The 72,089-nt window shown below is 40.1% G+C and overlaps 3 protein-coding genes across 5 annotated transcripts in view; 1 reads left to right on the top strand and 2 right to left on the bottom strand.

Moving 5' to 3' along the window:
• NOA1 (nitric oxide associated 1) overlaps positions 1–11,602 on the top strand; it is a 20,761-nt gene extending 9,159 nt beyond the window's left edge. The window contains exons 3-7 of one of the 2 annotated variants that reach the window (XM_081316521.1): positions 1,294–1,499; positions 5,610–5,741; positions 7,309–7,425; positions 9,711–9,828; positions 11,239–11,602. In XM_081316521.1, coding sequence (XP_081172647.1) covers positions 1,294–1,499; positions 5,610–5,741; positions 7,309–7,425; positions 9,711–9,828; positions 11,239–11,459 — 794 coding nt within the window. In that variant the 3' untranslated portion in view covers positions 11,460–11,602. The remainder of the gene's footprint in view (positions 1–1,293; positions 1,500–5,609; positions 5,742–7,308; positions 7,426–9,710; positions 9,829–11,238) is intronic. The other variant, XM_081316522.1, reaches the window with a different exon arrangement.
• A 10,502-nt stretch (positions 11,603–22,104) lies between these two features.
• Positions 22,105–44,132, bottom strand: REST (RE1 silencing transcription factor). 2 transcript variants are annotated; one of them, XM_081318244.1, is made up of 4 exons: positions 43,999–44,132; positions 39,667–40,583; positions 34,790–34,873; positions 22,105–28,846 (listed from the first exon to the last, which is right to left on the bottom strand). In XM_081318244.1, exons 2-4 carry the CDS (start codon positions 40,571–40,573, stop codon positions 27,162–27,164), a joined length of 2,676 nt encoding a protein of 891 aa, XP_081174370.1. In that variant the 5' UTR covers positions 40,574–40,583; positions 43,999–44,132; the 3' UTR covers positions 22,105–27,161. The 2 variants fall into 2 exon arrangements, with proteins under 2 accessions (XP_081174370.1, XP_081174369.1); XM_081318243.1 differs by lacking the exon at positions 43,999–44,132 and adding an exon at positions 43,424–43,638.
• Positions 44,133–71,139: 27,007 nt separating this feature from the next.
• SARAF (store-operated calcium entry associated regulatory factor) overlaps positions 71,140–72,089 on the bottom strand; it is a 9,115-nt gene continuing 8,165 nt past the window's right edge. The window contains exon 6 of the mRNA XM_081317802.1: positions 71,140–72,089. This exon is cut by the window's right edge and continues 789 nt beyond it. The gene's annotated coding sequence lies outside the window, so the exon portion shown is untranslated.

Raw genomic sequence — 72,089 nt, 5'->3', positions numbered from 1 at the left:
TCTTCAGTTTAAGCCTAAACTTTGCAATGAGAAGCTCATGGTCTGAGCCACAGTCAGCTCCTGGTCTTGTTTTTACTGACTGTATAGAGCTTCTCCATCTTTGGCTGCAGAGCATATAGTCAATCCGATTTCTATGTTGACCATGTGTAGAGCCGTCTCTTGGGTTGTTGGAAAAGAGTGTTTGCTATGACCATCATATTCTCTTGACAAAATTCTATCAGCCTGTGCCCTGCTTCATTTTGTACTCCAAGGCCAAACTTGCCTGTTATTCCGGTTATCTTTTGGCTTCCTACTTTATCATTCCAATCCCCCATGATGATAAGGACATCATTTTTGTGTGTTAGTTCTATAAGGTGCTGTAGGGCTTCATAGAACCGGTCAATTTCATCCTCTTCAGCACTGGTGGTTGGGGCATAGACTTGGACTACTGTGATATTGAATGGTTTGCCTTGGATTCGAACTGAGATCATTCTGTCATTTTGAGGATTGTATCCCAGTATTGCTTTTCCTACTCTTGTATTGACTATGAAGGCTACTCCATTTCTTCTGAGGGATTCTTGCCCACAGTAGTATACCTGATGGTCATCTGAATTAAATTCACCCATTCCTGTCCATTTTAATTCGCTGATACCTAAGATGTCAGTGTTCAGTCTTGTCATCTCTTGTTTGACCACATCCAGCTTTCCTTGATTCATGGATGTTACATTCCTGGTTCCTATGGAGAAAAAATCTTTACAGCATCGGACTTTCCTTTCACCACCAGACATATCCACAGCTGAGCGTCCTTTCGGCTTTGGCCCAGTCGCTTCATTCTTTCTGGCGCTACTAGTACTAGCCCTCTGCTCTTCCCCAGTAGCATATTGGACGCCTTCCGACCTGAGGGGCTCATCTTCCAGCGTCATATCGTTTTGCCTTTTGGTACTGTCCATAGGGTTTTCATGGCAAAGATACTGGAGTGGGTTGCCATTTCTTTCTCCAGTGGATCACGTTTTGTCAGAACTCTCTGCTATGAGCTTTCCATCTTGGGTGGCCCTGCACGGTATAGCTCATAGCTTCATTGAATTACGCAAGCCCCTTCGCCACGACAAGGCAGTAATCCATGAAGGGGGATTTTTCATAATACGCTACACTAAAATTAAAAAATGTAAAAAGCCTAATGCGATGGATGTACAAAGTCTAGGTGCTAATTTTTGGTTGAATTCTTATTGCATCTGCTAGCCTCAGAACAACATATCACAAAAAAACCCATGAATAATCTACATGTACCTGTATATCTCTCTGTTTATGATACAGGAAGAATTGGAAGAACCTTTAAACAACCAGAAAAAAATGAGAAAAAAATTGAAATTGATTTTGATGTTGAGGCATTGTCTATTAACATGGAGGAAGAACCCTCCTCTTCACTCAAAGCTGATACCAAAAAAAATAGATTGACGTACAATGAAGTGAAAGATTGTCGTTGGTTTTATGACACACCAGGGATTATAAAAGATCATTGTGTAAGTATACTGTTAAATTTGTTTGATGTCTAAAACAGAAATGAAACCACTATTTCAGCAGCTTTCTGTGATCTTAATTCTTCTTTTTTTCAAGTGTGGAGCTGAAAATGTATTTCATATATGGAGTGTGGGCTACTTGAAGAATTTGAAAAAAATCCAACTATAAATAACACAACTATGTATAGAAATAGAATCATGGTAAAACCCTTTTTAGCATTTTGTAAATCCTTCACAACACATTTGTGCGTCTTTTATTCTTTAATTTATTTTCAAATCTTGACAATTATTATCTGAATTAATTTAGCATTTAGCTTTAAACAGCTTAGACAGAATATTAAATGTGAGAATTCAGTTACATACATGCTCTATCAAAGCATTACAGAATTATGATTATACAGTTACTGTGCTTTGTAAAGGTGTATGAGAAAGATGCTTCCCCTTTTCTCTGTACATTATTCCAAAGATAATGATGGAAGCATGGATTTTATGCTATTTAGTTATTGAATGTCTAGCGTGTTTTCCACTAGTGATCTGTGTGCTGATCTTTTCTCCCTTATATAACCTGACTATACCTGCCCATTGAGGAAGAACACGCAAACAGTGTCTGCCATCTTCAATCCCATAAAGCAGCAGACCCCAATATTTCCAGCTCGACAGACAGGGGGGGGAGGAGGGGGGATGGTTCCATGCAAGTGCACACAGCTCCATTTGCGCAAGTGGCAGGCGCATGCACATACAGCTCACACAAATGGACCTTCACGCACGAGCCGCTTGTATGGCCTGGTTCCAAACAGGTTGGGGTCCCCTGCCCTAAGGCATTTCAATAGAGTAAGGTACTTCCCTTCTAGATCCTGTCGTTGTCTTCTGTATCCCATTTCCAGGTTTGAATCTTGACTGAAATAGACTTAGGGCCGTGGTGGCGAACCTATGGCACGCGTGCCACAGGTGGCACACAGAGCCCTCTCTGTGGGCACGCGCGCCGTTGCCTCAGTCCTAGGCTTTCAGCAGGGTCTTATAAAACCTTTTTGCTTTAGGCCTCCACCGCTGCATGTGGGGGGAAAAAGGTTCAATCAATCAATTTCAGCTTCTTACAGGGGAAAAAAAGATCTCGCAAAGTTGGAATTGATTGATTGAACTTTTTAGTCCCACCCAGTCTGCCATTACCACCACAGCAATGCCCACCCAATGGGCCACACCCACCCAATTGGCCACACCCACCCGGCACTCGACAATACATAACTGAGTTTTGGTTTGCAGTTTGGGCACTCGGTCTCTAAAAGGTTCGCCATCGCTAACCTAGGGTAATCCAGTTCATTAGAGGTTAAGTAGTTATTTTACTAGGGACGCGGTGGCTCAGTGGGTTAGGACGCTGAGCTTGTCGATCAGAAGGTCGGCAGTTTGGCGGGTCGAATCCCGAGTGCTGCGTAGCAGAGTGAGCGCCTGTTACTCGTCCCAGCTTCTGCCAACCTAGCAGTTCGAAAGCACATAAAAATGCAAGTAGAAAAATAGGGACCACTGCGGTGGGAAGGTAACAGCGTTCCGTGCGCCTTTGGTGTCTAGTCATGCCGGCCACATGACCACGGAGACGTCCTCGGACAAGCGCTGGCTCTTCGGCTTTGAAACAGAGATGAGCACCGGCCCCTAGAGTCGGAAACGACTAGCACGCATGTGCGGGGGAACCTTTACCTTTACCTTTACCTAGTTATTTTACTACAGCCATCTCAGTAACCTTGCCTAAAAGGAAAGGTTGAAGACCTGGTGATAGCTACCTAAGACCACTGAATTCTGAATCCAGGGAGAATGTCTTCCGTAGCATGTGCACCAGTAGCACATGCATGTGTCTATGAGGAGACAACATGACAAAACGCTATATAAATTACAGCACAGCAGCTAGGACAGTAATTATTATTCATCAATACAGATATTATAAGATCTCTTGGTTAGAAGCATAGCTGCTCTAATTCCATTATTTCAGATTTTCAGACAATTTTCAAGAATTCGGATTTTCACTATCCTTTATAAACAGCATTGCTGTAAGCTAGTCATCATTTAATAATTTGCTAAATATTGCCAAGTTCAAAATACTCAAGAATGGTTAAAGATGGAAAATAAAACATTGTAGCGTTCATTGGTTTCTTACCATTATCTCCAGTTCTCAAAGCAGAGATAACCCAAGATCAAAGTACTTCAAAGCTATAAACCTGATCTTTCAAGTGTAGTATTGCAGCCCATCTAGAACATATTGGATTAAAATCTTGAACCGGACTTTCTTCTGACTTAATAGTATTTCTGTTTTTTCTGGATTTAAGTTTAGGTGTATTTCACTTTTATTCAACTCATTCATTGATCCTAAGTGGCAGTCAATACTACTAGCAGACATCATCTTGATGGCATTATCTTGTCCAGCTGATTTAAATGTTGAATAAAAGTTAAAGGACAAGAAAGAACTGTCATTAAAAACTGTATAGAACCATAATGCTCAAGAAAGGTTAACAGGGAAGACTAGGACCAATGCAATACAATGCACCCAAATCCCATAGGTGCCAGGTGATCCAAAAGAATACCAGAATTGGCCTCAAAGGCTGTTATATAGTTCAAGGGGCCACATTCCCCTATCCATTTGTTGATATACCTCATCTCTATATAGGTTTTCACCCAGGCTTTATTATGAACCTACCACCTTTCAGTCACCTTCGCCAAGAATAATTTGAGACTGTTATGTAGTCAGTTCTTCTGGACCAGAGAAGAGAATTCTTTAAAGTAAAGAAATGAACTTCTGTTACAGATAGAACAGCAAAATAAATTATAAAAAAGAACTTAATTGTTGAAAGGTACATTTTTGCTTAAAAGGTACTTTTGCTGAAAAATAATCTAGTTCTTGAGAAAAGAACTTCCCAAGTGCCACAACATGGTATACACACACACACACACACATACACACACACATTTATATACAGTAGTGACTGACTTTGAGCCAGTCACTCACTTTCAGCCCAACCTACTTCAAATGGGCTGTTATGGGGGAAAGAGGAGGAAGATATTGCCTCAAATATGTTTGCCATCTTTAACAGAGGGCAGTGTTAGAAATAATATCCATGTTGTAGCCTTTCTTGTGTTTAATCCTGACCTTTATTTTCCAGATTCCACCATTTTTCAAACTTTAAATCACAGCTTTTTGAAAAATGTTAAAACTTCCAACATTTAACTTGATTCTTAGCTTAATATAAAATGCAATATAGTTTAGAAGAAACTGGGCACAATACAAAGACATACGTTCACATGGAAACCAACCAGATATACCAGTGTATTTTTCTTTCCCTTCTCTCCTCTCCATAGCAGTTTGTAGTGCCAAACAGTGTCAATGAGTGGTTGATAGGTGGGCAAATATAACACTATTCTGAGCCAAGAAGATTTCCAAACAATTACTCTGCTCACTTTTATTGGGTGGCAGCTGTTCAATGAAATGTTCAATTCTCTTCCACTCATTGTATTGAAAGATAAACACCAGGCTTTCTGAAACTGATTTGAAAATTGTTTGCCCTGCATTATTGTAAAACTGCTGATTAACTATTGTCCTTCAGCATGCTGAATTTGTTTGTGTATTTGGAAACAGAATACTGTATTTTGTTTGGCATTTAAGGCTGCCAAAAATTACAGTACAACTCTAGTTGTGCATATTCATCTTTGGATTATGACCACTTGAATTAAATTTCTTATTAATTCGATCGTAACTAAGTAAAGTAGGCATTTCAGCACCTGAAGAGTGGTTACACAAGTATTATTTTGCCATCAGTAGCATTAAGAGGTTTTACATGGTTCATTGCTTTTTCATTTGGCTCTACATGAAATCCTTCTTAACTGCCACAAGTCAGGCTGCTTCCTCTGTTATAAAAAATGGAATAATTGAAATTGAGTTATATTTGTCTTGAATTGTCACTTTGCAACAGGGAAGTGTATCCTAGCTATTGCATGAGTCTCTTATGAATGGTGTTCATCTATGCTCCTATCTCCATATTTTAGCCCCATCCAATATGCTATCTCTTTGTGAGCCCGCATAATATTTTAACATTTCAGCCTCTAATTTCCATAAGTTTTCTGATTTTCTTTTAGGTTTTAAATCTCCTAACAGAAAAAGAAATCAAAAGTGTTTTGCCATACTGCGCCATTGTTCCAAGGACATTTATACTTAAACCTGGAATGACTCTATTTTTGGGTGCATTGGGACGTGTAGATTATTTACAGGTAAGAGTTGCAATGGGAGTTCTGAACTTAGTGTAGATGATGTATAGAACAAAATATGATTTGGACAGTTTGAGGGTACCAGTAATTAACTCTCTTTTGTCCTGCTGCTGCTGAATAATATCCATTTTATCAGAGTTGTTTGGGGGGGGCTGCTTTAATTACTTTGAATATAGCCGTTTCTTTTTCAGGATCATTAAAGTCTGGTAGCCCAGTGTTCTCTTGTTGCATTCTGGGTTGAAATACAGCTTTCAGGAATCACTGAATTAACAGAAGCCAGAAACAGATTGGTTGGGTTGGTCTCTGGATTAGAGAAGTTTAGCTCCTCTAATAATAAGAAGGCATGAACAAGAATTCCCTTTCGGTCCCTTTGGAAGAGCCCCTCTTGAGGGTTTGGTTCTAGCTTCTCAATGTATCCCATTCACTCCAACCACTGGAGCCAATTATAAAATAGGAAGAAAAAAGGAGAATGAAGCCACACAACAGAACTAAATAAAAATAAAAATTCACACAGCCAACGGAAACAGAAATTAGTCACCTCACTCCTGACTTCATGACCAGTCATGTCCGATCTCTGTGTGTATAAAAGGACTTGTGGCAGCTGAAGACGCTGACTATTGTATTCTCTGGGAAGTTTCTCCAGAGAGCTTCGAGCCAAAGGGGAGCAAGTATCTTCAAATACTTTAAAATCATTTGGTCCTCATCCGTATGAATTAGATGAAATGTTTTTCCTCGGGGGGAAAAAAACCTCCTAAGCTAATTACTTCATTTTTAAATAGGGCAAAATGGAAGAATAATTTAAGATTACATTATTCCAATAAAAGTTGAATAATTCAACTAAAGGGACTAAAATACCATTGTTTTACTAAATTGCTTTATTTTACATAACTCTTCCAGAGAAAGGGAATTTTAACAGGTATGTTTGTGTGAATGTGTATTCCAAACAAGATACAGAGATATTCAACCAAACTGAAAATGCTCTTCCTCTAAGGAATTGGTTCTAGGGATGCTTTAAAAATGAGAAATTCATTCAGTTTATTACAGTAGATAGCAGCCTTCAGAAGCCAAGTTATCAACAATAGAGAATGGAGAATACTTGCTAGCTGAACTGACATTAAAGGTAAAGGTAAAGGTTCCCCCGCACATGCGTGCTAATCATTTCCAACTCTAGGGGCCGGTGCTCATGTCCCTTTCAAAGCCGCTTGTCCGAGGACGTCTCCGTGGTCATGTGGCCGGCATGACTAGACACCAAAGACGCACGGAATGCTGTTCCCTTCCCACCGTAGTGGCCCCTATTTTTCTACTTGCATTTTTATGTGCTTTTGAACTGCTAGGTTGGCAGAAGCTGGGACGACTAACAGGCGCTCACTCTGTTACGCGGCACTCGGGATTCGACCCGCCAAACTGTCGACCTTCTGATCAACAAGCTCAGCGTCCTAACCCACTGAGCCACCACGTCCCTTGAACTGACATTACACTAGTTAATAAAGTTGGTTTTTAAAACTTAATTGAATTAAGAAACATGTATAATTTTTCAGGCAGTTTAATTTTCAAACTTTTTATTCCTTAGGGGAATCGGTCCTCCTGGTTTTCTGTTTTGGCCTCTAATTTGTTGCCAGTGCATATTACCTCAACAGAAAAAGCAGATGCTATATATCAAAAGCATGCAGGCCAAACACTACTAAAGGTAAGCCAGCCCTTAAGTACACTGACTGGAGAATCTGTTGAGCCTTGTAATTCTCTCCGTTCACAGGCATTCATTATTATGCCTCTTGGGATTTGGACAAGAGAAGCTTTGTTTTGTTGTTAGACAATGCCATGACTGTGTTGTCTCAAGTTTTCCCTATCTTGGTGGTCTTCCACTTTATGCAAAATGATAATAATTCTGCACATGGTGTCTTTCCAATCTCTGGAAAGAAAGATAGCAAAAAAAAAACAACACCAGGTTTTATGTAAGTTCCAGGAACAAAATAATTACTACCTGAAGATCACGTTAAAAAAAAAGGCTGCCCAATAGGGTTATGGGCATTTATATTTATGATTGTTAATCTTAAAACATTAAAAAAAATTTAAAACCGTACAGCAGGAGTCCCCAACCCCCAGTCCGTGGACCGGTACCAGGCCGCGGTATGCCAGCAACCGGTCCGCACAAACAAGCAAAGCCCCATCCGTGGTATGCAGACAGCACACAAAACCACACATTCTCCGGTCCATGGAAAAACCTCTCTCCATGAAACCTTCCGGGCACCTCTGCCTTACAGTATTGTAACTATTCAAGTGAGCATTCAAGATATAATACAAAGAAACAGTCACTGTAGGTTCATTGACACCTGGTCTTTTATGTAGAAACTTAACTCTCGCCACTGCCAAAATGCAGTCCTTTTGATTGGTAAATATTAAAATGTTCCTATGTATTGTTTTCTGCTTATGAATGGGGTTGCATGTTCTGTTGAAATTGGCAGCTTTTACCCACTAAGCAACTTAAAGCAATTCAAAGACAAGTTTCAAGTTTAAGCGAATTTAGTTCATTTCTTCTAACTTAATTGTATGATGGACTGTGGGGAAAATCAATTCTTAGATGAGTGGAATCGATTAAATCAAGTTGATACCTAGAAATATAAGGACAGCTCGTTATCTTTTTAACACAATCCCATACATTTGCAATAGGAATTTTTATTTATTTATTTATTTTGGCATTCCCAAACTGCCCCCTTCTCTTTATTGGGGAGGGGGGTTTGTTTCCCCCGTTTTATTGCTTTATTCCCCTCCCCTTTTTGTTTGTGAAGAACAGGCACAGATAGTAACTTGAGATACTTTACTTATGAATATGTATGCTGACATCATCTGTTGTTTATGTTTTAGTCTCATCCCATCTTTCTGGGATGTATAAACATGAGTGCTCCCCTTTGTTGGATATGGTTTCTCTCAAAATTCTCTGGAGTCCCACCAGCGCATGCTGTGTAATAAACAGCAGTTTAGCCTTGATTCTTCCTTTTTGCGTTCTGCATTTGATTTCACAAGATAGCAGGATTGGTGTCAGATGCAAGAAATCAGGAACTAGAATACAGTTCAAAAGTACTGCAAGTTTATTCCATGTTACCTATACACAAGAATCTGAACTACTAGCAGTAAAGTTGAATTGGAGCCAGATAAGTCATGGACTTTAAGGGGGAGGGTTGGACTTAGAGATTCCAAAGTGATGATGTGTTTGATTCAGCCCTTCAGCTACACCTGCTCATCTTACAGCTGGCCCAGTTTCCCCAACTTGGGACTACTGGTAGTAAAAAGACAACCTTGAGATACACTCTTGTCGGTGTCAAAAATCATATATTATTTTGCTATACCTTTAACTAGAGAATTTAATTTATCAATCCTCTTTATCTTTCAGTATTCATCACATTTCCTGTTTGGGATATCTGCTTTACTCTGTGTCCAGCATATTGCAAAGTTTATTTCTCTTATTCTTTTCACTCTGTTAATTGATTTTCATTTTTCTCTGATTACTTCAGCCATATCTCGGATGTCTGTCCATCTTCTTTTTCATTATCCTTCTTTTTCATTTTAACTGCTTCTGAATTTCTTTAATCTTGTCTTCTGACTTTTTTTCTAGTATCCATGCATATTCAACTGTAGTTTTTCTCACATGAAAACCTACCACTCATCTTCTACTGCTTCACCTAAATCTTTTTTTAGAGACACCCTTATAATTCAATGCTTTTTTTAAACCACTGGCTTACTTCCAATTTTGTCTGTTTCTTTTGCTTTGTACTTTCCCTATGTTGCTTTTACTAAATTATAAATTCTAAAACTGAAGGCAGAAATTGATTATATATAGTATCTACTATAAGTATCTCTATACTTATGAAAATCACTAAAGTGTTTAATATTAGTGTATAATTTGCTGATTAGCTTTATCAGATGAATCTTATTTTTTATTACCTAAAAGATTGTCTTTCTAATTTGTAACACAAGGTTCCAATGGGAGGTGAAGAACGAATGAACGAATTTCCACCACTTGTTCCTCAGGAAGTGATGTTGGAAGGAATTGGGGAGGATGAAGCAGTAGCTGACATAAAACTCTCATCTGCTGGTAAAGATCCTCACATTTTCTTTTGAATAGGAGACCTATTACAGGTAGTGATTGAGTTACAACTATTCGTTCAGCAATCATTCAAAATGGTGCTGAATCAGGGGGGTTTTACAGTCTGTGAAGCTGTGGCCCTTGCAGTGTCCCAAGGACATGTGATCGCAATCTGGTTGCTCAGGTGCCTGACTTGCAATTAAGACATCAAGCAAGCCAAGGACATCATGCGTTATGACCATGTCATTTAGTGACACAGTTGCTAGTCCCAATTATCATCATTAAGCAAGGATACCTGCATTCCAGATTTTTGAATGAAAGGATATCTCAACTCAAAAGGATATCTAACCTCGCTATATTCACAGTGTTGAATCCAGATAGGATTGCAGTCAAAAGTGATCCAGTCTTTTAATCTCATATGTAGGAAGCATATTCTCTCCAGCAAATAATTCTGAGACAAGTCCAAGCAGAATACCCAAGTTGCTAGTTGATTGGTGGGAATTTTATGTCACTGAGCATTTTTTTCTATCAGTTTATTTTATGTAGAGTTTATTTTATGTAGCAGGTGTTGCACTTGTCTGTTCAACTATAAATTTGGCATATTCACATTAATGGGAAATTTAGGATTATTTTACTACGGATCTGGAACATTTCCCTTTAAATTGTCTTTGTGGTTCCCATTGGTTTTCAATCCCATACCTGAAAAAGAGAGTGCTCTCTTGTTAGACAAGGAAATACTGCAATCTTTTAGATCTGCCTAGTGCACCACAGAGGGACGCGGTGGCTCAGTGGGTTAGGACGCTGAGCTTGTCGATCAGAAGGTCGGCAGTTTGGCGGGTCGAATCCCGAGTGCCACGTAACAGACTGAGCGCCTGTTAGTCGTCCCAGCTTCTGCCAACCTAGCAGTTCGAAAGCACGTAAAAATGCAAGTAGAAAAATAGGGACCACTACGGTGGGAAGGTAACAGCGTGCCATGCGTCTTTGGCGTCTAGTCATGCCGGCCACATGACCACGGAGATGTCCTCAGACAAGCGCTGGCTCTTCAGCTTTGAAACGGAGACGAGCACCGGCCCCTAGAGTTGGAAATGAGTAGCACGCATGTGCGGGGGAACCTTTACCTTTACCTTAGTGCACCACATGAAGGGAACAACCAGTTTTCAGAATACTGTTTCCATTTACTACAGAAAAAGAACTTTCATACTTAAGACTAATGTTTGATCTTTTGATTCTATTGTCATTATCAAGTATTGTTATGAGGGCTTTGAGAATAACCTCTGAAGATTTTTGAAATAGCTCTTGCTTCTGGTCCTAGTGTGGAAATTAATACGACTCTGTTGCATCAGTCAAGCTGAAGTTCACAGTAAATCAAATTAAGTGTTTTTATTTGTTTAGTTATAAAGTGATGTATTCCCTCTTTAGGTTGGGTTGCAGTTACAGCTCATTCAAATAATAAAATGCAATTAAGATGCTATACGCCTGAGGGAACACTGGTAACTCTCCGCAAACCACCTCTGCTACCGTACATTGTTCATTTGAAAGGGGAACGTGTGAAAGGAAGTTCAACCTATAGAACTAAAAGACCACCTTCCTTTGTGCAAAATTTAAAATCTAATATAAATGAGAAAAAGTATAAAATATAAGGGTTTATAAATAATGGAATCCCCAGTGTAATTTTTTATCCCAAAATAGCAAATGATTACTTGTTTAAAAATAAATTAGTTTTCTTATTGTTATTTTGTTTTGGTAAATTGTCACTGCATATTAAAGGTCATGTTTATTTGCAACTTCGTGGTATTGTACTGTTTTACACTACAGTCTATAGTGTTTCTTTTTATACTTTGTTGTTTTCTTTAAAGACCAGCATTCCCTTCAGCTTTTCTCTAGTTTTGGTAACCAAATATTGCCAGAGAGGAAATAGGACCTCTTGCAATTCCAATATACCACCAAACTTTAGGAAACTTTCTTTCAGGGTTTAGAATATTTATGTAGTTAAATGATATACATCTGTTCAGTCCCAAGTAATTATTTTATTACAAATTATTACCAACCTTCCTTTAAGGATACCAGTTTCCAAAATGTAGATCATATGTTAGTATAAACAGCTGCAAATAAATACATATTATAAAACAAAATTGTTAGGCTCTTTTTAACAAGGCAGTTATCAATCACAGGGGACAGAGCAATGTACACTATCTGTGCAGGCTTCTGTGATGATTATCACCTGCTTTCCTCCCTCTTACAGTATATCTGAATTTCCTTGAAAACAGCACAGGCCATGGTACTGATCTGTGAAAGCTTACAAAGAATAACAGAATAACTGAGAAACTCAGCTAAATAAATCAATGTACTGTATTTTGAGATTCAGTTGCTTTCTAATATGCAAGGCATCATTCCTTGCTACCAACAACAGAGATCCAAAAGAATATGCCAAAATTTTGCTGTTTCATATATGAATTATTTTTGCAGGTATGGGACTTTCTTAGAGATACTTACATTAATTCCTCACCATGGTAGCAAATACTATGTGGAATGGTACCATCAATACCACAGTAAGGATTTTCTACAAATACAATTAATGCAATTTTGTCCAATTTTAACTGGCTATATTACTCATGGAAAAACAAGATTATGTCATTCATACCCAAGGTAATAATTGGTGGCCTCTTAATCGTACTAGAGCCCTCAGAATTAATTTGCCACCAAAGAGAAGCAAGAAGGTAATAAACACTTATAGCAGGGGGGGAAATAGGGTTAAGTCTCTGATAGGTTAACCAAAATAAATAAATAAATCCAATCCCCATAAAAAAAGAAAATTGGAAGAAAAACCAAACCATTTTCTTTTCCATCAGCTTTTTCTTCATTGCCTAGGTGTTAGAAACATTTTACCATTGAAGTCTTCAATGATACTTAAAAGATAAGAAAATTGTTACACATAGCTGTTGTACAACCTTCTCACTAAACATTTGGTATAAGCAAGATACTTACCTAACACTTTTAATTATTTAAACCATTAAATAATTTTGCTTTCAGATAAATACTCCCAAGTGCTTTCAAATGCCCATCCATAGTATTTGAAGATCTGATATAACCACACTAGTGGTGAGAAAATTATACTAAACTTACATTTATCTTAACTGAATATATTACAGACCATTCTTATCATGTTATAGTGTTTTTTATTTGTTCCTTAAGTCATCAGTGTTGACTTCTGGTGTCTGCCTGAACAAGTCCCTGTGGTTTTCTTGACAAGATTTTCAAAAGTGGTTGGCCATTGTGTCCTTCCCAGGGTTGAGACACAGGCTGGCCAAAATCACTCAGTTGGCATTGTGCCTAAGATGGGAATACTGAACATCTGTTTCCTAGTTTCTGCCCTGGTGTCTTAGCCAATCTCCCCCGCCCCCGGAACGTGGGTGTTGGGGGCAATTAAGCTGACTTTGTAATAATGCCGCTTGGGCGGGGTGTGAAAGCCCTAATAAGCAGGCATATACATAGAATGAAGGCTACTGCTAAGCTTGTAAGCCGCCCTGAGTCTTCGGAGAAGGGCGGGATATAAATGGAATTTTAAAAAAAATGTGTTAACTAGTAGGACAACTAATTCTACACCTAATCCCAAACCTTATTTTTCCCAAATGTGAATGATTCCCTTCACTTATGGGCAATGGAAAGCACTCTACCATTAGATATAGTAGTAGAGAAGGCAAAGATACCTTACACCAGAGAATGCATAGACTAATCAGGGATCACCAACCTTTCTGGGTTGGCAGCCCAATGGGAAAGGGAGGGGCAGACATCTTTACGTGTGCATGCTTAACACACCCAAATGTAGTTGAACATGTGTACAATGAATGGGGCCACAAGTATGCACACTCCGTAAATGGGGCTGCTAGCTCCAGCGCGAAGGTCACACCGAGGCTAGCACTGGCTTATAGGGTCATGCTCAGGCTAGCGCGAGGCTAGAATTGGCACGAGTCAGGCCCTTGGCACCAATACAAGGGTTGCGCTGAGGCTAGTGCCGGCGCAAGGGTTGCACTGAGGCTAGTGCCAGCGCAAGGGTTGCACTAAGGCTAGCGCCGAGGCTAGCATAGGCATAAGGGTCATGGCGAGGCTAGTGCAGGCATGAGAGTTGTGCTGAGGCTAGCACTGGCACGAGAGTCATGCCAAGGGTCACGCCAAGTGTCTGCATGAGGAGGGTAAGCACACGTGCATGCATGCAGCACTGGCCAGCCACTTTTGCAGCCCGGTGGCCAAGAAGCCACGGACCGGTAGTGGGCTGTGGCCCATAGGTTGGGGACCTCTGGACTAGATTAATACATATTTCTTACAGCCTGTTTTATGAGACAAGGTAATTCTCAATACATGCTTAAGTCATACTCAACATTCTGTTCTATATCAGGGCAGTGATTCAGAAAACACACAGTGTAGGTAAACAATTTTGGTTCAGACTGATACATCAGAGGCCAAATAACTGAGACGTAACACAGTTTGAGAAAAAAGAACAAAACTGCTGCTATTGGATCCACCGGTACAGAAATGCATTGTAGGAGATATTTAGATATCAATTCTTCTTCAAACAGGAATATGAGTGGGAAGCAAAGTTTTACTCTCACCAGTGATTGCGACTGTGACAAAATGGCAATATAGGCTTCTCTTTTCCCGTGCTAATAAATTATTGATAAAAAGTGTAGAGAATGGAGCCATTTCTTCTATAATAATGATAGGAAAAATTATCTTGGGCTGTTGGGGCAGTGTGGCAAATTTGAGCCTAGACATTGATCCTATTGCTTAGACAGTCTGGTGAAAGATAAGCAAGGATGTTGTATATCAGGGGTCCCCAACCCGTCTGTGGACTTGCACCGGGCCGTGGCATGCCAGAAACTGGAACACGCAAACAAGCAAAGCCCCATCTGTGGGATGCAGGCAGCATGTGATACCACACCTCCTCCGGTCCGTTGAAAAACCTCTCCTTGGAACCGGTCCCTGGTGCCCAAAAGGTTGGGGGCCACTGGTGTATATGAAATGGAAATATGAGCAGCATTCAACTATTGATAATTGAAACTATTTTTGTTTATTTTTATCCCACTTATTTTATTTATACAAACAACTAAAAGCAGCAAACATACCCAACACACTTTCCTCCTTCCATTCTCCCTACAAGAAATAACCCTGTGAGATGGGTTGGGCTGAGACACAGTGACTGGCTCAAAGTCACCCAGCTGGCTTTTATGGCTGAGGCAAGACTTGAACTCAGAGTCTCCTGCTTTGTAGCCTGGCGCCTATGATCAAACTATAAGTACGTAGGGTCACCAGAAAACAGGCTGCACTGTTATTGTTATTGTTCATACAACGTGTAAATTTAATCAAACTAAACATAGCTGTTTTACTGTTGATTACAGAAATGCGTGCTGCCTAATAAAACAGAAATTGTGCTGCGTATCTTTCAATTTAAAGAGTTCTAAGACCACCATATGAACTTTAATATACCTATTGTGACTGCACAAGAATCTGGTTCAATCTGCTTAATGACAAAACCTATTTCCAATGGGACTTTCCACTCCTTAAGGCTTTGAAAACATGCTTGAAATTCATATACTGTGATGTGACTGCCTAAGACCAGAATAGTGCAAGCAATGGTATTCTTTGTGACACTCTATGGAGGCAAAAGATGAAACAAGATAGGAAGAGCCTTGACATTTTTGAATTTTGGTGTGGAGAAGACTCCTGAGACTACATCAGACAGCCAAGAAAACACACAAATGTATTATCAGACAAATCTCACTCAAGGCACAAATAACAAAGCTCAAATTATTCTACTTCAGACATTTTATGGGAAGATAGAAAAAGCTCTAATGCTGGGAAAGTTGGAAGGATACGGAAGGGGACAACTAGCAGCAAGGTGAATGGACACAGTCGTGAGTATCTGCTTAGAAGACCAGGTAGGAAGAAAATCTATGTAATTAGCTAAGAATTGACAAAAACATAACGGCATATAATCAAATCCCAAAGGCAATCTTAGAAAACATAAAAAATGCTGAAGAACACAAGGAAAGAGTACTTCAGAACCAAATAATGCTTTTTCAGTACACATAACTTTGAACAGAAAGACAGAAAAGTTAAAAAGTTAAAATGAAATTATGTCAAATGAGCAAACGCAGTATATTCACATTAATTTATCAATTTGTAAGAAACCAAAGTGTCTCAGGAGAATGTAGCTTTGAACAATAGCACTGGACATGAAAATATGCAGAATTCCACTACTAGCAAGACACTCTTAGAGCAGGAGTAGAGGGAATGTACCCATACAATGGCTGCTGAAGAACTAGTGTGAGAAAGAGAAGGCAAGAATTACAGTACACCAGATTTCAAAGATACATAACAACAGGTTTTAAACTGGTTGTTCTGGTAATCTGCCAATTTAGTTTAGCCCTCCCTCAACTGAGGGGGAGGAATAAGACACCACCCATCTCCAATCTATAACACAACTCTTGCAGCACTTCCAAGAAGATCCCAAAACCAATTGCAATGATTCAGGTGACTGAGGGCACAGATAAACACTCCCAAGTGGCCTCAACAGCTCTCAGAGAGCATTAACGACCAGATGACTGTAAAGAAATACATTTCCCCTCACCATCCTCTCAGAACCTATCCTTTCATCCCGCCGTCAGTACTGATGAAACTTCTTGGATGAGATACGAAATGTTTTCTTCTTTTCCTCAAGGAAAAAACAGTCCAGATGCCTTTTGACGGAAAAAAAGCACCTTTGCGACAACTATGACCTGGATGACTGCGTTATCTCCACAGACGTTTTGCCAATTTAGTTATCGTTAAGTATTTCTTTAAAGGGACGCGGTGGCTCAGTGGGTTAGGACGCTGAGCTTGTCGATCAGAAGGTCGGCAGTTTGGCGGGTCGAATCCCGAGTGCCGCGTAGCAGAGTGAGCGCCTGTTACTCGTCCCAGCTTCTGCCAACCTAGCAGTTCGAAAGCACGTAAAAATGCAAGTAGAAAAATAGGGACCACTGCGGTGGGAAGGTAACAGCGTTCCGTGCGCCTTTGGCATCTAGTCATGCCGGCCACATGACCACGGAGACGTCCTCGGACAAGCGCTGGCTCTTTGGCTTTGAAACGGAGATGAGCACCGGCCCCTAGAGTCGGAAACGACTAGCATGCATGTGCGGGGGAACCTTTACCTTTAAGTATTTCTTTGTACACAAGGTTGATGGCAATACCAACAAATCCTGGAAGTACATCTTACTAACATGGCCCCTTGATCACAACTCTCAGGATTATGATACAGAATTTCTAATAATTATTAGAAAATATTAATGTTTAGCAATCACTGCATTATTCCTAGTGTTGCAACCTTGAGTGGACTGAAAGACTCTTAAGAATATATTCTATTCTGCTTGCTGCAAACTATGCATTGCCCCAGAAGTGCTATGGTTTAATTTATGTTTTCATGACACAGCATTTCTGTTGCAGAAATATCTCCTGCTTCAAAATTATTGCATCCTTTGATTTAAATTGAGAATAGGAGAGAGCCACTTTGGTCTAGTATTTAAGGCACCAGACTAGATAGCAGGAGGCTATGAGTTCAAGTTCTGCCTTAGCCATGAAAGCCAGTTGGGTGACTTTGGGCCAGTCATCTCTCGACAAGCGCAAGTAACCAGCAACAGTTGAGTTCAAAGAACTAAAAGTTTATTACATGCTACCTTTGCATAAGAATCTGTTCAATAAGGCTCCAATCTTATATACATTGAATATGAATAAGGAAGATCCATCTAACTCAACATGTCTCCAGAATAAACTTACTATTATACATGTCACTTTAAAATACTATTTTTAATCTATTGGTATTTGTTGGTTCAATATCCCTTAATTTTTAATCTTCCCTTTTAAAAGCTACAATATTTAATTTAAATTTTTCACAGAGTGGGAGAAATCTACCTTGCTGCCATTCTTTTTCAGAGCTCTCCTCCCATCAGGCTGTTCTGGGGAGTTCTTTAGCCTTTTGGAGAAGATACTAAGTGAATAGCAAGAGCTATGGAGAGGAGAATTCTCTTTCTTTCAGGTTCTGTGGAAGAAAGGTTACTGGATTTCATTCTATTATTTTGTTTCTGATACCATTAATGTTTTCTCTTCTGAGATTATTTTAGGGAACTAAGATGTAAATAAGCAGTAGCATTTATTCGTACAAGTAGACCTTGCCTAACTACCACAATTGGGACCGGAATCTCAGTCATTGAGCAAAGTGGTCATTAAATGAGACACAATGTGACTGATTTTTTAAACAACCACAATTTCTGCACTCCCAATGCTCACAGGTGGTTAAGCAGATGGAGTCCCAGGTAAGATATGAGATGGGGAAAAACTCTGGGAGGCCCAGCACAGGCCATGCCTGAGTCTCTCTCCACACAGGAACTGAAAATCCTCTTTGCTGAAATCTAAGCAAGAGTTTCAGCCCCTGAGCAGAGAGAGATACACGCCTCATAAGCACCCAGATCACAATCCTATGATTGCAAAGGAAAAGCAATAGCCATAACTTCGGGTACAGGTTCCAAGTCTCTTTGTTCATTACCTCCATAATTTTGAATGGCTGTTACGATTACAAAAACTCAACAAGCTATCAATCTAAGCATGTGTGTTAATTATATAATTCATTACAGAAGAATAGGTCATATAAAATTGTAAAATCTTTGAACAAGGATAAACATGACAATGTAGAGATAAGGCTTAACCATCTCTATTATTTTAATACAAGTAAAACCTTGCTCCCTCAAAATCAGCAAATAACCAAGAAATTCAGGTTCATCCAAGTGCAAAATACTGCAATACCCTCTTTTTAATTATCATCCACCCAGCATATTCCTCCCCAATAAAATAAATGTAATCCTAAGTGCCAAAAGACGATTCGACGATCCTGTTCTACATCAAGTGTATTCTAATCTGGTTCTTTACAGGTCATGGATCCATTGCCCATATAAATGTGTACTCTTAGTGAATGACTGTGATTGACTTGGCCAATCTCCAACTATTCGTAATTTTCTTCCATTTTAGTATATACAAAATGTGTCCTTATCATTCACTAAGCCAACATAGATCTTCATACCATGAATTCATACATAATAGGCATTTGTAATATAGGAATAAATAAAAGACAAATTATCAATATGCATATTCCTTAATAAAAGTTTATTGCCTTATAGCTATGCTTAGGAAAATACACTTAAGGGTTAATATGCAATTTAGTTTAACACCAGAAATTGCTAATGGCTGGCTCAACCTACCTACCCAGGTTAGAGAACCAGAATACCCAGGTAAAAATTAAATGGACTGAGGAAAATGCAAAGGAAGTTACTAAATGGATGTTAGCCCCAGAAACCATAGAACTACATACATCTCTACTAATGAATAAGTTTGAAGGATCTTACTTAGAGGGGTTTAAAACATTAATTTTAAATTTGAAATCAGTTCTCACTTAACAGAATACTAGCTCACTCCAAAAAGCGGGTTTTAAAAAATAAAAAACGGCTTGACAGGGATTGCGTGCAACTAAAAATATATATATAACAAGGAGTACAGAAAAAGTAAAAATGCCCCTTCTGAGGATGACACTACTTAAAGCAGTTGAAGGCACAATATAAGACTCTTCTAAAAGAAAAGAGAAGTGCGGCTCTGAAGGAGTCTTGGCATAGACTAATTGCGTCAATCAGGACAAAAAATACATCCCTTTTTTGTTACATCACCAGAGGATTGGGGAAATCCCCCCTACCCCCAACTAATCAGGTACCGATTCGTGCCTGGGAAGAATATTTTAGAGAGCTATATGCAGACCCCGATTATGTAACTAAGGAGAGCCAAATTAGTTTGGACCAAACCCCTTACTAGCCCCGTTAACACCAGACGAGATATCCCGGTTGATTGCAGCCCTCAAGACTAATAAGGCATCTGGTGCTGACAATGTCCTGCCAGAAATAATAAAAAATAATGCCAGTTGGTGGGCTCCACTATTAGCATCTCTGTTTACATTTATAGATACAACGGGCCATATGCCAAAAGATTGGGGATTAGCAATTATCATACCAATTTATAAAAAACGTAGTAGAAATGACCCAGGCAATTATAGACCCATTAGTCTTCTGAGTGTTATTATTAAACTGTATGCCAAACACCTAAACTATAAACTTCAGGATTGGCTAATTTTGGGACGGGGGATAATCAAAGATGAACAAGCCGGTTTTAGAGAAGGAAGATCAATGGTGGATCATATCTTGGTACTTCACCATCTAGTACAAAAATACACATAGAAAAAAAAATCCTCTCTTTTCGTGGCCTTCCTTAAGCAGGCCTTCGATTCAATATCCAGGAACACCCTCTGGGAGAAATTAAAATGCACTACTATCAATAAACGCCTCTTTTTCATCATACAAAAATTGTCTGCCAATTCCACCTTGAAAGTGAGGTGTAATCCTCAAGAGACTTTAACCAGCCCAAGGTACAAAAAGGGATATGGCAGGGTTGCATCCTGTCCCCCTCCCTTTTTAACTTCTTTATCAACTCCCTGATCGATCTCTTACAGAACCCTGATCTGCATCCACCTAACCTAGCACAACGCATAATCCCAATTCTCCTATATGCTGACGATTCTGTTATTATTTCACAAACTCCTGTAGGACTGAAGAGAGCAATTAGGGCAACACTTGGCTATTGCAGACAGAACAAGTTGGTCCTTAACTTCGATAAATCAAAAATTTTATTTTTTGCTAAAAGACCCAGTCGATACTCCTGGAAAATAGAAGGACATAGTTTAGAACAGGTTACAACATTTAGATACCTTGGGGTGGTTTTCCACTCGCAAGGGACATGGAAGGCACACCTGGATCATACATTGCAAGCAGCCAATAGGTCCTCAAATGCAATTAAACATTACTTTTACACAGGTGGAGGTCAATTAGTACCTGCTCTCTTAAAACTTTTCAAGGCCAAAACGTTGGCGCAAATTCTATATGGGGCACAAACAGGAATCCTTGCAAAGAAAAACTTGCTAGAATCTATACAAACCAAATTCCTGCAAGCCATCTTAGCTGTATCCAAAGGAGCTGCAAATGCCCAGTTAAGAATTGAGACAGGCATGCCTCAAATTCAGGTAAGAACCTGGAAGATGATGATCATTCATTAGCTTAAAAAGCATTTCTTTCCAGAGGGACTGTCCCCGCTAGTGTTGACTGACAACTTCCCCTCCCCCTGGAAGCAGGCGATAGATCACAAGCTGGGCTGTTATGGGCTCTCATCGGTACTCTTAATGTCCCTAGGCTTTGACCAAGCAAAGCAAGTAGTAATCAATAGAATGAAGGACATGGAGTTCCAAGAACTAAATAGGTTGCCTCGCCACAGTAGAGATAGAATTAAACAGGGTGTGTGGGAATCGGCAAGATATCTAAATGATCTGACCTTCCCAAAACAAAGAATAGCTTTCATCAGAGCCAGATTTAACATTCTCCCCTCAGCACTTCTCCAGGGCAGGTATAAGAGAACACCAATAGCAGAACGGGTATGTATATGTGGTAAAGGAGAAGTCGAAGATATCTCACATTTTATTGTACTGTGAGTTATACCGGGTTTATAGGTCAGCATATATTCTCCCCTTATTAGAGAGATTGCCAGGGAGGGCAGACAATTTTTACGTAGGCTTTCCCCACCAGGACTCAAACCCTTCTACCACGCATGCAGTGGCAAAATTCTGTGTTGCTGCAATGTCCACAAGAAAAAAATTGGTTACAGATTTATAGCTGTCAACTTGTGCCAATTTTTTTGGAGATATCTCTTAACAATTTTTGGAACATTATATTTACTCACATACTTATTGGCTTTTCACGCATGTAAACTAGGGAGTGATCCTAACGTTTTGAGAACATATATTTTCTTAACAGGGATTAAGAATGTCAATACTATTTTTTAATATATTGCAAAAAGTGACGTCTATTGCTGGACAGCCATTTGTCCAAAATGGTATAGGGTTTCCTGCCTGAGCAGGGGGTTGGACTAGATGACCCTTCCAACATTATTATTATTATTATTATTATTATTATTATTATTATTATTATTATTATTATTATTATTATTATTATTATTATTATTATTATATTATTATTATTATTATTATTATTATTATTATTATTATTATTATTATTATTATTATTATTATTATATCATCATCATCTTCATACCATGAATTCATACATAATAGGCATTTGTAATATAGGAATGAATAAAAGACAAATTATCAGTATGCATATTCCTTAATAAAGTTTATTGCCTTATAACTATGCTTAGGAAAATACACTCAAGGGTTAATATGCAATTTAGTTTAACACTTTATTATTTGAACAAAGACTTGTACATAGTTTAGGTAAATAAAAAACCCAGGACATGTGATCTGTTCTGATTTTACATCTATTACAATTGTATAAAAGCACTTCATGCACTACAGTAGATAGCAAGCACGAACAAATTACCTTTGGTTTAAATTGAGAGAATAATACAAGTATTGCACTGTCAAAAGCATCAAACACGGTGCAACCAAACATAAAACATTTCAGTGCCAGCTTACAAAAAGTTCTTTAGCTAGTGTGATTTGAATTTTAGAGGTGGAAAATTGTATATTTATTGAAACAATTCCTGAACCTATTTGGATATCAATATTGTACCTCAGCATGTTAGCTACATAGTGAAGATTCAATAAATTTAAATGAACTTCTCTTTACAACTCATCAGCAAAACATATTATATACTGAAATCATTAATGCTGTGCATAAACTGACCTGTCAGTTTGCCTATAACAAGAATTGAAAGTTCTAGGTCACAGGTGGCCTTTTAGCACCCTGAGATTGCACCACTGAAATTCAGCAGAGAATAGCCAACTTTTCAGCAGTGCAATTTTTTAAAACTTGTGTCCTCTCCCCATCCCCCACGCCCAAAGTTAGAATAGCAATAGAAACAGGAGGCCTCTGTGAGGCAGATCATTCGTATTTTTTATAATAGTCCAGAACAGCTTCAAATCACACAGCCATAATATGGCAGCACATTTTTAAACCACTATGGGAAATAAGGGTGAAAACTGGAGCAGTTTGCCACTCTGATGCCTCCTGCTCCCATTCTCTCTCTTAGATCTCCTCAAAAAGGCTTTAAGTGGGTTGAAAAATAATGTTAATTCCAGTGACACCTACGAATCATTGGAAAGCATCCTTTTTTCTCCAGCTGGCTGCAGGTATGAATTGCAGTCCTCAGACTAAAAAGGGTTGCCACTCCTGCCTTATGTATAAATCAAGCTCCAGATAGCAGCATATTCAGTTGTATTGCAAGTTCCTAATTATCCTCTAATTTACTTGTAGAATTTAATTTAAGTATTTGTATCCACAAACACTAACAGTGCTATTAATTATAGTGCTCAACATGACATACTAAAATATTTGTCAGGTTGAGATGTTGCAATATGCATTGCTGCTAAAAGAAGCCTTCTTTTAGTATAGGAGAAGCTGGAAAAAAATTCAAATTCTTATGATCTTAATGTTCAATTTAAGAAATAACTACCTTAAGCAAACATATATTATGTTATATATACTTTTATTCCTAATTTATTCATCCATTAGCTACATCTAACATGAAGATAGGAGTGACATTCCATCTTTTACTGGTATATTTTAAAACATGTAATTCTGTCTTTTTCTAAACAGACAACAGGTAATAATATATTGGGATTTATGATAGTTATAAAGCCAATAAATCTCAAGACACATCATAATATCACTGGCATATTTGTTCTTTAACACTTCATTCCTTTGCATTCTCATGCTCAAGAATACAGGCACTATTTTCTAATCCCTTCTACTGTGAAACCTTTATCTCTAATCATTTTCTAGTACCTATTTCAAGTCATATATCATTTTAACATCAAGTTATCTGATGTGATTAACACTATTACTACTACATATCTGCCTTTTTTTCTCTAACCAACTTGGTTTAAGAAAATTGCTAGAAATGTAGGCCAAGGCCACAAAGGCTCTTACAAAATGGAAGTATCTCTCTTAAAATAGGAAGACATTAAAAACAATCCCCAGAGTAATGGAGTTTCCAGTCTCTGTCCAACCCTCATATAAAACAACAATATTTTACATCCGTCAACAGAACTGTGAATAATGCTACTTTAGCTAACTGGTTAGGAAGACATTTCCGCAATGTTTAATGGATCAACATAAATATAGTTGCAACTTGATTCTCAGTTGACAATGATTGTCACAGCGAAGTAAGTTTTGACATAGTTTTCCACACACAAATAACTAACATTACACAATTTGTTTTTGCCCAAAAGGGTTTTTCTCTCTCAGATCTTTGGCCTCTATTGCAAATCTGCCATCCACACCTATACAAAAGTGTTAGGTTTCTCAATTCAGCCTAATTATGTTGAAACAGCTATAAACATTTCCAGGAAAAAAGAGAAGGGAATATGGAAAAATTAAATATAATCCAAACTATAATGCAAGATCAGCTTTCTTCAAGGGAAAAAATTAAATATTGTAGTTTGTTTCAATATTTTTGAAGCAGCAAATAAGTCTCGTTAGCTATCTAGAGATACAATCAAGAGATTCTCATCCACACACAGTAAGACATGAGCCAAAACAATTCAAGAACACAACAATGGGGCTTCGGAGCAGATTGTGGACTTTGACAATGCAAGTTTTCATATCTGCTAATTTGCTGTATTGGAAAAGCACACTTATATCTATAAATTTACAAAAAGAAAAATTATTTGAAAATGAACAAGAATGAAAGGTTGCATGCTCAGTTTTGCTATCTGTAGCTTTTCATTGTGTTTTCAAAACATTCAAGCAAATCTTACCTGTTAATAAAGTCTTTAAAATAAAGTTGTGCTTCTCTCCCTGTGCCTGAACATTTATTCTTCAGTTATCTGATCATTTCAATTTTTCTTTATGTGAATTATAAAAAAAGGATCAATGGGTGATTAGAACTTGATTTAATGCAAATGGAATTTTGTACAACTGACATTTTCAAGGTTTGTTGCTTACCAGGATTTTTATTATTATTTATTAATGGACTTTGAAATGAGCGATTTCATTCTATCAAGGCAATTTCACATAACAGAGTATAATTACCACTCACTGAAATAAATGCACGTTGGGGAAAAGCATAATGTAATATAAGCTATGGTCCAAGCCTTTTATTTTTGTGTTAATTATTCGTTACAATGGATATTTCATTTATAATGCTAGCAATGTCTTAAAACCAAGTAAGTACTTCTATTAATACTTTTAATTTCACATAAGTCCCTCTAAAAGAAATGGGTGACAGAAAAATCCCAATGTATATTCTATTTATTTTAATTTTTCCCCAGCAGGAGCATGGCAAAAATATTTATAATGCAAAAAAGCAGAAGTATTATTTGTATTAAAACAGAATATATACAAATAACAATTGGGCTGGGTCCATAATTCTTCTAATGAAGAAAGCTCTTTAAATGTAAACTTATATAGAGATTTAAGTTTAAATAGCCTTCTCAAGGGAAGGATAAGTTCACAATTTTCATTAGAGAGAACCCCTACAAAGACATGGTGCAGTTCTATTGAAGCTAACGTGACGTATTTGTACAACTCTAACATAGTTAAATCAGAAATATACAGAAATATTTGTCCAAAATGATTTATTAAAAGTATTAAAGCAATTTTATAGGCCTGTTACCTTTCTTAAAAAAAAACCCGTCAAAACCAATATAGAATCAGAAAGTTACAGTCAAAAGAAGCAGAGAATACTGGCCATGATAAGCAACAAACCTGAAAGTGTCAACCTTAAGGGAAGAAACTGGTTTAACAAAACTAAACATGCATATATAAAATGTACATATACAACAAAAACACTAAACTCGTAAAGATTTAAACTGCATAGGTAAAAATAAAAACAATTATGTGCAACATTTTTCTTGTCTTAAAGCACAACAGGAAATGACCTTGTTTTAAAGAAGTATTTACCAAATTATGGATTCACCAATCAATAGATGGAAAGAACTTCAAGATTTTGGCTTGCTGATCATGATTGGGGGACCTGAAATGTATATGCAAATTAAAAATACGTTCATGAAATTTTTTTTACCGCTAATGAACCTCTTTTCCCCAAAAGTGCTTTTTTTACAAAATTAGCTGTGTTTCTTGTACAGTTGAGTTTTTTAAGCACTCACCCTACCAATACATTAAGATAAACAAGAACCAAAACAGATTCTATTAGGAGCATCAACGTTATATATTTATTTCTAAGATTCCATTTATATAACAACTTTGTTAGCAAAGATGGCCTCTGTACTTGGCAAATTTTCAAGGAGTTATTAACCATGAATAAGCAACCTCAGGATTATGTATCCAGAATTCATGCTCATCTTTTAAGGAAGAGGTTCTACATGGAATAAGCTGTTAATGTATTAAAATTGGTATTCCCTGATCATATAATCTATATCTAGAACATCCCCATTTGTGGACTGGCAAGTATTCTGATCATCAGAAACATATGGGCACATTTGAACACATCGGATGTACTCAAAACAATTGTTCTTATCCATATAGTTCTGGTGTTCACCTATTGCAATGGCACAGAACTGCATGACAATAAAATAATTCCATACTGTGGTAAGTGTGCATAAATGAGACTCAAGGAGGAGTTCTAGTGGGTGATCAAAAATATGGCACGTTGAAGTAAACTCTGGATATTTTACTTTCTCCAATTATTAAGGGGAAGAGAGGAGCAGAATATACCTGAGACTTTTTCAGGTTAAACTTTCTCCTTGCAATGTATTAAATGGACAGGCACAGACTTAGGGCTTCATCAACTGGTACCATCTACAATTCAAGCTCCATGGAAATAAACAGACTTCTGCAAGAACATGAGCCTGGTTTTGCATACTTCTATGCATTTTCAGCTCATTCCTAAAGAGCTTGTACAGGAGCAACTCCCATGAACGTTGCCCTGGGCTGTCCATTCCTAAACCTATGAAGTTGTACATATATATCTGTTGCAAGTCAACAGAAACACATAAGTGATTCAAGGGCTGTATCCCAAGGACTTTTGTCAGCTTTGTAAGCCACAACATTTCATACCTATTTGCCTTCTCTAATCAAAGAGAAACAAATAGTTAATTAGTTCAACATTTCTTCAAAGGTCGGGGGAAATAACCAACCAACAACTTAATAGTAAAAGCAAACTGAGCTTAAGCAAAGATTCTACAAGAACTGTACCTAAGCTCTAGAAGATTTTACAAAAAAGGAATAAATTGTCATTAAACTGTTTGGTTAATCTTGCTCCTTTGTTGCCTTCTCAAGATAGTATACATTTACCAAATGTCGGTTCAGATGCTTACTGTATTCACCCTTTTTTTTAAATGATCGGTCACAAAATATACACACATAGTTCTCCTTTGTAGCTTTGGCCTCCGCTACTTCTTGGGATGATTTCTGACCTGTTTTTTCTTGGCCCGTCCGAGCACCATTTAATCCAGAATCATCACTGCCTTCTGATATGTTGTCACTTATATCGCTGCCATCATGACTATGGATACCTTCATCCTCTTCCACATCCTGATTTTCATTCACTATTGTGCCACTTGGTGGTGATGATGAAGCCAAATCTGCTCCGGTATTTTGTTCAGGTTTTTCTGGGTTTTGGTGAGCTTGAGCTCCTGCTGGGTCTTCAGCCTGTAACTGTTTCATAGAACAAACATCTTCTTGATGTGCTTTATTCATTATCTCTTGGTCACAGGTTTGCACTGACCGTATTTCTTGTACTAAATCTGGATCAGTCACACTTTCCATCTCACAGGTTTGTGTCATCTGAATATCTTGGCATAAATCTGGTAAAATGTCCTTTGCTTCTTTTTCCATGGTGGTATTTGAATCCACAGAGCTGGTCAAAGGCGTAACTGCCAGTCCTGTTTCAGTATTATTCTCTGAAACAGCTTTTGCAATCTCCTCTTGTTCTGTAAGTATTTCTTGGTTTTTCATCTCTACTGGGATATTTGTGTCTATATGCTGTTCAGGTAGCTCTTGATGTACATTATTTTCAGGTGCAAATTGTTTCTCTCCATCAATGAGAAGCACAGGTTCCTGCTCACTGGAAGAAGTGTCAGATGTCTTCCTTTGCCTTTCATGGGTAAGAAAACATTCTTTAGGAACAGAAGCTTCATCTGCGATCTTTTTGCTGTCAGAAATGTTACTGTTCTTAGCAGCTTTATTCTTCAAATATTTCCTTTTCTTGTTTTTTTTAAGGCAAGCGTTTGGCTTTTTGGTCACCTCCAATTTACTTTCACCCTGACTCTTAGGTCGTAGTTTTTCGGTTTTCTTTTTCTTTCTCACCATTACGTCAGTATCTGTTGATAAATCTTTTGTTGGTGAAATAGAGCTATTCTCTGCTTTCCTTTTTGCTTTCTTAGTTTTATTAGCTTTTTCAATTTTCACATTTTCTTCTTTCCTTTCGTCGACTATTTTGCGGCTTCTGGTTGTGATCTGGCCTACACTCGCACTGCTAGTTGGTTTCTTCTCTTTTGACAAACTCTCCTTCTTCTCCTCCTTGACAACCCTCTCATTTTTCTTTTCAGACAACTCTTTCTGTGTTGGTTCTTGTTCTACTTTACTCTCGGTGTTGATGTTCTCTGAAGTATTGACCTCATTCTTTTTAGTTCTTAATCTTACTTTTGAGACATCCATTGTGATATCACAGCAATCTGGATGCCTGGATTTGATGTGATACTGCAAGTTACATTTCTTGGATGCAGCATATTCACAAACTGGGCAAAGGAACTGACGAGGGCTAACGTGGAGTTCAACGTGCTTCTTGAAATTGCTTCTGTCGGCTGTTTTGTAATCACAGTGGGGACAAGCCAATGGTTTGGGTCCATCATGAACCTGCCTTGCATGTCGAGTCACTTCATGCTGGTTTGATGCCACGTAGCTGCACTGTTCACATTTGAATGGTTTCTCACCTAAAGCAAGGAAGAAGCAATTACTAACAATTACATTACAAATCACATATTATGTACAGCTACAGATTTGTACAGTTCATCATGCCATTGAACTTCTTGCACAAGAATAATTTGATTTTCCACTTAACATGTTCACAAAAAAGCAACAAAATACAAGAAAGAAAACAAACATGCAAGAAATCATTAGACATTCCATCTATGTTATATACATACCGGAAGATCACTCTACAGTATTATTAGCATTTGGAATCCAAACCAAACTGGTCCATTGAAGGCAATGTAGAAAAATGGAAATTATAGATGAATATCTTACAAAATTATTGTACATATCCCCAAAGAGAATATACTCTCATGAAGGAAAAACAGTTCCCCCAACCCACTCCTGGCAGCACAATATTGTAATATTTTGAATGTAAATCAAACCATTTGGATAATCAGTGTATTTTACTTTAATATTCTGAGCAAAAATGATGGATAAGCTGACAATAAAAAGGAATGTTAAACATATTGATTTTTGCTGCTGCAATTTAACTTTCATATTGTTACAAAATGTTTGCAAAATTATGTAGTTGAGCAAACTGAATAGGATAAATGATTTGGGGGTTTGTTTGCGTATTGTATTTATAAAAATGGTGTTTCCCTCAAGCATGCTTATATCACTCTTCTGGTGCTATTCTCCCAAATACACAACAACACTCACGTTTAAACAAATCAAATTGAAGGAACAATAAGGAATGTTTACAATAAACTGCTACAAGTAGCAGTCCATAGTTACGAACACAACTGGACTGGAATTTATGATGCTAAGTGAGGTCATAAAATGAGATGTCACATGCCATTATTAAACGAGAATCACTGGTTGTTAAGCAGAGGGAGTCCTAAGTAGACTGGGGGGGCACTTCAGGGGATTTGGGGAGGCGGTGGGGGGGAGGCCCAGGACAGGCAGTGTTACAGTAGTGCAGCACAAGTACAGGGAATCTAGGGAAGGAAGCCACAGCCACCCCGGAAGTCTTAATCACCCCAGCTTGGCACCACATCCTGAGAAGTGCAAAATGCCCAGGAAGTGTCCACAGCAGAGTGCAAAACACCCAATATTCAGAAAGCATTGAACACCCAGGGAAACATCAAATCCCCAGGAAGCTCCAACAGGGAAGAGCAAAGCAGCTGCCCTCCCCCGCCTCCAGAAGACCTTCACTGCCCTCTATTCCACCCTACCAACTGCCCTTCATTGTCTTCTTTGTCCTATTGCTAGCAAGGCATGTCCAAGCCTGGCCATTTGCTGCTGGCCACGGTAGGCCTTCTTCCAAGGCCATCTGCACAATTCTCCAAACAGCATTGCAGCCTTGCCAGCTTACGGGTGGCCTTCTCGCCTTTGGCAGGCTTCAAAACCTCACTAGGCCTCACGTGATTTGGAGAAGACCACACACGGCATCAGGAAGGCCTGGTGCACTCAGCAGCTGCCTCACAAGGGCTTGCTTGGTCAACAGCAGAAGCAGGAAAATGGCAAAGGTTAGCTTGGGCAGCGGGAGCCACAGAATGTAGAGGGATAGAAGAGCATAGATGGGGAAGATGATGGGAGAAGTTGAAGCACTTCTGTAGTCATAAGTAGGGACAGGCTGCCGAGTGCTCGAATTTTCATCACATGGCTGCAGAAGTGCTACACTGGCCCTAACTTTGGGCATAGATTTCAGCTATCAGTACTGTTATATGTTTAGCTGAATGACACAGACAACCCAAAAGAAAACGCGTACAAGTACAGACACATCAAAGTTCAAAAAACATCCTATGGACCAAGCAATAAGAGTTTAAAAATATTGCTCACAGGCTTCAAATTGGTTTCCTTCCTAACCCCTAAAACTAGTGTTCTAACTAAGGAAGCTCTACTCAGGGCTTCATTGATCCAGGCTCATGAGCATTTTTTGCATTTAATATTAAGCTTTGGAAGATATGCAAGAAGGCAATGGTGAAGCAGGGTTGCAATATTACCTAGTGCAGGGCTTTTCAATCGGTGGTACGCGTACCACTGGTGGTACGCGAGCACCAGGCTGGTGGTACGTGGCATCGCCTTCCTCCCCCCTCCCCCCCCTCTGCTCCTTCCCAGCTCACTTGGTTGCAGAAAAATGCTGCTTGGTAACGGCCTGCAGGAACCCTAGACCGCGCGAAGAGCGCAGGTGCAGAGTGAGGCCCCGCCCTCCCCAGGGCCGGCTGTACGAAGTCGCCAGCTGATCGGCGCGTACAGCCGGCCCAGACCTCCATCAATGGGCTCCAGTCCACAGAGAGCTCCCAGCAGGTTGATGGCTTTCTGGCAGCAGCCCCGGCCGGTGAGGAGGCTGGGACGGAAGTGGCAGCCTGGCGCTGGGGCTGCCAGGGCTCAAGCACCGGAATCAGCACCGCTTTGCAGCTGATCGGCGCTTCTTCGGGGCTGCCAGGGCTGGAGCTCGGCGCTGATCCTGGTGCTTCTGCTGAGCCCCGAATAAGCCGCAATCACCTGAAAAGCAGCACTGATCCCGGCGCGTCTGCTGAGCCCCGAAGAATCACTTATCACCTGGAAAGCAGCATTGATCCCTACTCACACACACACAAACACATGTGAGCAGTTACAACTGAAGGCGTTTCAGCCTTCAACTTCGGCTCCCAGTGCTTGCCCTCAGCCGCTCCCCTCCCCTCTGCGCCTCCAAACCGATCCCCAGGGCAGCATGTCTGACTGAGGAATTCTGGGAGTTGAAGTACAGAAGCGGCTTATAATTGGGTGATGGCATTAAACTCTTGCGCTGAGCGGGAGCGCGTGCTGTCATGGCTCTTGCTCTCCGATAGGCTGCAGGAGCCACCACAGAGGGGAGGGTTATTTTGCGATGGGGGCAGGTGAGAGAGACAGGAGGGGCGGTTATGGTGGGAGAGACGAAAACGCTTCCGAGTGGCCTCATCATGGTTGCCGCCTCCCATTACAAGTTGTGGTTGTTTTGATCCTGGTGCGCAGCTCCAGTAAGTGGGCAGTTGAGCATGAGATAGTTTGAGGCATCCCCAGCTGCCCCTTTTCTTCTTGAGCCTCTTTCCAGTAACGGAGGCCTTCCTCGCAAGCAAGTGAGCTGGACAGGAGCCCAGGCGACACCGGCACTATCGGCAGCGCAGACCCGAGGGCTGCTTCATTCCCGCTTGGCCTCTCGCAAAAGAGGGAGGGAAGGAAGGAGGGAGGGAAGGAAGGAAGGAAGGAAGGAAGGAAGGAAGGAAGGAAGGAAGGAAGAAAGAAAAGAAAGGTAGGAACAATGGGAAGGAAGGAAGGGACTAAGAGGGAAGGAAGGGAAGGGAAGGGAGGCCAGGCAGATTGTGGGCACTGGCAGTGGCCCTGATGCAGAGGGCAAACGCACACGCAAGTGGGACAGATGCGCACAGCAGAGGCGCTGCTCGGGGCCGGAGGGTGATCGCACATGTGAGCGCCCTCCACACCAGCACCGTGGCCAGTGCCTGCAATCTGCCTGGCCTCCTCTCTGGCCTGAGCAGCACCTCTGCCGTGTGTGGCTGTCCTGCTTGCGTGTGCAATCGCCCTCCCACCGCGAGCAGCGCCTCTGCCGTGCGTATTCCCAGCGGCCAGTCAGGAGGATTCCTGGCCAGAGAGAGCAGGCAGGGGAGACAGCCGGCACTGTGCCCAGCAAGAGGGACCTTGAGATGGCTCAGCCGCCTCTCCAACGTCTCCCAAAGGCATCTCCAGTGTCTTTCCTTCCAAAGCTGAAGAGCAGCTACAGTCTACCCCAACTTGAAAGGCAGGCAGGGAACGCAGCAGCCAGAGCAGCCCCTTAGCTCTAAGGACGCATTTGACTCGGGAACCGGGCGGGCGGGCTGGCTCGAAAACCTGGAGTGGATCTCCCGTTTGGTCTGCGCAGGGAAAGCGGGACCAATTGGAGGAGAAGCTGCAGCCGGAGGCAGAGTCCGTGGTTTTTTTACAGGCTGGGGTCTGGGCGTCTTTCCTTCTAAAGTTGAAGAGCAGCTGCAGTCTATCCCAACTTGAAAGGCAAGCGGGGAATGCAGAAGCCAGAGCAGCCCGTTAGCTTAGCCCTAAGGACGCATCTGATTTGGGAACTGAGTGGGCAGGCTGGCTCGAAAACCTGGAGCGGATCTCCCGTTTGGTCTGCGCAGGGAAAGCGGGACCAATTGGAGGAGAAGCTGCAGCTGGAGGCAGAGTCCGTGATTTTTTACAGGCTGGGGTCTGGGCGGCATAGCGCTGGACAATGGAAGGGAGGGAGAAAAGAGACAAAGGAGGAGGAAAGAAAGGAAGGAAAGAAGGAAGGGACAATGGGAGAGAGGGAGGAAGGAGGGCACCCACCCCAGTCCCACTACCCCTCCACCAGAGACCCATGGATTCCCCCCCACACACAGGCACCCTACAATCTTGAGTGAAGAGCTCCCCCCACACCCATTAACTTCGCTTGTCAAAAGTTGCAAAAAGTGATCACGTGACCCTGTGACTGTCATAAGTATGAATCAGTTGCCAAGCATCTGAATGTAAATTACATGACTCTGGGGATGCTGCAACAGTCATAAGTGTGAAAAAGGGTCATAAGTCACTTTTTCAGTGCTGTCGTAACTTCGGTCACTAAGCGAATTATTGTAAGTCGAGGACTACCTGTACTTTATCATTTTTTTCCTTTTTTGGGGGGGGGGCAAGTTTTTGACACCTTGTTGGGTGACTGGTGGTACTCACACATTGCCTTATCCTAAAAGTGGTACAATGGGTGAAAAGGTTGAAAAGCCCTGACCTAGTGAGTTGTGGATTACACTGAGTACCAGGTAGTAGAGATTACCAACTCTCTTGTACAGTGCCAAAATAGAAAAAGGGGCTTAGTCTTTGTGCACTGCATTGCTACTACACATATCTCTGATAGCATGCTATATGCCATCCACTCAATTCTGTATAGCACAGCATCTCTATATCCCCATAATGGATTGGCTTCCTACTCTAAAAAGCAAACTGCGGCTGTTAAAGAGCCAGTAAGACCAAAAACAAAGGCTATGTGGGTCAACAAAGAATCGAAGGGCCAGGCTACCAAAGCTGCTGCTGCATCAGTAACTGTTACTTTTATACTCTTTCTAGAATAGTTTTTTTCCCCTCAGAAGACCTTTTCAATAACGCACTATTTTACAGGATAATCAATTCATACATGATATGATATATAATACTGCAATGTGTAATTTTAGATAAGATCAACAACATGGTACCCCCAAATGTCAGACCTTCCAACAATCCACATGATAACCATGGCTTCCCAAAACCTGAACTGAATTAAAAGAGAATTAATTTCTCAACGTCACTAACAATTCACAAGCTTTGGCAAGCCTTTAAGATTTCAAGTGAGCTTTGGAAGGACCAGAGACCTGACAAGTTGCTACCCCTTACTTTAACCAATTAAAGTAATCTAAGACAAATAAGCATTTTGAACATTTACCACATTTCTAAAAATAAAAACAGCATAAAAATTCCTAAAAAAAAGTTTGGAAATTAGAGGAAAGCATCTTCAAGAAGAAGAAGACTCAAAAACAGATGTAGGCACAAAATATGTCTATCGCCCTCCCACTTTAGAAAGCACATCGTATGTTCTGATGCATAAAATATACAAAACTGAATAGATCCTAAAATAGTGAATATAATTTTCTATAGGATTTGAGAAAATAAGAATAATCCAGATTGAATTTTGCCTCTAATCAAGAATCAATATTCATCTTCCTAATAAGGCTTAGTCTGAGCATCAACAAACATATGTAATACTTAACAGATCAGAACTACAAAATAACAGCCTGCTTTTTGTTTTGCTTTTTTCTTAGCTCATACAGCCCTGCGTTGCTAGCTTTCAGCACTTAACATTTAAGATGGAAAACTCTGTGAAATACTGCCTGCAACCTGCATGTGACTAAAATACCATCATAACTCTTTTGAACTGCCTTTTTACCAACCTGAATGAGTACGCATATGTCTCGTTAAATGAGTCTTCTGAGAACTTGAATAAGGGCACATGGAACATCGATAGGGACGTTCGCCTGTGAAAACAGAGCATTAAATTAAATCAAGTATAAAATACATTGTCATAGAAAATTAAATTACTGTACTGGGTCATAATTATTTTCCCAGAGACCAAGATAGCTGGCAAATACGTACTTCAAAGATAAAGGATCCTATCACAAGCTGCCATATTTCACCTTAAAAAGTAATTCTCTTGCTTTGCAAACATCGCTGTTACCAGGAATACAAAAGAAATACCATGTTTTGCAATTGGAAAACTCAGCTTGAGCCCGGCTGTTAGAAAATGCTCTCACCCCAGAAGCTTCCAACTGCCCTTCCTCCCACCTACACATTATAGTTTTCACAGCCACCACATGACTAGCTAATAATCATCACTCCTCCTTTCCTAATTTTAGAATGAGGGTGAGAATCACTGCACCACTGGTAGATTGCCCTGTCCTCCTGATTTAAAACTGGGGGAAAGAGGGAAGGATCATAAGTTCCTATATCAAACAAAACTCTTCCTTCCCAGTAAAATAGGAGCAGGAGGCTTTCCCGTTGTTTCTTATTTCTTCTAAACTCTTATTGCAAATGAGAGGAATACCAGAGGACTTGATAGAAACAGGGAGTGGGTGGCTTCTAAGATTTGAAGTATAAAGGAGTGACTCATAAGAAATGATAATATTTTCACGACTCTGTATGCTGAACACATTCCATTTACCTCAAACTATAAAGCAACCATTTTTTTCTTCAATGAACAAATACAATCATAAAACCAGTGAAGAATGAAAAGCAAAGCTTTACATCAATTGAATTAAAGATGTTAACTTATATCTCAAGCTATAACTAAAGGTAAAATCCAGATAAATGTATAAATCTAGTTTATATCATTAAGTATATATGCATATACAAACACACACACGTATAAAGGGAGAGAAAGAGAGGGATTATATCAAAAGTAGGAGGTGAAGAATATGCTTGGGACTAAATGTGGCTTGTTTTGATATGAATTAAAAGAATAAGCAATTTGAGTAAAGTTATCTAAAAAAGGTTTTAAATTTGCATTTTTATTTAGAATGTTTAAATTATTTATCAATAATTTAAATGACACATTACATTCAAAGTTCATTTTTGAAGAAGACTGCAATTTCATTCTTTCCCCATACTTCTTCTAATGTACTTCAGATGTACTCTACCTACTGGTTTACTCTGTAGCATTAAATAAAATAGCCCTACAAAATGCCCAACAGGTACAAGCAGTCCTTGACTTATGACTACAGTTGAGCCCAATATAATCCCTGTTGCTAAGTTAGAAATTGGTTGAGTTTTGCCTCAATCTTTCTTGCCACAGTTATTAAGTGAATCATTGCAGCTAATAACACAATTGTTAAGTGAATCTAGCTTCCCCATTAACTTTGCTTGTTAGGTCACAAAAGGTGATCACATGACCCCACCATCGTAAATAAAAGTCAAACCAAGCACCTAAATTTTGATCATGTCATCATGGAGATGCTGCAGCAGTCGTAAGTGTGAAAAATGATCATGTCACTTTTTCATTGCTATTGTAACTTCGAACAGTCACTAAATGAACTGTTGTAATTCGAGGACTACCTGTACTTAAAAATTTATTCTGAGACTGCATCATAACACTAATCATATGGCTTGCTCTTGAATACTAACATTTTTGGGGGGAATTTCCAATTGTGATATGAATCCCAAGTCAGCAGACACAGGGACTTAAGTTTTCATTTTGTGATTCCAAACAATGAACATATACTTGCCATTTATATGGGAAATGGGGATTCCAATTTGCTTTAATGGGAGCATTTCTCTCATGCTAACGGAGGGATAGGGACCCTCATCTTTACCCACAGCACAGCACAAAAAGTGCTCCTGACTCAAGTAGAATTCTGATCCATATTTGACTATTTCTGAAATCAGGCTTTTAAGACCAGGCCATGTACTTAATGTCATAGATATTTTGGCTCAAATAAATTTTCATCAGTTTCATTTCAGCACAGGGAAAGGATTATTACTGTTCTTTGTAATTTGGCTTAGGGTTTCTCTTCCAACTTCAATCTCACTTCTAGTGATGGGATTTGCTTGAAACAGTTTGTATAGTAGTACTTTGGAACTTCTGAATGTATTAGCCTGAACAAAGACTATACCCTACTCAACAGTTAGTATATCAAAAATCATATTTTACTGACAATTTTTCCTATAAAAGATGTCTCTCATATATATATATATATATATATATATATATATATATATATATATATATATATATATATATATACACACACACACATTACATAAAACCAAGACAATTATTTCTTTAAAACTAGCATAATGCATCCAAAATCACTTTAAAATTCTCCAAAACATGAAGCATGTTCCTTCTCTATTTCAAGCATACTTTGCCTAATAATCTCTGTCTTTTATACTCAGAAATCAACAAGTAAGAGTTTTCATGGCAACAATATTATTCAATATTTTCTTTAAATGAGATTCAAAGTTAGCTACCCAGTTCAGCCTAGTAAACAAAATTCAAAATTTCTAGACAAAAAAACCCTATTTTTTACTTTTTTGGTACCAATACCAAGGTGAAGTGATTTCTGAATGTATTTTTAAAATCACAACTACTAACCATAGAATTTGCACTATTTATAAATGTGTTTGCTGCCTTTTAAGATTCTAATGACCTACGCTCATTCCGCCGGGACCTGAAGACTTGGCTCTTTGAGCTCTCTGACCCAGGCTGAGAATTTTAACTGCGGTTTTATTTTCAGGGATAATTTAATCTTTTAATTCTCGTTTAACTTTGTATTTTATATTGATGTGATTTTAAAATGCCCTGTAAACCACCCTGAGTCCTTCGGGAAAGGGCGGTATATAAATCTAATAAAATCTAAAATCTAAATATGACTAATGGCAGCTAGTTGACTATATTTACCTTTTTTCATACGTGACTCTTATATATTTATTTAACTTGCTAGGTAACAATAATTGTACCACAGTTGTAAAACCACAATGATCTAGTTGTTGCAATAGGAATAAAGAACTAAAAAGAAAATGAGATATTTAGATGTCTCAACAGCTCTTTGAATATTATCTATTATGTAATGTTGGGTCCTTCACTTCGTATTATCCTCATAAGGTTTCTACATCTTGAGATAAGGTTATTAACACACCTACATGGACGTGTATGAAAGGAGTATGAAAACTGCCCCAAACAATAGTTATCACCATATCCTGTAGTAGCAAATTGCATTATTTTACTATGTGCCGTGTGCAAATGATTCCTTTCATTTGTCTTGAACTCTCCATTACTCAAATTCATTGGTGATCTTGAATTCCCAATTGAGAGCAAGGAAACCGTGACTAAATTTTTAATTTTTTAAGTTTTAAAATTTTAAATTTTAAAATAATCTTAATGTATATATAAATAACATTTATGTTATATGGTATTTGGATTACGCTTTTTTGTCTTTTTTGTTGTTAGCATGATTGTTTTATTTGCTTATCTGTTTTGTATTTTACTTATGATAAAACAATTTTATATATGTGCATGTATGTATATACATGCATATCTATATATCTTTATTATATTACATATTACATACACACACACACACACACCCCTATATCCCTCAAAATATGCCAGGGCAACAAATGCTGATTTTTAACTAAATGCCAAAATGTTTTTCTTTTTTTGAAATATTTTAAAAATATTTATAATGTTAGTGTCTAAGCTACTAATGTTAGTGGAATAAAGAATGACCTATTTCAAAGCAATTTACCTTAACACACCTAAACTTAAATCTAAACCAATTATAATTTGCTGGAGCAGCTCAAAGCTTAATTCAATATATCCATCTTTTTTCATTTTAATACTTCTGGAAGTTTACAATAGTGGCATCCATGGAGGTAGTCCAAAATGTCAAGATGACAGTAGCAGCAATGCAACCAAAGTTCCATCTATTTGTACAAGGATGTGAAAACACATATACAAAAGGAAGCAAGGTTTCAATCACACTGCCATGACTACCACTTTAATTTTTCAGAACATCCCATTTAGTTTACAACTGTTGAAAATGTTTTTCTTAAGTTGGTCCAATCCTAAATATCCTCTAATTTAGAAACCAAAATAACATTTTACATTAAGAATGTACTAAACTAGAGTATGAACAATAAATATTATATAAATTGCCTGCTCTGGAATAGTTATACTGCATTAAATTGAAAGACTGTTCCAGAACAAAGTGGTTCTGAAATGTATTATATAAATTTCAGTAGGAACACAGTATTCCTGGTAGGCACACAATTTTATTTTCCCTACATTATGCATTGGAATCTCTTCCATTCACAATAGGATACTCCTTTTCCCATCGATCACCTTCGAATCTGCTCCAAAGGGTTCAATCTATAAAGCGATCTGGAGTGCTGTCAGTTTGATGGAGCGAATATTGCAATCTATTCAATTGCTTTATTATTTTTATTCATTAACAACATATCAGCAAGAACTACTATATCAGGCATGTCAAACTGCCGGCCAGCGGGCTGGATGCATCACGATGAAACCGTGCCCTCCCCATTGCCGGCAATGGGGGAAAAGTCGCAATACATCACACAACGTCACATGACGTTGCGAGTTTGACATGCCTGCACTATATGTTCATAACTGACCACACATTTCAAATAACGAAATGTTAAACCTTTACATTAAAATTTATTTTATGATGCACAAGCACAAATACAATCCAATTTGGCACCAACTCATTACAATTAAGAGACTTTAAAAATTTAAAAACTAAAGTGTAACACATACCTGTATGAGTTCGAATATGCTGCACATAGTTATTCTTCCGATCTGAAAAGTAGGAGCACTGTGAGCATGTATATACTTTTCGTGGAAAATGGTTTCTTAGATGCTTTTTCCAATGATATTCACTGACTGTTGTATATGTACAGATAGTGCATTTGTAGACTCTCTCATTTTCTCCTGCTTTGTTGTGGTGCTTCAAGTGAGCCAGATAATGATCATACCTGTTAGTGTTATAGCCACAGCGATCACATCTTATAGGCCCCTTAGAAAAATCAACCTCCTCTGTAGTGCTAGAGTCAGTTTCTTTAACCTGACCATGTTTCTCAGCTTTTTCTTCTACAATGAATCTCTTGGCACTGTGTACCCGAATATGATGGACAAACTCTTTCTCAGACTCTGCCTCATACTGGCATGGCTTGCAACGAAATGGTTTGTTCTTCAAACCCTTACATTTGTCATCTATGCTCTCCGCAGCATCTGGTGCTTCCAATGAAAAGACTTTTTCTTGATTGCAAGAGTGAGGAACAGTAGACTCCGATAGTCCAGTTGTTTCTGCATTATGAACTTCAGGAGAGATAAGGTCTATATCCATATCTTCTATTTCTTCAGGGTCATTCTCTGTTCCTTGTGAATCATCTATTCCTTCTCCATCACTGTCTGAAAAATTGGTGTTACCCACCGTTGTCAGTTCAGCCATTTGCCTTTCTTCACCAACCATATAATCACAACAGTTGCCATTAACTTCTCCTGTCAGAGCCACATTTGCCAGCATAATAAGTTGAGGTGCTGCCAGTTCAGCTTTGGAAAGTTCAGAAAAGTCATACATGTCATTTGACAGTGCCATGCTAAGGTTAGTATTGCTAGAAAATAGGCTGCTGCCACCAGACTGTCCCAACACTTGCATTGCCATAACAAGAATTCTGTTAAAGAAAAGAAATCTGAGTAAATTTCATTTTTTATAGAGAAATTATATAAATTCTACAAAGCAAAAAAATAATTCAGGCAATACAATAAGGACAATTTAATTAAGACTGTAATGTTATTGGCAACTCAAACTAAATTTCTCTTAGTCAAGCTGATTAGTTGCATACAGTACTGAAATAATGTTTTTCAGTAAATTATATAGGATCACACAAAGTTGATCACTCCTTTTTTGTAAGATACAGAGTAATTCGTTAACTCCTTAAAACAGATCTAATTTGCAGCACCAAATAAACTGCTTTAATCACAATTGGCTGAACAAGCCAGAAGCAAGATCCATTTAAACTAGCAAAGTAAACATATATTGTTTGACTAATCTTGTGTCAAGTTTTCAGTTACTATTTTCTTGCACCTTGCAATTTGGCTAGAACTTTTTATAAAACAATTCATAAAGACTCAGGAACTAAAAACAAAACATGTGTTCCTCTTCAAATATAATACTAAACCAAGTCACAATTGGTAAATTAACAAACTATATTTTTGAGATGAAATTTGATAATAAACCATAGTATATTTACTGCCCTCTTTCGCACATAAAAAACTATGGTTGTCAATGACATCTAATCCAAAATTAAGGCTATTTCCATTAAATAGAAACCTAGGACACTTGAGCTAAATGCATGCATGTTCCTGCACAGATGTATCTACATTTCAAATATATAGGAATACCTCAAACTACAATTTCAAAAAACTTCTGCTGGGAGAGAATGAATAAATAATCCAAAAACCTGGTTAATAAAGGTCATAGAGAAGAGCCAGTTAAAGAGGATATCCCTGAGAATGTCCATTTGTTAGCTGTGATTCTCTACTTTTCTTCACTTATCTTGAATCATATCTGTTCAGAAGTTCTAACAGGCTTCTATCAGGCAATTTAACTGCTCTGTATTTTACTCACTGTAGTTAATAACCTAATACAATTATCAGCTCACATGGACAAATTTGAGAAGGTCTGTATTAAGGTGTAAAAATATATTTATTATGCACTATATACTGTGACTGAAAGTAGATTTTAAGCAATATAATTGGAAATAAGGCCCTATGCAACTTTTAAAAACACTGAGTTCACATATGCTAAACCAGAATTTTTAACTATATTTGTTGCACAAACCATAATGGCCTTGCCTGCATATCATGCTAGGTTAAGCTAAAACAAAAACAAAACTTCATAGCCATTGACTATGTTTGCACAGCATTTTATGGAATTAATCTAATTTTCTGCGGTTGGACAACTCACTGAACCATTAATAAACAATTCAGGCAGTTTGCACAAAATACTAACTTAAAATGTGCCACATTAGCTTGTTGTGCACCATGTTATATGAGCACAGCCATTATGAAATGACTGAAAACTAATGTTTATAGACTACATTACTATATTCCTATTACAGTATGTAGGAATCCATGGCAATAAGAATATTTGATAATTGTATTTGCTCAATTTATTTTCAAAAATTTAAATCAGTATGTACTCGGTAAAATTCTAGTTAAATATATGGACCCTTGTTACTCCACTCCTAAGGCTGCTGGGTGGACTATTCAGTCTTAAAATTAAACTAATAGCATGGGGTGATTTTAATTTACATATGCTTGCTTTCTCTGGTCTAAACATAAAAAGATCAGTGATTCTCAGATCTATATCTGACATTGCTTCTTAGCAGAGGAAGAAAACTATATTTCAATTTTAAAGTTTTCAAAAGACAGAATGAATCTTTAATTAATTAGAGCATCAACCTTTGGGGCCTTCAGTCTGATTCTATATAGAACTGATTTGAAGCCCCGCCATGTGTTGTTTTTTTCTGTAAATATATAAACGAATCACAAGGTTAGGGGACACAAATAAACGTCCAAAAGTTTGCACTTTAAAAAGCCCCTCACTAAATGTATGTATATTGCCAGCCCAGCCAACCATCGGCAGTGGCGGCTGTTGCATTCCAGAAATAGGCATTCGGCCATTTTCTCAAATACCAAGTAGGAGCACAAAGCACAGTTCTCTTTGCAAAACTCTTGCCTGCACCAGAGATTCAAACTCAGCAAACTCAAGGCCTCCTCCGCTCGCGGTAGATGCATCATCTACCGCTTTTCCTTTCCTTTTTTTCTTCTTCTTCTTTTCTTTTTTTTTTTTTGCTTTAAACCCTCCTCCCAAAGTTCCTCCACAACTTTCTAGCGGGCTCCCAGCAAAGTCACCGAAGACGAAGAAGATTCGCCCAAGTTTCTCGCTCGCTCGCTCGCCCGCCCTCCCTTCCTCCCCCAAAGCGGCAGCGAAAGCGGGTGGGACCTTTTCCCTTCCCTCCTGAAAGCAGCTCCCGACCTAAGAAAATGGGGGAATTGGCGATAGAAGCTCTTGCCTTGTTGCTTCCCCACCCCCCAAAAAAAAATAAAAAATAAAATCCCGAGCACCATCTACTCAACCCCTAACCCTGAACCAAGAACCTTCCTCGACTCTTCCTCGAGACCCCCCCCCACCCCCACAACATACGAGGTGGAGGGCGTGGGTCGAGGAGATCAAGAGGGCTCCCCCCCCCTCGCTCCGGAAGACGAGAAAGGAGCGGAGCAGAGATGATCTGCCTTCGTGGGAAAGCGGCGGCTTCCACTTTCCAAGGAAAGCGTGGCGGGGGGGGGGGGGGAAAGAAGACGGTCGAGGCCCACTCGCTGCTCCGAGGGGCCGAGGCGGCCAGGGCGACCGTGCCAAAACGCCTCTCGGCTTCTCCATCCGTGCAGGACGCAGAGCCCCAAGGTCAACCCCCCTCCACCACCACCACCACCACCACCCTCAACCTACCACTCACGGCGAAGGGGCCCGAAAGCGGGGACGGCGAGAAATCGCTGTCCAGCTCCAAGCAAGGGCGGGCTGTTGCTGCTGCTGCTGCTGCCGCTGCGGCCTCCTCAGCCAACTCTCAGCACGGGGAGACGACAACCCCGAGGCGGCTCCTCCCCGCCAAACTTCCTTCCCTTCTTTCTGCAGCAAGGAAATAACGGCCCCGGGGGGGGAAGAGAGGGGGAGCCGGGGTGGCAAGCCTCCCCGGCAAAGAGGGAGACCTTTCCTCGGGGGCTCCTCCAGGGGCTTCCTTCCTGAGAGGCCCCGTAGCTCGCCAGGCCTCCCCGCCTGCTGGGCTCGGCTATCCCCACCCGCTCACTCCACCCACTCCGCCGCCGTCCCATGCGCAGCAGCAGCAGCAGCAGCAGCAGCAGCGGCACTAACAGCCTTCCTCCAGATCAGCCCTGGACAGCGCCACAAGCTCGCTCCCGCGTCCCTCTTACCGCCAGCGCAAATGAGCCCACCCACACACACGCACACGCACACGCACACACACACACACCCGCTTTCCCTCTCCGCCCCGGTCGTGGCTTCCTCACCTTCCCTTCTTCGCGCTCGCCTGGGGAAAGCCCCCTCGGGCGGCCAGGCGGGAGTCAAGGGCCGGCGAGGAGACTCGTCCGGTGGGGGGAGGGCGAGGGCGAAGGCAGGCGAGCAGCGGCGCCGCGCATTCCAGCGCTCACCACGCGCCTGCAACGGCAGCCGCCTGGAGGAGAGCGGGCCCCGCCCATCCTCACCCCGATCCAATTACTGCCCTGCCCTGACCCGCCCCTCCCCCTCACGCCAGGTCAGGGATTTTTTTGGCCTGCCTGGTTCGTGATCCTCGGAAAAACCTGCCTTGGGTCGTACGTACGCAGCCATGTTTTTAGTGGTCCTTTCTTTTCTCTTTTTGCGGCCCTGGCTGGTGGTAGCGGAAGAGGGGTAGTCTAAAAAAAACAAAACAAAAAGAGGGGGTTGTGTGGAGAAGTAGCTTGATAAAAAGCAAAGATGTGCCGTCTTAAATTAGGTAACTGCTGTTGCCTTCGCTCCTGTAGACTCTTCGACGAATTCTTCTTACCTTTAAAAAGATGGGACATGATACGCACAGATTGCGGGACTAGGCACCGTTGCTGAATCTTAAAATCTCAGGAATTCAAGTTGTGTTTGTTTACTTTGGGGGGGAAAAATCCGATGTTTGGGAGATGCAGGACTGCATCATATTAAATATGCTTGCTCTATTGACATAACTACTTAACCTGAGTTTATGAGACACATTGAAGCCATAAAGTAACAACACGGGCTGAATTTGCTCAACAAGGATAAAATTTAGTTGGCTAAGCCATTGACTATACAACACATTAATCCATGGTTTCAATTATCATGGTTCAGAAATCAGCTTAATGGGTTGGTTCCCACAACATAGTAGTAGCTGTGTTCACACAGCACGCACTGAACTACAAGCTAGCCTGTGTTTTATTGTTGCACATAGTATGGAAATGCGGAGATCAGATTGAGTAAACCACGTGAATTCTACAAATTCAAGCCACTGAGTTACAGACATAGAAACCACATTAGCCAACTGTGTTGTGAAAACCCCTCTGTTATTTCTGAGTCTTAGTGACCCAAGTAAAATGCAAATGACAATGCTACTGAAATGACGTTTGCTTTGCTGGTACTAAACCTTAATATTGTATAGATCTAGCCCATCTTCCCCAAATCAAGAATCTCTTTCCATTCCATGGCTTCTGTTTGTCTGCCAGAAGAAGGACACAGGAAGTCAACTCTGTTGAGTAGGCAAAAAATAAGTTATAAAGCAGAAAATAAGTTATAAAGCAAACAAGTTGTCTTCTTATCAATGCGGCAATTCCTGAGGCAATTCCTGCCAGCACAGTGGGGAGTGCTGATAAATATATAATATTACTGAGACACAGCAGTTAAGGTGCCTCGCTGATTCATAGGTTTTCTGCACTAGCCAGAAAGGGAGAGGAGACAAAATGTTGCTGGGTAAAAAGTACAACAGATTGCTGATTGAGTTACAGAAGTTGAGACAGAAAGAGGCAGTGACCTGAGTTTGGACTCAATAACAGCAATTTGGAATTGTTACTTTTCTAATAAAAAAGCAAGGGACTTTAGCTGTCTGTCAAAGTCAGACTTTGAATCAGGCCTCCTACTTTATTATTTTTGAAAACAACTCCAAATATAAAAATGCCGAACTCTCCATGCCTTTCTTCAAAGGAAAACAACTCAAATAAATATGTAATTTGAAATGTTTCACAGTTTGGAAAATTAGGGTGCAGATAAGAATGTACTATAGTTATTAAATTCCCAAGTTAAAACTATTATTGAGTTTACCCTTAATAATTCTGTAATTGGATACTTGGGCTGGTTATTAGCCCTGAGCATACTCTACCTCAATAGGTTCATTGTGAAAATAAAATAAGAGGGGGGGGGGTCATGTATGGTGCCATGAGGGTTGTTGGGTTTTGTTTCCTTGTTTGTTTTAAGAACGTTGGAACAGAAGTAATGTACAAGGATTACAGCTCTTGGAATTAATGCAGCCATTGACTTCAATGCAACTCAGACGGTAGTGAGGAGCACTCTGATTGAGATCAGATAGTCCCATTGCTCCATGTTATTTTCCATCCTAGTCCAGATTTGCTTCCCAGTTGTCATTTGCTGAAGAAAAAAGTATATAAGGCACATTGAACTGCATAATTATTTTCTCATTTATTTATGTTCTATTGAATAAAATGAGAAATACAGTATTTCAGTCAGTCCTATGAAGAATATACATATACAATTTTAGTCCAGAAGTCATTGCTTTGGTGGGAAAGGGAAGTGGGATGAAGACATTGTTTTCTTCTGTCTCTTCAGTCTGCAATATGGTAATAAGATTTCTCACTGGGTCTCTGGCATAGCACCTAGACATGCCAATATGCCCAAGGATGCTTCCCTTAATATGTGCCATGCTGCTTGATTCTCCTTTTTACTTTTGGGGGCAGGGAAGAGTTTTAATTTTAAAAAATGGAAAACTGACATGCTGCAAAGCATAGGGCCAACCTCCAGCATTATCTTTATTTCTAATAATGGTTCTGGAAAAGCTATTAATTGGACCATAAACTTTCTTAGAGAATAATAACCTGCTAGGTCTGTTAAGCCCCCAAAGATTAGAGACACCTAGATTATTATACAGGTAGTTCTCAATTTACAACAATTCATTTAGTGGCTGTTCAAAATTACAGAGCTGAAAAATATGACATACCATGTTTTTTCACAGTTACGACCTTTGTAACATCCCCATGATCATGTGATCAAAATTTAGGTGCTTGGCAACCTTTTCATATTTATGATGGTTGCTGTGTCCCAAGGTCATGTGATCACCTTTTGCAACCTTCTCACAAGCAAAATCAATGGGGAAGCCAGATTCACTTAATAACAGGGTTACTAACTTATCAACTGCATGATTCACTTAACAACTATGGCATGACAGGTCATAAAATGGGGCAAAACTCACTTAACAAATATCTCACTCAACAACAGAAATTTTGGCTCAGCTGTGGTTGTAAGCTGAGTACTATCTATACAGGATTGCTGTAATACTATGTAGAGTATAAATATTTTATAGAGCTATATAGATTATATTTTAGGTGCTTAAACGTTTTGACCTTTGCTGACTAAACCTCTTTAGCTGTCATTGACTATGTTTTTTAGAACCTAGAGGAACAAGAGAAACAGAAATTGTCAAGGAAGACAAGAAATCTAGCAAGCAGAAAGGCACAAACTCAAAAGAACCTGCAAAGTTAAGGGAAAACTGATTTTTGCTGTAGGCTGTGAGATTTTGTGATGTTGACTGTGGCTGACATTTTTTGGACAGTTCTTTCCTCAGATGTGAAGATTGTCACCACAGACATTTGGAAGCATTGATTGCTTTATTAAAAGGTTTGTTTTTTCTGGTTTTCAAAGCAGGACCGTTGCCCTGTCTTCTACAGTGGCGTTGTTGCTCTTTATTGTTTTTGTCCAGTGAAAGAGAAATAAAGATGTTAATCATGAAGGTTAGAGCCTGCCCTTTTGAACAGCATCCCTCACCCCAGATCTGTTGGCTTTCTACAAGGCCTTAAAAACTTCTCCGTCTCTCTGTCTCTTAAAAAAAATCATCTCTAGAGGACCAGGTAAAAGAATCTGGAAAGAAAAGAGAGTTAGAGAAGAAAATAGCATTTTAAATATTATTAGAACATATTAGAAATAGAATTTTGCCTCAAGGTCAAGATAAAGGTAGCATAGTAACAAGCAAGGTATTTATATCTAAGGCAGTAGAAAGTTTGTTTCCACTGAAATGTAGGCCAAATTGTAAATGATAGCAGAAAACGTACCTCAGTAAATATTTCTGAGTATTGGGAGAAATTTTAAGAAGGGCTGCACTCCTGACTTGCCTTCCTTCTGCCTATCCCTTGAGCTATTTTCTTGCCAGTTGGCTTTTAGTTTTGCATTCACTAAAGACAATACAGCCTGCAAGTTGTTGATTCCACACATTCCAAGAGAAAGAGTTTTGTTGTGAGAAAGAATTGGGGGAGGGGGAAATGTCTCTATGATAGTTTCCACTAAATATAAAATTGTCAGAGTAAGTACCACTTCTAGCAATTATATTCCACTTTCAGGCTCTTACACCTTTGCAGGCATGAACGGATCTTGCTTGTGGGTCATTCTTACACCTTCACTGATATAATGGAGGGCATTTTAGCAGTGAAATGGAAAGGATAGGCTGGTTGTTTTTAAAGGAGGGCCCAGATTTGTTATTACCATGATAGGACAACAGAGGGCATATTATAAATATTAATTTCACTGGTATATTGCAATTGAGAAATAAATACAGTTCTTTCTATCGGATGAGAAATACTTACCTTTTTACAAATATTTAAATCCCTGACATAGTGGAACAGAAATATATTTTATAGTTTGGTGTGGAAAAAATGATATACTTTTCTAGTTATTTCTAGAAATATTTGTAGTTCATGTACATCTGACTTTTTGTATTGCATGCTAGCTTGCATTATGATAAATATGATTTATATGCCCTGAGGGAATGGTTACCTCCTTGAATTAGTATTCCACTCCTGGGGTATTTTAAATATAGCTTGTAGGGTTGGGGGAAGTGAGGTGATTTGTTCCGCTTGGCTGTAAGGGGGAAAATGATACTGGATACTTCCAAAAGCAAGGCCATTAATGCAGGAGAATTTTAGATCTCAGATTGCTGTAAATTAATGGAAGATAGCTCTACATTCAGTTTTATAGTTACTTCATTTTACATCATTTTTGTATTTTTTAAAAATATCATTTTGTGTTTGCCTTAGATATAACGGTCTGCTACTGTTCCATTGGCTCATTTGTTTTGCAATACTTTTGAAACTTTTTTACTCTAATGTATGCAATGGAAACCAGTCTGACCTGAGTTTTAACTTTTGCACACAATTGACAAAGCAATTCTTTGCGCTCTCTGTGTTAAATATCTTTTGCCATATATTCTTTGCCTATCAGCACTTTAAGTAACCTGTTATTTAATGAAGGAGAAACTTATTTTAAATAAATTAATACTTTCACAATTGTGCTCCAGCACACTAAATACAAATAAACCAGACTATGCTATTAAGGAACAACAACAATGAACAGTAATCTGTAATTCTATTGTGGGAGGTCGGTCCCCCAGAGAAGGAAATATTAAAAGGGCAGAAAAATATATTTCCTAAAAGGATCTTAAAGAGGCAGAAAAGCATGCCCAGTTTTTCTTAATAGCCCCAGGTCTCCTTCCCCCAAGCAGAAACCAGATCTGTAGAAATGCAGATGTAAATCCAGGAAGGTTGGAGGCCCCCAGCTGGAAGATTAAGAAGACAAAAACCTAAAATATACATACCCCACCCAAAGTCTAAGACAGGACATAATAGGATTAACTCACAGATACCAAAGAGCACACCCACTCAGGTCAAAGTTCATGCCAAAGGAACATCTCCAAACAAAAGGCTCCACTCCTTACATGTGCTCACTCTCTTTTTCTGCCAGAACCATCTTCCTGTTTGGCTCTCGTCTTCAATAAACTGCAACCTTCTTCCTAAAGCAGTCGCCATGTTTATTTGCAGCTTGGACTGAACCACGATGAAGACTTTTCTTCCAACACTATGTTAAGGGTATAGGTTGTAGGAATTTAAGAGCTTCCATTTTGTTGGGCTAGAAGCCGCTAGATTGTTCAGTTCTTCATTCCACTAGTCTGATGGAATGCTATAAGCAAGATAAGGATTTGTTGGTTGATTGTGTGCCATCAAGTCATTTTTGATTCCAAGTGACCTAGTGATTTTATCTATCATGATCTATCTCTAACTTGTCTTTCAGGTCTCCAAAAGATGCACTCATTGCCACAGTAACTGAGTGCAATTGCTGATCATCCTCTTCTCTTTCCTTCTGCCTTTCCTAGCATTAGAGCATTCTTAACAACCATTAAAAAGGTAAAGGTTTCCCCGCACATGGGTGCTAGTCGTTTCTGACTCTAGGGGCCGATACTCATCTCCGTTTCAAAGCCGAAGAGCCAGCGCTTGTCCGAGGACGTCTCCGTGGTCATGTGGCCGGCATGACTAGACGCCAAAGGCGCACGGAACACTGTTACCTTCCCACCGTAGTGGTCCCTATTTTTCTACTTGCATTTTTACGTGCTTTCGAACTGCTAGGTTGGCAGAAGCTGGGATGAGTAACAGACGCTCACTCTGTTACGCGGCACTCGGGATTCGACCCACCAAACTGCCGATCTTCTGATTGACAAGCTCAGCGTCCTAACCCACTGAGCCACCGTGTCCCTTTTTAACAACCATTAGTTAGCAGCAAAGGGTTTCCTTTATTGTTTGACAGCCATCTAGCAGAGCACTCAGTTTTTGCACCCCAAATATAATCATCCTACATAATCAACAAGAAAGGCAAACTTTCAGTGGCTTATTTTCTTATACCATTTGGAAAATGTGATAAATTTGCATTTGCTTGGAAATGCTGGTTGGGAAATATCTGCTTGCTAAGGCTGTGTGTGCGTGTGTGCGTGTGTGTGTGTTTCTGACAAACTGATCAGCCAGTGCATATATCCACTGAAAACACATTCTTAGATCCTGCTTGAGAAATTATGCTTAGAGTTTTAAATTAAAAGAGAAAATTGTTGTAACCGAGAGATTATTAAAAAAAAACATACTTGTCGGAGAAAGCATGACAATACTTTTCTTTGTTCAGAGCAGTTGTGCCTTCTAAAATTATTCAGCAATAATTAAACTAACTGATCGCCAATTAATATTAGAAACTAACTTTATTCTAAGCAATCTATTTGTGGCAAACTTTCAAAATCTCCAATTCTTTACATCAGTTAAGATTATCTACAGTAAAAAGCAAAGACAAAGTAAGGGAAGGGCCAGAAAGAGCCTTGGTGGAGCAGTGGGCTAATGCCTCCTTAAGTAACACCAGCTGCCTGCAATTAGTGCAGGTTCGCATCCCACCAGGCTCAAGGTTGACTCAGCCTTCCATCCTTCCGAGGTAGGTAAAATGAGGACCCAGATTGTTGGGGGCAATTAAGCTGACTTTGTAATAATGCCGCTTGGGGTGTGTGTGAAAACCCTAATAAGCAGGCATATACATAGAATGAAGGCTACTGCTAAGCTTGTAAGCCGCCCTGAGTATTCGGAGAAGGACGGGATATAAATGGAATTAAAATAAAAAAAATAAAAAAAATAAAATTGATGGTGTTGAATCTGAAACTTCTGAGCTTAAAATGGAGTGAAGAAGACTTACCATTAAATAAATAAAATGGGTCTGGGTCCAAGTTTTTAATGCACCTCACTATTTTTGTTCACCACTATATTTTCTTCAGAAACAATGACTTATACTTATCTGATATATTGATGCATGGGTGGGTTTTTTGCAGTTAGGAGGTTGTGACTTTCTATGTGCCTAGATTGTTTAAAAATATTTAATGTTTTTATATTTGCCTAAGGCAGACAGATATAAGACAATATCAATATTCCCAGATTATCTCATATATCTATGGAGACTTTCCTACAACCAAAGGAAGGCAAATGGTAATGGCCTAGCCCTAGTTCATTACTTAGAGAGTCTTTGCCTCAAACAAACAAAAAAGTGGAGTATCTTAAGTGAAATCTTATGTTATAATAACTTTGTTAATCTTTACGCAGGACTTGGGTCAAATGAGTTGTTATTCAGTTTTGTGTCTCTAGACAATATATAAAAGTTTCTTGGCAGACAGTAAACAAGAAAATTAAAAGGTGGCATACTTTTATTTTAGCAAACTGGAGTTAATTCTATACACTGCATCAAATTTTAAAAATCAGTGATAAAAATCATTTTACAACCAGAAGCTTTGCCTTTCCTCTAATCCAACTGTGGCCAACTTTCAGTGGCAAGGGGGCAATCAGAAATCTTTCTTCTTGCCTATAGTTATATATGGTAGATGCTTTAAAAGAGGCAGGAACACCACAGATTTCTCTTCCTCACCATTACCTTGCAGAAATAGCAGCTCACTGCTTCATCACAATTGATGACAAGTTTCTTTCGACTTCATTGTTAATCCCAAGAATAATATTTTCCCTAAGAATTAATGGCTACCGTTAGTATTTTTAAGGAATACCATAGTTTTGACTGATGGATTAGTTGATTGTTTGATTGACTGATTAGAAAATATTATATCTTATTCATGTTTTTCAAGGAAAATAGAAAAAACTAACAAATAATATACAAAATTTAAAAGGGGAACGTAACAAGAAGCATAAGCCTATTTGAGAGTAACAAAATCCATATAGGTCAATTGAGAAAGGTGATTGTTTTTTAAAAATCAAACATAGATTTGGACCTGAAAGAAAGCATCCTATATTATTTTAATGGATAGATTCATCTGAAATTGTATCATCGGATATCCTGAACTAAGGGTACTAAATGTGTTCTTATTTCCAAACTGATTCCTTGTCCATTGACTGAATAGTGAAAAAAATAGAATGGAACACTGTCCTTTTTGAACATTTTGACCCTAGATTGAAGCAAGACTTGGAGGAAGTGAACATAATCCATAATGATTTATATTTTTCACACTAGGGTGTTCACATTATAACCATTAAAAGTTGAATGGAGATTTTTTTTTTGGTAACTTGAAAACATAAAGTACTGAGTTGTATAATGTAGTAGTTAATGTTAGACTTGGGCCAGAGAAACTCTGATTCAGTTCTTCACTGAAGCTCACTAGATGACCTTGCACTAATCTGCTTCTTCTTTTGGTCAGGTTTTTACTTCAGCATTTTTAATAAGAGCAACACAGTGACCAAGAGACTTCTAATTCTAGCTAGTTATTATACAGTAAATCATTCACCAGGCTGTTCATTAGCATAGTATAAGCACTGTGATTGAGGGACTGCATTTGTTTAAAGATATGTACACTTATTCTACATAGTCTATATAAGTGCATACCTAAAATGTGCTTATGGTGACAGATGTCACCAGAACGAAGAAAAAAAACAGTTCAGCACATCTCTTATTTCCTAACAGCATGGCAATTAGTTCTCAGAGCTAATTGGGAGAATAAGAGCATGATTAAGCAATGAATTAAGTACCAGTGGAGGGCAGACAAGGAGCTACTGATGGTATAGATACTTTTGCAAATCATAACAGCTTCTCCACAATATGCTTTTAAAGAATGTAGATAATTCAAATTTCCACAGTTCTTTTTTCCTGAGTTTGCAATGCATATGTTGTTGCTCAATCATTCCAACTCTTCATAATCTGAATAAACATAATTTCAACAGTCCTTTGAGTGCTTGTGGATTGATGTTATGGGGATAGTATCTAGCCACCCTGACTTCTGTCAGTCAGCTGAAGGGCTGTTCCACATGTCCTGCTTGCCCCAGTGTGAATATAGTTCATCCATTTATGGAGCATGGGAATACACAACATTGTTCTCAACCTGTTCTACCTTGCCAGGAAATTAACCTCCATGCTTCTTTTCTTGCTACTGTGTCAGTAGTAGAGTTTTCCAAACCTTTGGGGGGCATATGCTCTCCCTTCTGTGTTCTATTTCATCAAAGGCAAATGCCTGTGCTCCAATTTGCTACTACAGCCATTCCTCCCAGGCACTGGGCACTGTTGTTACATGTTATGTCATAAGCTGCTGAATTGACTGCCTCTTTCCATAGAAGGCCTTCCCACAAGTCTGACAGTGCTGCAGAGAAATGACAGCCGGTCAGAGAGAATTGCAGGACTTTCCTTCCCTGATACACAACAGTGAAATGAGGCACCGTTTTTTCACTATTATTTTTAATCAGTGAAATGGTAGAAATTATAAAACTACTTTTCTTTTCTGAGTCCACTTCTCAATGGGTAGGCCAGATTAGAAAACAGACTCTGCAAGGACACAACACTGCTACTTATCCTTGTAGGGCATAATAACACAATTTTGAAGGACTCTCCGTTTTTCTTTGCCCGTGATTTGGTATGTTTTGAATTCCTTTCTCATGTTTTCCCTTTTCCCAGTACTGAGTTGCCATTTCTCTAAATACTTCATCCACCCCTTTCCCAAGATCATCTCCAAATTTCTTTACCCCACTGGTTGACCAGTCGAATCATGGGATTATAAAATGGCCTTCCCTCTTTTCCCACCAACAAAGTGGTAAGATGCTGGTTTGAAATTGACAAGAATTTTGTCAGTTTTTGTTTGCAGAAAGAATGGTAAACTGAACTGTAGTTTTTATTAGAATTGATAACACCTTTGTCCAAAATAAAGGACATTCATGAAAAAAGTTGATAAAAGAAACAATGTGTCTTCAAAGATAAATGCCCACAAAGGAATGTAATAAGTATATGTTTTCCTAGCATGGGTGAGAGGAGTAAAAAAGCAGGAAAATCCACCAATTTGAACCTGTGGTAAACATTCTCTGGATAGAACATCTAGCCAGCATCACTGCCAATGTTGAGGAACAGATTGAAATCATGGCAGCAATTTCAAGCCATCTTTCTTGCCAGCCAGCTTTGGCATGGAAGATAGGCAGCCTACAGCTGTTGTGCAGACGAGGCTTGTTCTTCTAGTGCAATGGCATTTTTATAACTTGGCTTCAGATCAGAACAAGTATGACTCTGCAGATGTTGGCAACTGTTTCAGCTGGAGGCTGTACTACTACTTTTCCTGCAGCCTTATTTTCCATCTCTGAGGAGTGTGTGAGAACATTGCAGTAACACAATGATATAATCAGAGGGGATCAATAGGGCGATATTTGCAGGGTTAAAAAAAGGACTAGATAAAGATGTATGGCAAATAGGTTACCTTATGCAAGCAAAAGATATAATACACCCATTTATTCCTTAAAGTGTTTTTAAAAAGATAAAAAAATATTTTGCTGTCATCTTTCTGTGGTGCAATCCTGGCAAATCTGGAGGCTACAAAACCATGTTCTGGGCCACAGTTATTTAGCTCTGGCTAACAAACTCTTCTTCAGTGTATGGGTTACTCATCCAACTCTCTTTTCAGAGCAAGGCTGTTGCTATGAGTTCAGAATAGTAGTTTGCATGAATGGATTCTTTCTTCCACCCAACATTTGTTTTATTCCATATGCATCTTTTGATTATTTCTTTAATGTGTTCTTTTTCCACTCTTTGGCCAAAAATTGTTCCCAAAATAGTATGATAGTATCTATCCTAGGGTTTATTTAAAAGTGGAATATTTAAGGATAGGAGTTCCTTTCCTTAAGGAGAAAGAAAGAAAGAAAGAAAGAAAGAAAGAAAGAAAGAAAGAAAGAAAGAAAGAAAGAAAGAAAGAAAGAAAGAAAGAAAGAAAGAAAGAAAGAAAGAAGAAAAAAGAAAGAAAGAAAGGAGGGCTTCAAAAGTGAATCCTGGAAATGAACCATCTAAAGTTAATGCCTGAAATAAAGCCTTGCTTACTATAGAAAGCATTGGAAGGCCTAATAAACCACTCAATAAAAAAAAAAATCAAAAATAACATTTTCATTAAATTCATAGCCCTCTTTTTCTATTTGTAAATGCTCAGAGTATAAGAAATAAACAAGTTAAACTCGACCACTTGAACAGGAAGACAAATACAAAGTCATAAAATATAATACAAATCCAGTGGGGATTATGTCAGCCCTTCTAGGAAGGCCAGGTCAGGAAATCACAAATACTGTGTAATAGAATTCTGTCGTTACAGGATGTAATAACAGATCTTGAAAGCCTGACAGAAATTCTCTCTCCCCTGTTGTGTGCCAAAGAAAATCAAAGTTGAGCAATCTTTTCTTCCCTCCCTCCAGCCTTTTCAAGGCTAAGCTGGTATTTACCTAAGAGTTGATCAATATCTTCTTCAAGGTCATCTCCATACTCCTTTACAATGACTCCCATGATAATCAAAAGGTACAATATTTTTTTAAAAAGCAGAAATAAGAATGCACTAACCCTACTGCATTGTTCCAGGACGAGAATATTCCATTCCTCCTCTGGATAATCCAGCCATTCTGGGTATAAAGGGCTGTTTGGATTTGTGGACATTAATCTTCAGAATCAGAAGCAGTTTGCAATGTTCTAGACAAAACAAGTCTTCTTGTGGGCCACATCCCTTCAGAATAGCTGGAATGGCATCGTTTGAAGGAGAAATAGAATTTTCAGAGTTATTTGGAATATTCTGTTCCCAGAATGGTATATTTCACACATAACTAAAAAGAAACAATAGAAATGGAGACAGACCAGCACTTATTTTAAAGGTATTTATAGTTGCTCAGAAATTCAAATAAACAAATAAATTTATATGAGCTAAGTTAGACATTCATAGTGGTATAGGCAATACCAGTCTAAATTGCTAATATAGTTCACCCAGCTAGGAAGATGTGAATGAAGTTTCTAAAAACAAATTGCAGTCTTTCAGTGTGGCATTAAATAATACCAGTGGCAATATTAATTATCCTCACCTCTTTTAGAAGACAAATCCTGTCAAGCATGGTTTTTCCAGGAAACTATAATTAACAACTTTCTCCTTTAAAGGATGGAGGAGAATACAAGAATATCTGGATGCTAAGTAGTAAGGAAAAGTTAATCGTAGATGAAGCAGGAACACTGAGGAAAATGATAAATGAATATTGATTTACTGGCTGATTATGTGCCATCAAGTCATTATAGACCCTTAGCAATCACAGACCCCCAGGACTCTGTTCTGGGCCCAGGGCTCCTCAACATCTTCATCAATGATTTGGATGAGGGGATAGATGGGGAACTCATCAAATTTGCAGATGACACCAAGCTGGCAGGAATAGCCAACACTCCAGAAGACAGGCTTAAGATACAGGAGGATCTGGACAGACTTCTACACTGGGCAAAATGAAATTCAGTGGTGAAAAAAGTAAGGTTCTACATTTAGACAAGAAAAACCAAATGTAAAGGTATAGTATAGGGTACCTTGCTCAATAGTAGTAACCGTGAGAGGGATCTCGGAGTCCTAGTGGATAATCACTTAAATATGAGCCAGCAGTGTGCTGCAGCTGCCAAAAAAGCCAACGCAGTGCTGGGCTGCATTAACAGAGGGATAGAATCAAGATCACGTGAAGTATTAATACCACTTTACAATGCCTTAGAGCAGGGGTCGGCAACCTGAAAAAGCAAAAGAGCCACTGGGAACCGGTTCCATCATACATAAAAAAAAGTGGGAGCTGCATGCGTGCGTCCATGCACGCGCATGCGCAAAAAAACATTTTGCGCATGAGCAAAACATTTTGCGCATGCGCAAAACATTTTGTTTCTTGGGCATGCGCGGACGCACGCGCGGTTGCCACTTTTTTATGTGTGATGGAACCGGTTGCGTGGCGGCGACGACCCGTTTGCAGAGCCGACATTAATCTTGCACCGTCAAACGGTCACCTCCTTAATGTGATGCCATCTTTCAACCACCCGCATAAAATTTTCTGGCAAAGCTTCCGTAATCTTAGAAATACAGGGAGAAAGAAAAGCAACATAGAGCGTGAGCCTTTTCTTTTTTCTTTACGAGAAAAGATCCTGTTGTTAAAGTGCTCTTTTCCCCACGAAAATAAAAGCCCAAACCTTACAAACTGGCAGCCCTCCTCCATTGCATCAGCTCTCCACACAGCCTAGTATTGTGCTGATTTAATTTAAAAAGTCCCTGAGAGTTCCGAGGAACTTGCTCCCCAACTTCGACGTTTTCCCATTTCGATAAAATGGCAGAACCCCACCCCTCTTCTTGGTGCCATTTGATGCTTTAATAACTACGAGAAAGGCAGAAATTTAGCACGATCAGCCCTCAGGCAGCGCTGGCTGCCCCAGTGTTTCTGCCTCCCACGCAGCAGAAAGAACACAAGGGGCGAGACTGGGTAGAGGAGGGTGGCAGAGATACGACAAACTCTTGAAAGAAGCCCGATTCCCTTTTCCTTACCCGCCACGATCGCGATCGCGGCCTTGGTCACCGAAGCCTCGCATTCTCCCAAGCAGAAAAAGGGGACCTCTGTGCGCGACTACGTGAAGGGTAGCACTGAGAGGCCCAACCACGCCTACTCTGAACTTTCCTGCTGCTTTGTGGCTATAAAAAGAACTCCCGGGACTTAATTTTCCCAGCTAAACAACCGACGGGTTTGGTTTTTCTGGAGCCTCTGAGAGCCAAGTGGCATCAGGAACTGCTTGGCACTCGTTAAAAAGCAAACCAGACTTTCTTCTCCGGCCTCTTAAACGCAATGAAATACGGAAGTGCAAGTCCATAGCATTTCCGTTGCCATCGCTTAGTTCAGTGCCACATTTTGAGTGGAAAAATTGCCCAGTTTCCTTAGAAACTGGCAAGTTATGTGTGCTCTGCAATATGTAGAGTTTAGTAACGGGCCGTGGCAACTTTCCAAAGGGCGGCATTGCCGCCCATTCGGAGAGGTGCGTGCGCAGCTCTCCAAAGGTTTGGAGAGCTGCGCGCGCATCTCTGCCCGTTCAGAGAGGTGCGCGCTCACCTCCACCCGAACGGGCGGTGGCGCCACCCATTTACAGACCTGCTGCCGCGGCCTGTTTACAAGGCCACAGCAGCTTTCCCAACGAGCGGCGCCACTGCCCGTTCGGGCGGAGGTGCACGCGGACCTCCAACTGTTTGGAGAGGTGCGCACGCACCGGGCGACTGGGAGCCGCAGGAGATGGCTGACAGAGCCGCATGCGGCTCCGGAGCCGCGGGTTGCCGACCTGTGCCTTAGAGGGACGCTGAGCTTGTCAGCAGTTTGGCGGGTCGAATCCCGAGCGCCTGTTACTCGTCCCAGCTTCTGCCAACCTAGCACGTAAAAATGCAAGTAGAAAAATAGGGACCACTACGGTGGGAAGGTAACAGCGTTCCATGCACCTTTGGCGTCTACTCATGTTGGCCACATGACCACGGAGACGTCCTCGGAAAAGCGCTGGCTCTTCGGCTTTGAAACGGAGATGAGCCCCTAGAGTCGGAAACGACTAGCACGCATGTGCGGGGGAACCTTTACCTTTACCTTTTTACAATGCCTTGGTAAGGCCACACTTGGAATACTGCATCCAGTTTTGGCACCACGATATAAGAAGGATGTTGAGACTCTAGAAAGAGTACAGAGAAGAGCAACAAAGATGATTAGGGGACTGGAGACTAAAACATATAAGGAATGGCTGCTGGAATTGGGTATGTTTAGTTTAATGAAGAGATGGATGAGGGGGGACATGATAGCAATGTTCTAATATCTCAAGGGCTGCCACAAAGAAGAAGGAATCAAGCTATTCTCCAAAGCGCCGGTAGGCAGGACAAGAAGCAACGGATGGAAACTAATCAAGGAGAGAACCAACCTAGAACTAAAGAGAAACTTTCTGACAGAGAACAATTAACCAGTGGAACAACCTGCCTCCAGAAGCTGTGAATGCTTCAACACTGGAAGTTTTTAAGAAGAGACTGGACAGCCATTTGTCCAAAAAGATATAGGGTTTCCTGCCTGAGCAGGGGGTTGGACTAGATGACCTCCAAGGTCCCTTCCAACTTTTTTCTTTATTATTACTACTACTACTACTACTACTACTACTACTACATCAATGTATCGCTAACTGGTCTTTTTAATCTTCCAATGGTACACTCATAGCCACTGTAACTGTGTGCATCCACATTGCTATTGATTATTCTTTCTTTATTTCTACCTTTCCCAGCATTAGCCTTCTTCAAAGCATTACTCCTTTGCATAATATGTTTGTAGTAGGATTATTTAAGCCTGGTTATTTATGCCTCAAGTGAAAACTGTGATTGTTTTGTTTGATAATCCATTGATTTGCATGGGTTTTTAAATTTTATTTTAAAGACAATTAAACCAATGTGGTTCATTCTATATTTTACAATGCTAATAAATTCAGTCAGTATACAGTCAGTAAAAACAAGACCAGGAGCTGACTGTGGCTCAGACCATGAGCTTCTCCTTGCAAAGTTTAGGCTTAAATTGAAGAAAGTAGGGAAAAGCACTAGGCCACTCAGATATGAATTAAATCATATCCCTGTTGAATATACAGTAGAGGTGACAAATAGATTTAAGGAATTAGATCTGATAGACAGAGTGCCTGAAGAACTATGGACAGAGGTTCGCGACATTGTACAACAGGTAGCAACCAAAACCATCCCAAAGAAAAAGAAATGCAAGAAAGCAAAATGGCTGTCTGAGGAAGCTTTGCAAATAGCTGAGGAAAGGAGGGAAGCGAAAGGCAAGGGAGAAAAACATAGATATGCCCAATTAAATGCAGAATTCCAAAGAATAGCTAGAAGAGATAAGAATGCCTTCTTAAATGAACAGTGCAAAGAAATAGAAGAAAACAATAGAATAGGGAGGACCAGAGATCTTTTCAAGAAAATTGGAGAGATGAAGGGAACGTTTAATGCAAAAATGGGCATGATAAAGGACCAAAATGGCAGGGACCTAACAGAGGCAGAAGAGATTAAGAAGAGGTGGAAAAATTACACAGAAGAACTATACAAGAATGAGCTTAACGTCCCAGATAATCACAATGAGGTGGTCACTGACCTCGAGCCAGACATCCTAGAATGTGAAGTGAAGTGGGCCTTAGAAAAGCTGAGCAACAACAAAGCTAGTGGAGGTGACAGTATTCCAGCTGAGCTATTCAAAATCTTAAAAGACAGTGCAGTAAAAGTGCTACACTCAATTTGCCAGCAAATTTGGAAAACTCAACAGTGGCCACAGGATTGGAAAAGATCAGTTTACATTCCAATTCCAAAGAAAGGCAGTGCCAAAGAATGTTCAAACTATCGCACCATTGCACTCATTTCTCATGCTAGTAAAGTCATGCTTAAAATCCTACAAGCTAGACTTCAGCAGTATGTGGATCGAGAACTACCAGAAATACAGGCAGGATTTCGAAGAGGCAGAGGAACTAGAGATCAAATTGCCAACATACGCTGGATCATGGAGAAAGCTAGGGAGTTCCAGAAAAACATCTACTTCTGCTTCATTGACTATGCTAAAGCCTTTGATTGTGTGGATCATAACAAACTGTGGCAAGTTCTTAAAGAGATGGGAGTACCAGACCATCTTATTTGTCTCTTAAGAAACCTATATGCGGGTCAAGAAGCAACAGTGAGAACTGGACACGGAACCACTGATTGGTTCAAAATTGGGAAAGGAGTCCGGCAAGGCTGTATACTGTCGCCCTGCCTATTTAACTTATATGCAGAGCACATCATGAGAAAGGCAGGGCTAGATGAATCAAAAGTTGGAATTAAGATTGCCGGAAGAAATATCAACAACCTAAGATACGCAGATGATACCACTCTAATGGCAGAAAGTGAAGAAGAACTAAAGAGCCTCTTGTTGCGGGTGAAGAAGGAGTGCAAAACTTGGGTTGAAACTTAACATTAAGAAAACCAAGATCATGGCATCTGGCCCTCTCAATTCCTGGCAAATAGATGGGGAAGAAATGGAGGTAGTGACAGATTTTATTTTCCTGGGCTCCAAGATCACTGCAGATGGGGACTGTAGCCAAGAAATTAAAAGACGCTTGCTCCTGGGGAGGAAAGCCATGGCAAATCTAGACAGCACACTAAAAAGCAGAGACATCACCCTGTCAACAAAAGTGCGTATAGTCAAGGCGATGGTCTTCCCAGTTGCAATGTATGGCAGTGAAAGTTGGACCATAAGAAAGGCTGAGCGCCAAAGAATTGAGGCCTTTGAACTCTGGTGCTGGAGAAGACTCCTGCGAGTCCCTTGGACTGCAAGGCGATCAAACAGGTCAGTCCTAGAGGAGATCAATCCTGACTGCTCTTTAGAAGGCCAGATCCTGAAGCTAAAACTCAAATACTTTGGCCACCTAATGAGAAGGAAGGACTCACTGGAGAAGAGCCTAATGCTGGGAAAGATCGAGGGCAATAGAAGAAGGGGACGACAGAGAATGAGGTGGCTGGATGGAGTCACTGAAGCAGTAGGCGTGAGCTTAAATGGACTCCAGATGATGGTAGAGGACAGGAAGGCCTGGAGGAATGTTGTCCATAGGGTCGCGATGGGTCGGACACGACTTCGCAGCTAACAACAACAATAAATTCAGAGCAATGTGGGATCCCATGGCAGGAGAAACTAATAGAAAAAATTAGGTGGGAATTCCTAAAGGAGAAGATACTAGAAGCCCAAGTACAAATACTTTCAGTGAGGAAAATAGAGATCAGCAGAAAAAGTGCAGCTTTATAAAACATTTAGTGAATATCTGGAAACAAAAAAAGAGACATAGAGGAAGTAGAAGGGAGACAACTCATCAAGAAAAGTTATATACAGGTAGCAAGGGACTGAATAACTTCCATGAGCTAAACTATTTTGTATATGAGAGTGGGCCCTCTCCTAGGCTATGGAGTGCTATTCCTAGAATGTTTTGCTTCCACACTTTCAAATTTAGGGGGAAAAATGGCAAAAATGCATTTCTATTACCAAATTTTTAATTGTAAGCTAGTTTGATTTGTCTTGATTTTAATTTTGAATGTTGTTTTCTTAAGCCAGGGGTGTCAAACTCAATTTCACTGAGGGCCGCATGAGCATTGCGGTTGCCCTCAGGGGGCCGGGTGGGTGTGGCCTGGGTGGGCGTGGTCTACTGGGTGGGCGTGGCTAGAGTGCGTATGGCCTACTGGGTGGGCGTGGTCAGCTCTACATCGTTCGCATCAAGGGTGCCTATGGGGGCCTGGGCAGGAGTGGGACAGATCTGAGGGTCTCTGGCAGAAGGAGGGTCTCAGGGCCAGAGCCAAGGCAGTGGGGGTCGTTCCCTCACTGTTTCCAGGATGGCTTCGCGGGCCGCATGAAACCACTTTGCGGGCCGGATCCGGCCCCCGGGCCTTGTGTTTGACATGTCTGTCTTAAGCCATTTGAATGTTTTTGAAAAGCCAAAAGTGGAGTCTGCATAACAGCATAAAATCAGTAATAAAGGTAAAGGTAAAGGTTCCCCCACAGATCCACTTTATTTTGAATTCATCAGAAATAGTGTAAGAAAGATTCAGACAAACTGGAACAAGATCAGAAAAGGCAATGAGGATAATTAGGAAATTCTAACAGAACACCTAATCTTTACAAGAGAGAAGACTGATGTGATCTTTATAACTTTATAATATTCTTCAAATACTTGAAAAATGTCACACAGAAGGTCAAGACATGTTTTCCATCGTTCCAGAGCATGAAATAATAATTCCAGTTATAGTAAGGCAAATGCCAATTGTGTGTTAGAAAAAATTAATACAGTAATATGCAACCTTTCAGGTTCTTCAAAAATCTTTCTTGTGCAATAAAATGTGTAATAATGTGATAAAACAGAATTGTGGAATGAGAATGGGAGATACATACCATCGTAGCCATGAAAATCTAGTCATTATCTAATTAAGGCTACTCCCTACACTCTTGCATCCCTAATTTGCTGTGACCCAATCTTGAACTGCTTCCCATGGCTGATATTTTAAATACAACACAAATGAATGCATTCTTAGATGTAATATATCATCTAACTAGTTTTCTGTCTGAACTCAGCAATACTTAACCACTGAGGAAAGAAATATACACTAGCTTGCAATACCCTAAGCATTCTGATCTTGTAATCCATAAACATACTTTCCAAATACTTCAATATTCAGCATCTTGCATATTCTAATCAAACAAATTCAAGATCAATTGCAAGTGGTGCTAGCCTCTGAACAGTAGAAAACCACTACAGGATAATAAATGTACTTAAGCCTGAATATGAACGCCCATATGTAAAGAGTTATTATATAAACATAACAACATATCTATAGTTTATAACTGTAAACTATAACCCTTGGCTTACATCCGCCTTTTCTTACCCTTCCAAAATTTTGCATTCTGCCTGAAGAGTTCTAATGCAAAACAGTGGGTCTTGATTTTATGTCATTGTAATTAGGCTTCATAGAGGTGTTACTATTCTGTTTTGTTTGGATTTTTATTGTGAAATTGCATGATTCTGAATGAAATCAACATGAAAGCTTGTCTAGGTTGCAAAACAATTGATCAGCAGAGAAAAATTAAGTCATCCAGGCAAGTTATCAAGGGCAGGTTGTTGGTGAACTGGTCAGATATTATATTCTATAGTCTCTTGTTTGAATTAACAGAATTGCGTTTTTTTAGGAACTGGCTTTTTTGCATGCTGAAGTTAACTCTACTGTATGTGGGATTTTGCTTTCTTTTTGATCCTGTGGCAGAGTGTTTGTTCAGTATTATCATTTGAAAAGACCTACAGTTTTTTGGCATTAAAGGTAGCTTGCCTTGTAAATTTTATAACCTCTGAGGGTTGCAATCAACAAAGCTTTAAAATATGCACTGCATTTTTATTTCTGAAGTTTCACATAAATAAAAAAAGGTATTCATATATTTGTCATAGGCGTTGGCCTGTTAGAATCTACACCAGTATAAACTCTGATGGCTACAGAGCTGTCTATACTACCAATCTATTTTTATAAATAATTAAGTACAATTATGACACAAAGCTTTTTCTGTTCTGGAGACTGCACTTAATTTTTTCCTATTATTTTGGACTCAAATAGCTACAAGTTTTACTAGTAAGGGATTGAGTCAAAAGTGCTCAACAATTTTCTGGCTTGCCTGGTGATTGGGGGAACAAAAACAGCTGTAAGACAAGTATGAAAACATGTCATCAAAAATTGAAGATTTGTCTACCCAAAGCAATCTTGGAGTACTCCAAATACTGCAGAAACTACATGAGGCTTTATTGGAGAAAATGATATATTACAAAGTTAAGTAGCAGCTCCAAAATTATATTTATTTCCAGTCATGCCTTGTAAACATTCTTAGAAAACAAAAATTGAGGATGATTGCAAATCAGTTATTTATCTCCACTATGCCCCCCCCCCAAATTAAGGGTAGATAGTCTTGGAGAACTTAATATGGGATGAGATGCTTTGGACTATTTGGTGAGAATTGAACTGCTGTTAAGCAAGTTAAATTCCAACCAATCAGAGTAAATCCCATTTCCTAATTCTCATAGAGGTTTGGGGAAAGGGAAAGAACATAGCAATTGTAGGGGATGGCATTGGAAATTTTCCTTCTATGTACCCATCTTACAATACAAGCCATTCTTTGCTTCAGCTTACTATCATGACTAAACCATGATAAGACTTAAGATAGACAAATTCAAAGGAAGGAATGGAGGGGAAAAGTCACTTACCGTATTTTTCGGCATATAAGACGACTTTTTAATGCATGAAAATCTTCTCAAAAGTTGGGGGTCGTCTTATACGCCCAGTCGCCTTATACGCTGGAAAATAGTAAATCCTCGGGAGCAGACACGTTAGTGGAAACGGACAAATCCAGCGCTCGAGAATGGCGAAAGATGGCCTCCTCATAAATAAACTGCCCACCCCACCCATACACGCCTACACCCGCCCACTCCCTTTTTCCACCCCACTCTTCCCTGACAATGCCTCCTGCCTCACCCCTGCCTCCCGGCATCTTCCGCTCGCCAGATAAACTTCCATTGTACCCCGGGACCACCTCCTCGCGGCCCGCCATTCCTCCCACCACGCCCATCACCCACCCATGCATGGCCCCCTCCCAGCTCCAGTCCATGGACCCCTCTTCAGCCTTCACGGGCTCTGACGACAACGCGTTCCCAGCCAGGCTAGTAGGTGTAACGGGCGCAGCCTCTATCACCGCATTCTGAAGCCGCCGCTCAGCCAGACTGTCGCCGCCAAATGACCCCTCCCACATTGCGTCCAGGCCCGCTGCGACCCGGACGGGCCTGGTCCTGGGCAAGGACGCCGCGGAGCCCGCCGGCATGAGGTGAGTCCCGGCAGAGGCGTCCTGCGCATGCACGCGCTGGCCAGCTGCCGGGCGATCTCTAAGGCGGCGTCGGATGGTCGGGAGATGCAGCCGACGCGCAGGAGAAGGCTGGCTCACGACAAGTCAAGGTGGGCCTGCGTCAGTGGCGTGCGGGGATGGTGGGGGTGGCTCCCGTAGCGAGGAAGGCGCATCCGTGGGGAGACGGGCAAGGCCCGTGCGCCGTGCTGCGAAGAGGGGTCACGCTGAATGTCGCGCCCGTGGGCTGCGACACCTTCACCTAATTGAGAAGCAGCCCTGACTTCCTACCTACCTGTATTTTCCGGCATATAAGACTTTAACCCATGAAAATCATCTCAAAAGTTGGGGGTCGTCTTATACGCCCAGTCGTCTTATACGCCGGAAAATACGGTATTCTTTTTTTCTTATTTTACTGTTGTTGGACTTCATATCTTCCAAGGGATCTTGGAACAGATTTCAGCAAGCATTCAAAAGACATAATAGAATAGAATAGAATAGAATAGAATAGAATAGAATAGAATAGAATAGAATAGAATAGAATAGAATAGAATAGAATAGAATAGAATAGAATAGAATAGAATAGAATAGAATAGAATAGATTGGAAGGGACCTTGGAGGTCTTCTAGTCCAGCCCACTGCTCAAGCAGGAGAATCTAAACCATCTCAGACAAATAACTGGGACAGGTTTTCACCTGTAGGAATTTATAGTATATCATGATCTCTCCCCTTAAATTGTGCCTCACAATAGGATAGTGATCCTACAGATTGTAGTCACGATGACTTTTCATATAGTTTCCTTGCCATTATAATGGAAAGCCTTTCATAAGCTTTTGAGAAAATTCAGTTTAAAGAAGTGAGTTTTACATTAAAGTCAATCTTAAAATAGTTTCAGACTGCCAAGTATGTTGAATTTCTGTCATTACCAGACATTATCTGTCTGAAGAAAGAGGGTTTAAATCTTGAATTAGACATTTATTAAATATAATAGCCAAAATAGTAGTGCCACTCCTGCCTGGTTATGCAGGAGATAACTGAGAACTGTGATCAATACCTTCTGAGTCCCACAGCCTATAACACAGATAATCCATTTTCTTACTCAGCGCTCTAAAGTTTCAGCCAAATTACCTTCTCAAATCCCCACCTCTCAGACAGGGCAAGTTGGAGACAGCAAAAATTGTCACGGTTCACTTGGGTCTAACAATTGTTTCTTGAGAAGGAAGCACATTACAGTCTCCTTCAAGACAGGCACCAACCACCTGTCACTCAGAGAGAATGTCACACATTTCAACCACACATTTTCTTCCTCACCAACCAGAAAGGTACATGGTGACTGGGATAACAGATGCAAAAGATCTGTTTACTTCTTTTGGGAGTTATCACACTCTTCCCAGATAACTGAACAGGACCAGGCCTTAGCCAACTGGACTGAATTTTTCCAGGCAGTCCAGCTCCAAGCAGATATGAGGGATTTTAACTGTCAGATAAAATATTCTTCACACTGGCTCTAAAGTGTTCTTGTGGACATCTCTCCCTAGCAGACAAAAAGTTCACCTTAAAAGGGCCACTGCCAGCCATCTCTGAACAGCCGTAAAATAGATACATTTAGCCCCTCTTAATTGCTGTGGTGTAATCCCTAACATAAATAGATGGGGAGGAAATGGAGGTAGTGACAGATTTTATTTTCCTGGGCTCCAAGATCACTGCAGATGGGGACTGTAGCCAAGAAATTAAAAGACGCTTGCTCCTGGGGAGGAAAGCCATGGCAAATCTAGACAGCACACTAAAAAGCAGAGACATCACCCTGTCAACAAAAGTGCGTATAGTCAAGGCTATGGTCTTCCCAGTTGCAACGTATGGCAGTGAAAGTTGGACCATAAGAAAGGCTGAGCGCCAAAGAATTGAGGCCTTTGAACTATGGTGCTGGAGAAGACTCCTGCGAGTCCCTTGGACTGCAAGGCGATCAAACAGGTCAGTCCTAGAGGAGATCAATCCTGACTGCTCTTTAGAAGGCCAGATCCTGAAGTTGAAACTCAAATACTTTGGCCACCTAATGAGAAGGAAGGACTCACTGGAGAAGAGCCTAATGCTGGGAAAGATTGAGGGCAATAGAAGAAGGGGACGACAGAGAATGAGGTGGCTGGATGGAGTCACTGAAGCAGTAGGCGTGAGCTTAAATGGACTCCAGAAGATGGTAGAGGACAGGAAGGCCTGGAGGAATGTTGTCCATAGGGTCGCGATGGGTCGGACACGACTTCGCAGCTAACAACAACAACAAATCCCTAACATAGGAAACGCAATGGCTCATCTGAGCTTGCTGGCTGGAAAGCTGACAGCATGGGTTCAAAATCCAAATGCCACGCAACAGGGTGAGCTCCTGTTCCTTGCCCCAGCTCCTGCCCACTTAACAGCTCAAAAGCATGCAAGTGTGAGTAGATAAATTGGTATCTTAGGTGGGAAGGTAACAGCATTCCGTGGGCCTTGGCGTAGAGTCATGCTGGCCACATGATCATGGAAAGGATCTTCAGACAATGCTGGCTCCCTTGGCTAAGAAGAGATGAGTACCTAGAGTTGGAAATGACTAACCCTAACCCTAACATAGGTTCATACTACAGGTGCCCAACTGGATTTACTGTTCATCTTTCTCTATTACCGGTAACACTTTAGAAGTTCTTGTGTTGTTTCCTTTCTTGGGGATCTTTAGAAAACCACAGCATCAAATGGGATCACTGAAGTGTAGAGACTAAATAGGGGCAACCCCCAGTCCAAGGTCTAGTTCAGGGGTAGGCAACCTCGGCTCTTTTATGACTCATGGACTTCAACTCCCAGAATTCCTGAGTCAGCTATGCTATGCTGACTCAGGAATTCTGGGAGTTGAAGTCCATGAGTCATAAAAGAGCCGAGGTTGCCTACCCCTGGTCTAGTTATACCCCGATCCCAGCTGCCAATAATGCCTCAGTGAAACTGCCTACCAGTTCTTCAAGCTCTGTCTGAAACTGATCAAGGTCCATTAGTCGCCTAGGGATAGACTGATCAAACAGGTCTAACTTCCTCCTGGTAAGTAGGGGACAGCGTTAGCAAGCCAAACAGCAACCAGACTATAATGACTGTAATACCTCTGTCCTGGATTCATCAAAGGTAATTGACAACAACAAAGGACTGAAAATAAGGTTCTCCACCCTCAGCTCATATCACACCTGCCACAGGACAAAAAAACAACAACAAAAAATCCCAGATCTTATATGCAACCTCCTATGTGCATCAGGCATTTAGCAATTTGAGTCGGATCCATAGTTGCCATGGTGGCCATGAAGTCCTGGGCCCTCCAGACCCTATATCATACAAGAACATTTAGGCAATTCAGGCAGGGATGTCACTGCACAGTAAGGAAGATAGTAAAAATCTGGAGACCAGTTTCAACCACAGAGTCCTCCAATTTTCTGCAGTACAAAACTTTTAAGTGGTTACAGCCTTCTCAGGTGTCCCCTCACTCCCTACCCCTTGGGTCATTGCTGCTCCCAAACTCAAAACCCAAGTGAGCATATCTTATAGAATACAGAGGAACAGCTAGATAACAGGCCACAGTGATAGAGCTTCAATATTGGGGCAGAAATCAGGTTAAATCACAGACATCAACTGTTTTCTCATCCACAAATCTCTTTGTGGTTGCCTTCTATCTTTCACCATTCTGATGTTACTGCCTACCCACCCCCAATCTCAGTCTCTCCCAAACCTTGCTCTCCTCCTCCCAGACCACGAGAACCCACAACTTCACATTCCCCTGTATATCCCAACTGCACACCCCATCTCCACTAGAACACAGCACCCCAAAAGCTGCTCCTGCTCGCTTCAAACTGTCAGAGCCATCTAAAGACACAATTCTGTTTCTACCTCCTAATCCTCCAGGGTGTGTTCCAGATTTAATAACTAAGTAGGCGATCCAAAAGCCCATCCTAGCTGTTAATACATTAGCATAGATCCTCCGGGGTGATTTTCAGAAAGACTCAGGCAGATGATCTACATTTGAATAGCACTGCTGCAATTCCCAAAACCTCCAACCAGATCTTCTCTCCTGTGACGCCAACAAGCATTCATATTCTGGGCTCAAGTTCTGCTCAAATCTATGGAGGGAATTGCCTCAGTGCGACTAGCAGGCTGACATGTAACTCCCAGTACTTCAGCAGAATACTGATCTTTCTGATCCAACCTTTGGACTGGTCTGAAATAATTCAATGCTTGGTTAGAGCTTGCTCCCAGGACAATATCACCATGATCATTTCAATCATTGCCTCAGTTACCTCCACCACTAAATAAAATTAATAAGATCCAGCTCCCATGGGGAATCACCTTGAAATAAATGTTTGTGTGCATGTGTGTGTGTGTGCATTTCTCTCTCCCTCTCTCCTGCCTCTTCAGTCAGAAAGCACTCAAGAGCAGCTTTCATGTTAATATGTCTGCTACAGCCAAAGCTATGTCAGCAGGAAGATTCCAGAGGTTTCCATGGCCTTCCTTAAATAGATTAATTTTCAGCATTCGACAACTATAGAGCAAGACCTACTTGTTCTAAAAAAACAAGTTTCTGTTTCTATTGTCAGTGCAATACAAGAGATAACCAGAGTTTTGGATTAAATTAATTCAATTGTTATGAGAGAACTTCATTGTTTGGGGAATTTTTCTGTTTATCAAAATGTCCCTGCCTTTTATTACTGTATTGTTATAATTTTGTCACTGTGTTGATTCTTTAATGTGATTTTATGCATTTGAATTTCATTAATTTGCTAATGTTAAACAATACCACTAATACCACTTTGCAATGCCTTGGTAAGGCCACACCTGGAATACTGCATCCAGTTTTTGTCACCACGATGTAAAAAAAGATGTTGAGACTCTAGAAAGAGTACAGAGAAGAACAACAAAGATGATTGGGGGACTGGAGGCTAAAACATATAAGGAACGGCTGCTGGAATTGGGTATGTGTAGTTTAATGAAGAGAAGGGTGAGGGGTGACATGATAGCAGTGTTCCAATATCTCAGGGGCTGCCACAAAGAAGAGGGAGCCAAGCTATTCTCCAAAGCACCTGAAAGCAGGACAAGAAGCAATGGATGGAAACTAGTCAAGAACTAAGGAGAAACTTCCTGACAGTTAGAATAACTAACCAGTGGAACAACCTGCCTCCAGAAGTGGTGAATGGTCCAACACTGGAAGTTTTTAAGAAGAGACTGGCCAGCCATTTGTCTGAAATGGTATAGGGTTTCCTCCCTGAGCAGGGGGTTGGACTAGATGACCTCCAAGGTCCCTTCCAACTTATTATTATTATTATGAGTTTCTTTGCATACCTGTTTCATTCACTCGTTCTTTAAATATTTAAAACATGTTAATGAAGAATTAACATTCAAATCAGATATGACATACTTTCAGATGTTATTACTTTATTTTGAAATTTAAATACAAACTTTTGGGACTGCTATTAATTTCCACAGCAATTTAATTTTCTACAGGAATGGAAACTATGAAAAAATTCACAAAAATGCTAGGAAGAAAGGTTAGAAAGTAAAGGTAAGTCCCCAATGCATTGTATTGTTTATGTCCCATCATACCAAGAAAGTAATGACTGCTCTAATAAAGGACAATTTTGCATATAAACAAGTCTTCAGTGTGAATTCCTAACGTCCCCGAAAATCCATTCCAAGATATCTGTGCCATAGATTCCATCAAATGAGCTTTATGTAGTTAATAACTCCTAACTAGAAATGGTTGTAGACAGTTATATAATCCAGTATATTTAATTAATTTAATTTAATTTAATATTTGCATTTGTATACCGCCCTTTCCCTGAGGACTCAGGGCGGTTTACAGGGAATTAAAAATCAAAGCATACAAAAGTTAAGACCAATTTAAAAAGCATTAAATTCACCCTGTACATTAAAACCCCAGTTAAAATTTTCCCCTCAGCCTGGGCCCGAGAGCTCAAAGAGCCAGGTCTTCAGGCCCCGGCGGAATGATCGAAGGTCGGGAGCAGTCCTCAGCTCTACTGGCAGCTGGTTCCAGAGGGCAGGCGCTCCCACTGAGAAGGCCCTATCCCTGGGTGTCACCCGCCGGCAATCTCTCACCGGCGGAACCCTGAGCAGACCCTCCCTGTGGGAGCGCACTGGGCGAAGGGCGTTTGATGCCGGCAGCAGGTGTTCCCTCAAATAACCCGGACCCAGGCCATGTAGGGCTTTATAGGTGATAACCAGCACCTTGAATTTCACCCGGAGGGCAACCGGAAGCCAATGCAGCTCGCGGAGCCTATTGGAAGCAAATTCCATTGAATCTAGTGGAA

Source organism: Vipera berus (assembly GCF_964194415.1).
Source record: "Vipera berus genome assembly, chromosome: 2".
Classification (NCBI taxonomy): Eukaryota; Metazoa; Chordata; class Lepidosauria; order Squamata; family Viperidae; genus Vipera; species Vipera berus.
This window is presented reverse-complemented; position numbering and strand designations above follow the sequence as displayed.

Excerpts from the sequence above, each read along its gene's own strand:
- REST (XM_081318244.1), bottom strand. The coding sequence starts at position 40,573 with ATGGCAATGCAAGTGTTGGGACAGTCTGGTGGCAGCAGCCTATTTTCT. Across the intron at positions 34,874-39,666 it reads GCATATTCGAACTCATACAG|GCGAACGTCCCTATCGATGT; the intron begins GTATGTGTTACA and ends CTGTTTTCACAG. Across the intron at positions 28,847-34,789 it reads ACATATGCGTACTCATTCAG|GTGAGAAACCATTCAAATGT; the intron begins GTTGGTAAAAAG and ends TCCTTGCTTTAG.